The sequence below is a fragment of the Protopterus annectens genome, chromosome 1.part1 (assembly GCF_019279795.1).
Source record: "Protopterus annectens isolate FY-2018-M chromosome 1.part1, PAN1.0, whole genome shotgun sequence".
Lineage (NCBI taxonomy): Eukaryota > Metazoa > Chordata > Ceratodontiformes > Protopteridae > Protopterus > Protopterus annectens.
The window spans coordinates 71,741,358-71,813,446 of NC_056726.1; positions in this window are offsets into that span (position 1 = coordinate 71,741,358).

Here is a 72,089-nt window from a genome sequence, read left to right on the forward strand (position 1 = left end):
TTTGTCTAATATTGCACTTGAGTGAGTTAAATAATGCTGACTATGGATATAATAAATACATATTGCACTTACTTGGAATATATGTAAGTATATATTGCACAAATAAGCAAACATTTACTTATTATGTGTACAGACATCTCGGACTAGTGCCTGAGTTCAGAAGTCTAATCACTGTAGGATAGAAACTGTTAATGAATTTTGTAGCATGTGTTGAATAACTTTCTTGCTTTAACTTTTATTGTAATTTTTATCATTTTTAATATATATAAATTTGTTTATAGATAGGTTGAAAATCTGCTTTCTCAGAAGTCTAGCTCAGGTGAAGGCTGTCCAGGCAGGAACTTTTTAGGTGTCAGGAGGTGTGAAATTCCACTCTGGTTAGGCATGAAAGATTTAAAGGAAATAATCCCCTTAGTGAGCTAGATTTTCTAATATACATTTTCACATTTCACTTTTAAGACTGCACATTTTCATAGAAATATATGTGCTTCCAACAAGTCATGTGATTGTTACGACATAGAAAGGACATGTAGCAATTTGCAGGTGGTGAAAATCACATGCCATCTGTAAAGCTAGGTGAGGAGGACTTCAGTGCTAAAAAAGATTAAATAACTGAAAGGCATATATATATATATATATATATATATATATATATATATATATATATATATATATATAGTACCAATATTCATCCAAACACAGCACACACTTGCAGTACAGAGTTGATTAATTTGTACATCTTTTTTGCGGATACCTTCATGTAAATTGCACCAACAATGATGAAATGTTTGACAATCAAATGGTGTCATGTAAGACTGGAAAGTTTCCAGCAATGTAAAGCAATAAGTATGAAATCATCATGTTGATGATATATATTCAGCCCAAAACAAAATGTTAAGTCTTTTCCAGTGAGGAACTTCAAAAAATATTTTGTTTTCTCAATGGAGTGAAGTCAGATTTAATTTTAACATACTATGGAGGAGAGAGCGCAGAAGACTTTCTAAATACCTTATAAGAGAACAGCTCCATGTGAAAAGGTTGATCAAGGTGTCATTCAGTAGCTACTCTGATACACTAATTGTTGGAAGAAATTACCTTTTATGTACTTTTGCCCAAAGATCAAGCCATGTCACAATGTGGTTTACTAAGTCAGCCATAATATGAAACTCTTATGTGGCATCTTTAGAGCAGAGCACATAGTCATCAGCAAACATGTACATTTTACTACAATTAACAAGCAAATACATCCTTTTAATCTATCAACTGCAATGCCTTTCCAGGGGAACTGTTATCTGCTTGGAGAAAGAAGGTCAGTGACAGTGGGAGACTCCTGCCTGATCCTTTTCTCAAAAGAAAACAGAGACAACCATTCAAGTTACTGGTAACACATTGTACAGAGATCTCATGGCTAAATAAGCTGATGGTGGGAAACTGAAGCAGGAAAGCATGTTCCATAAGTAACTCCATCCTGATGTTTTAAATGCTTTTTTTTAAACTCTGTTAATAAAGGTGCCACTGTGGGACAAGGAGACTGTACACCCTGAATCTGTGTGATTAATGATCTTAAGTAAGCCATCCTAGATCAAACTTTTTATGAAATTTACTTGTGGGTATAGATTAACCAGGAAAGGGGGGAATTGATCCACAGGTCCCACATTTTTGTCATAAACTTTCTCTTTAAAGTTGTTCAATGAAATGGAACTATAATTTGATCCTTTATTCCTCTGCTAGACAGTGGCACAGGGAACTAATGGCTCTGCTGGACAGTGGCACAGGGAACTAATGGCTCTGCTGGACAGTGGCACAGGGAACTAATGGCTCTGCTGGACAGTAGCACAGGGAACTAATGGCTCTGCTGGACAGTGGCACAGGGAACTAATGGCTCTGCTAGACAGTGGCACAGGGAACTAATGGCTCTGCTGGGCAGAGGCACATGGAACTAATGGCTCTGCTGGACAGAGGCACAGGGAACTAATCTAAGGGGGAGATGAAAGCCATCACATTCTAGTTAGGCTTCTACATGCCCTTGGGCAGATAGCCTAGTACTTACCTATGAACCTATGAACCTATAAGGGTTTTCACCAGCCTTAGGGAGTACTATAATCAAACACCATCTAATAGAAGTGGGATAGTACTGCAATCTGAAATGTAGGCAAAAAGCAATAGTAGTATAGAAGTAATCAGGAGGCATATTGTCTTATTTAACTTTATGGTAAGGCCACTTGGACCAGGGGATTTTCTATGACATATAGTGTTAATGCTGGCTACAATTTGTTTCATTTATTTGAGTTTCTAATTTTCTTGATTCTACTGTGTCTTGTTCTTTAAAAGTAGGAAAATGGATATTATCCCAGGCACACATTCCAGTCCTCATGGGTTGTTAACTAGAGGTTACTTCCTCAGACAAAATATTCATTAAAATTTCCTAAAAGTATTTGCAGTACCTAGCAGAGTGATGTCCATATACCCATCCTCTCTGATGGTATGAATACCTCTGGTTTGCTGTCTAGTGTACAAAAAGTAAGCTAAATATTTGTCATATCTGCTATTATGAACCCATGAATGCAAAGCAACTTTTCCAAATACATTTCTTCTTTCATTTCCTCAGCTAACAGAATCTTGGATTGCTTATATTGTAGTACATGTGCTTTCTTCTTAAACCCATAACCACTATACCTGATATTTAATTGTCACTTCTAATTCTGAGCCAGCTGCCTGTCCCTGCATAAAGCTTAGCATTTGCATTTCACATATGGACCAAAATAACAGGTTTAATATCTCACAGAGCATGAAGGCAGACATGAAGTGCACAGGATTCTTGGCTAGGCTAAGGGGAAACTGCCTCTGTTATATGTTGTTCAGTCTTAGAATGTTTACATATTAAGGGGTAATCTCTATAGAGTTTAACAATATTAACCTCTGCTGCCATGAAAAAGAAGAGAGTGACCACTTCATGACCAGAAATGGAGCAAGGAATGGAGTGGACTTCTTGCACATCAATTATCTGTCTGCTTGACAGTAAGCCTTATAAGAGATGGCCCTCGGGGTCCAGCAAAGTAATATACAGTCATTGCACTTCTTGAGCAAGTTTCTTAGCTTAAACAATTCATCACTTTAAATATAATAATCATTGGTGGTACTATCTGATTTGGATAAAGCTTAAAGCGAACTCTATGCCTACTCCATTCCAACTGATTTACCATCTTCTCCCAGGCTCTGCTAAAAATGTGGAGTGAGAAAATTAGCTATGGTCGGATAATCAGTCAGCACCCCTTATGGTTTTGATGGAAAACAGATGCCTATACCACTATCAAGTAAACAGAGCTGAATACATAGCAGATTCATATGAGAAAATATGCTGTGTGACTAACATGTTGGGATACTTTGTGAAAGCTACAAAACACAAATAAAGCAGATGGACTCGATACTTACTTGCGCTGGAATCTTTTATTGCAATTCCAGTGTTATACGCACATACCTTAAACATGAATGCACATAAATACTACCTCTAAAGCATACAATTACACAGAATCCAATCTTCAATTATTTCAGATCAAATGCAAAATCAGAAGGATAGTGCCATACATGCTGGATTGTTGTCTTTTCCCCAAATCAAATGAATTAGTGTACATTGTCAGTGCTTCCCCTTCTATAGCTGCTCCTCTTCACATACTTATGTTCGCCTATTTTAGGCTGATTGAACGTGTATATGTATACATACACACACACACACACACACACACACACACACACACACACACACACACACACACACACACACACACACACACACACACACATATATATATATATATACATCACTGGTCCAGTTATCATCCATCATGGATGCCAGTGATTCAAACTTGTTCTCAGAAAAGTAGCAAGTATGTGCTTGTCTTTTAATGGCAATCTCCATCCTAGAGCTCAAAATATGTTTTTTTCACTGTAGCTTTGTTTTCTGTGCTATTGTAATGCCTCAAAACCATTTGACAATTTTAGTGTGTTTTCTCCACAAAATGGTTGCCAAGTGGCTTGACATAGTAAGATGAGCTTGTTTTTTTGCTTTCATTCCTTTTTTTTTTCAGAATCCAAGTCCACTTTATACAGTTCATGCTAGATATAAGGAAGTGGTGTTGCTTTCTCATGCCATTAATATACAATGGCAAGGGTGTGAGTCTCTGTATTCTTGCACACCTTCTGTAACAAAGCTACTTCTATGTCTCTCTGACTGAGCCTTATTTATGTGATTGCCAAATGCTGTTCACTGCTATTCCTAACAGTTATATGGCTACTGCCAATGAAAGCAGCTAAAAAGCAGGCTTTTGTAAAGGGATTTTTGTAGTTCTGCAGTAAATGACAGACCATCACACACACTCTTCTTGAGGTGTTAGTACTGCTATTGCAGTGAATGATCTTCATGTGCAACTGACAGTTGCTACTGGAAAGGCATGGACATGAAAATAATTGTCTGCTGCTCCCCAGTGTCTTCAGCAGGAATGCATTTTTTTATCCCAAATGTTGCTGAATTAAAAAATGCTTTACTATTTGCAAAACTATTTCTGTTTTACAACTTCTGTGATGTCCATTTCCCATTTTATTTATTTTTATTTACTTAGTAACAAATAAATTAACTGGTCCAGAAAAACTTTTTTAGTCACGATCTGGGTTACAAAGGAAAGATAATAACAAATAATAAATGTATTTGGGAACCATAGGCACTGGAAGCTGTTAAAGACGGGGGGGTGGGGGGTGGAGGGTGACAGGGGCACTTAGTGAACTAAAAAGGGAAATGTTTTTATAACTATTTGCTACCACAACATAAGTTCACTTGGAGGACATTTTAAGCTTAGCCAATTCTCTTTTACTGCTTGAATTAACCTTTTCTGACTGGTCTTAGCTATCCCCATGGCTGATAATTGTATATTAGCCTTAGTGAGAAAAATTGTGATCATACAATAGATAATTTGAGGGGGCTATGCAACTGATGCAGCATTTAGGAACTGCCTCTATCCATTAATGGCATGAGGGGAAATCCTGGAGTACATTTTCTATTACCCATCCTTACATCCAAGTTGCATTTGAATGGGGATGGATGAACTTTGCTTTATTTTTATGGATAGTCTGTTCCAGAACAGTGATAGCCTCTGTGATATATATCCATCTCTCCACAACCTTTAGTTTAGATACCTGGACTGAGTATTTTTGATGTAATTTGACTTGCTGATGTTCAGTAGGTCCATCTGTATTATGTCGGAGGATGCTTTGCATGCCAGACATGTCACCTCTAAGCACTCTGTAGGATACTGAGTATAGTAATAAATCTTTGTGGTGGTCCATGCAAGACCTATTGTTTAGGACTTGTATCCTTTTAGTAAGGTATCTCTGAAGGTATTCCAATTGTTGCATGGGCCTGGACAGATACATGCCAAAGTGGGCATTATACAAAATGATTGACATAATGAGAGCTTTGTAAAGGGGGACAACAACATCTCTAGATCTAGTCACAATCAATTTGTTTATAAGCTGTGCAATATAGAAAGGCTTTCTTATGACTCTGGGTACATGATGGGCAAAAGTTAGGTCACTGTACACACAGAGTCCCAAATGCCAAACAATTGGATCAGTTCTCAGAGGGCATTGTCATGATTTTGACACCAGTTATTATTTGGGACAAACCTTCCTGCATGATGCTTAAGTCATTTGAGGGTTCAATAAAATTTCCTAGCTTGCAGTCATCTCAAACTTAGCTGGCCAAAGCTCTTTGGTATTTCCTTTTACTCTTGAGATGTATATGCCAAACAGAAAAAGTTTCAGCACCAAACCCTGGGCGACTCCATTGGTGACTGGTGTCTTCCCCTGTTTTGATCTCCTGCATCCTGTGAGTCAAGTTGGCAATGCAGCTGGGGATGTAAGTGTTTGCTCCAACATTATTCATATTTTGTACTACACCTGAGTAGGGGATTGTGTCAAAAGGCTTGGCCAGGTCAATGTAATGTGGTGTGAACTGTTTTACCTTCATCCATTGCTTTGGTAACAAGAGTAAAGCTTAAAATTTGCCCATGATTTTGAGCCTGTCACACTTTCTTCTGGGCTGTTTTCAAACACATTTTAGGACCATGCATACATCTATGCATTCCTTGATTCACCTTCCTGATTGTGTTAAATTATATTCCTTGTATAATACAGCACACTTGTTAGACTTAAGTTAGAGCACATTTTAAATTTATTGTTTAAACATTTTTCCAGTAGGCAATGAAACAAAAATGCATTAACCAATAATGACAAAACTGCCATATTCAGAACATTTTTATCATAAAGATCTACTTCCACACACAACTGCATTTTAAATTTATTGTCTGAACATTTTTCCAGTAGGCAATGAAGCAAAATGCATGCACCAAAAATAACAAAACTTCCCTATTCAGAACATTTCCATGATAACAGTCTACTTCCACACACAACTGCATTTTAAATGTATTGTTTGAGATTTTTTCCAGTAGGCAATGAAGCAAAATACATGGACCAGTAATGGCAAAACTGACATATTCAGAACATTTTCATGATAACAGTATAACTCCACACGCAAATGCATTTTAAAATTTATCGTTTGAACATTTTTCCAGTAGACAATGAAGCACAATGCATGCACCAATAATGACAAAACTGTCATATTCAGAACATTTCCATGATAGTCTACTTATTCAAACACAACTGAAAAAACGAACTAAGTCCCAAACAGCAAAGAAAAATATGCAGAAGCACTGAAATCCAATGAACTCTTCTCAACGGGATACAAAAATCTTCTTCTACTTATTCACACAATATATAAATACAGAATCACAGTAGAGTGTAAGCCATAGGCATGTTGCACAGCTTCTTGAACTTATTTTCAATTGGGGGGGGGGGGCAAAAGGCCAAAAACCAGGGACACATTTTAAACACTGCGTGTATAATTTTGGAAAGTTGATTGCATAAAATATTGTTATCACCATGCATTTTACTGCCAAGTCTTGAACCCAGAAACTTGTGCATTACAGTCAGAGCAACATACCACTAAGCTAAACCAGCAGTTTCTTAAAAGACAGGAAGACAAACTTAAATGGCTATGATATCATTTAGTGAATTCAGTTCTTACTTCTCACCATAGCTCTCAACCTCTTAGCCCACAAATGCAGAACAAAGCCAATAATGGGGGAATAATAGGGACACATTTCAAATACTGATTTTATAACCTTAGAAATTTGCTAGAATAAAAGGTTTAGGGACACATTTCAAATACTGATTTTATCACCTTGGAAAATTGCTAGAATAAAAGATTGTGTTTTACCAGTCCTGCAAAACCAGAGGAAAAGAACAACAATGTGAGGCATAAATTCACAAGTGATGGTGGCTAGGGACTTTAGGCTCTGTTTACCTGTACCCAAGGTACAGGGTTTGAGCCTGAGTACCTCTAGCCACCAGATGTATCCTGCACACACACACACACACACACACACACACACACACACACACACACACACACACACACACACACACACACACCTCTGCAACAGTATGTACTCACAACAGACTCCATCTCCGGCAGCATTCAGCTTCTGTCCGCTTGAATAAATCTGTGTTCCTGCTAACCCACTCCATTACAGGCTTCTGAGACTAAATCCATTTCTGCAGGCAGCAGCTTGAATAAATCTGTGTTCCTGCTTGCAAAACAATGAGAAATACATGCGCTGATGTCATCATGGCAGTTGGAGGTGCAGAAAATGAAAGGGCAGAGGTATGACTGAGCTACAAAAGTGTGTGGGGGGGGCTCCCCTCCCCCAATGCTCTATGGTTTTGGTGCCCATGTTGGGAACAGAAAACAAATACTGCCATAATACACATGACAATGACTATGTACCAATACGCAGCCTAAGTATGACATAGAATAAGTAAAACATAAAATAATATTTACAAGAATGCAAACATTTTTAATGCATAAATATACAATGCAGACTTCTCTATAAATACAGAACTGCATGTGAGCATTTTGCACAGCTCAGAAATTTGTAAGATATTCCTACAGTCTAACAGACCAGAGATCAGACAGTGAATGATGTTTGGTTTCAAATAAAAAGGTGGCTGGATTGGGTTCATTATAGAATCTCAAAATACTGAAACCCCAAATTTCAGTATTTTGAAATTCGACAGCCGAAAGCTTTAAATCCCGAAACCACAGAACCGTGAAATTTAAAATCGCGAACCTGCACTACGAATACACCACACACATACACATACTCACAATGTCCCCCCACAATCAAACATACAATCCTACACTGCACCCCCACACCCCCTACTTATATATACTAACTCCGAGATCGCACAATCACACTCAAAAAGGTAATTCACACCAATACCTTTCACAGCCCCTTGCACACACATATCACAGCCACAACACACATTAACATACACTAAAGCCCCTAACCAACACACTTACACATACACACTTACCTGAATTTACACCTATCCATCATACAGCACAACATTAGAAGCTCCGAACTTGGGATTTTGAATTTCGTGCTTCTGCTGTTTCGAGAATTAAAGGAAAACCGCACCCACAGACTAAAAAAACAGATTTATTTCATCATGGTTTGGTGTACATTTTAACACCACTCTGGGACTATTTAGAGCTTTTTAGATATTTTATATGCAATTTCTGACTCTGACCACATGGAGTCTGGCATCTTGAAATAATTCTGACTGTTTAGTCTGCCTCTAAGTATCACAAAATGCATTGTTTGTCTCCAAAAAAAATTGCATCAGATCTGACACGTTTTCCCTAAAGCTCCTGTCAGTGCACTGATTTTACAGGTATGCACTGCTGTGTTATAGTCACCTACTTTTGGTTAAAATATCCTTTTTCAATGACTACTTCAAACACAAGCAGTGCAAATGCTACAGAACAGAATTGAAAAGTGCATTTTATTGCTCTTTCGTCTTAGAAATACTAACTTGATTTATTTTGCGAAGGCTGAAATCTCGTTTTTCAGTGTATCGCCCCTCCCCTTCACACCTACCTTCCCTAGTTGTCAAAAAGCTAAGGGTAATTTGACCCATTATCTGCATGTGATTGACAGCTCACAGCAGGTGGCCAGATTAATGTACTGTTTTCTTGTCAGCCTTTCCTTCCTTACTGTGGGAGATTTTTTTTGTTGCACTCCTCTTGTCAAATTTAGAACCAAGCTCCATAGCACTGGGAATAATCACTGTTTTGCAAAGCATCAAACTCCCACTTATTTTTCCTTCCTGTTTGGTTAAATAGCTAACAAATGATGCACTATAAACACAAAATATTTCACAGACTTGCATGACAGCACCCACATGCTTTTTCTAAGTGGTAATTTAAGAAAATTATGGTATTGCATGCTTCTTGTAATATGATGTAGTGTTATTGATTAATTGCGACAGACATCTGCTTCTAATTTAAAAACATGCAATTAATGTCTACGCATGGTCATTGCAAATTTATGCTCTTAGTTTTTGCAGCTGCTGCTGTGCTTCTACCTGTACTTTGTCACATATTGGTAGCGTTCATCAGAAAAGTGAGATTATAGTTTGACATTTTTGCTAGGTTAAGAGTGGGCTGGACAAGGCGGCTCTGACATCACAATGTGGGAGGTCCACTGGCTCTTCTGTACAGCATGCAAATCAGGTGGGGATTACATCACTTTGGGGGAGGAAACATCCTGGTAGCTAGAGCAAGAGCTCTGGCAGATGTGACATCATTATTTCAGAACCAGCTAGAGATTTTTCAGCAAGGTTTTCAAAGTGAAAGTAAAACAGTATGGAAAGGTAGAAGCCTAACAGGGAAAACAGTTGAGTGGATTAGTTTTTAAAGCTGCATGGGTGATTTTTCGAGGCTGTATCAACAAACTGGTATTAGAAGAGACAGCAGGTTGAGCAATCTGCTTTAATATCCCATTGTTGTCCTTTAAAGCTTTCAGTTATAGAATTTCAAAATACTGAAATTTGGGATTTCAGTATTTCGAGATTCTATAGTGAACCTGGCTGGATTATATTTGCTTCTCTCATGTCATAATGTACCAAAGAGATTAAACCTACAAATTTTAGAATTTAACCACCAGTACATTTGAACCTAAGAATGAGTATACCATTGAATTAGTTCACCCTCGGGATTCAATAAACTCTGTGTAGACTTCGTTGCAAGACTACACAGAGTTTACATGTGTGTGTGTGCGGTGATGTTCCGCAACCAGCAGAGTGCATTACTTATTCATGATGCACACTACATTTAAACATAAATAAGTGAGGTTTTGTGACTGCCAGCCAGGAAACCCAGTTAAGTGAATAAGGATAGCACTCCTGATTAAATCAGAGTACTAAGGATCCTTGATTTTGCATGGAATGTCACAATGATCAACAGGGCTTCACAGATAGCTCTCAATTTCTTAGTGTAAGACAGCTGGACAAAGGTCAACATAATGCAAGGACAATGATGCATAAGTAGGGATATATTTGACATATTTGCCATATAGAGATGTGCTAGAATAACCAGAGAGCAGGGTGCATATTGTGAAGCTATGCAAGCTGATTTGCCTGAATATAAGTGTAATCTCAGCAGAGGTCTCCATCAAGTGGGACACAGTTAAAGGCTCATGGACAACATTAAGGAAACCAACCACAATCATGGACAATATCAGAATAATACCATCAGTAAGCCCATGCCTCTGACATAACATATGTGATTTAGAATGGTCAGAGATGATTCTGCACAAACACACCTGTACAAATATTAGGATACATCCACACTCTATGAGGGAAACCATGCACACTTTCTTGGCACTGTAATATCTGCTGGAAGTGTTAGGAGGGACACTGCTATACCAGTATGCAACATTATGAGCAATACAGGCTAGTTACTGGTGTGCATGGAATATATATGTATATATATATATGTGTGTGTGTGTGTGTGTGTGTGTGTGTGTGTGTGTGTGTGTGTGTGTAGCACAATCCAAACTATCACAAATGTTATCCATGCCATTAATGTTGTAAAAAACCTATGTATGTACTGTGTACATCACCAGAACAGGTAGCACGCATGCATCTGACATAACAACTTAATGGGGGTTCTACACTTTCAGACAGTAATGTTTATGTCACAAAAATACCTAGGTATGGCCAATAAGCTGTGTGACAGCTCACTGCAACAAACATGGTACACTTCAGTTACACTTCAGTGGTAGATGTGTAGGGAGGTACATGAAGAAGGGTGCATTGTACTTAGTTATTGGTATGATGAAGGCTGGGAACTATGGAGGTATTATGGCCTCTAATATGGAAAACCTTCATATACTCAGCACTTTTTGTTACATATGAGGGAATATTCAAAACTGTGACCACAAGCTAGTGGATGTTCTAGTTACCATCTACCTCAGGACACAGATCACATGCCTTTTGGTCTGATTTTAGGCTGTGATGTCCACATTATACTTGGTTTGTGTGTTTGTTTTTCTGACGTAACTAATCCCGCTATGTTGTGTTGTCATGGTTGTGGCAGCAATCTTTGGTGTGTGTTGATACTCTCTGCATTATATTAATATGACAGTTGGAGTCAATGATTGCACACAATCCGTAGTCCTTCAGACAGCTGTTTGGACACAGAATATGTATGTCATCTGTGATGTCCATCACTTAAATCATGGAAATGGCCTAGCAGACAGCCTTGATGTACAGACCTGATCATTGAACCTGAGATATAGGTCACTTCACACATTTCAACATAGTGAAATGTCAGTTTACTATTAAAATCGGGAACATAACTTAATACGAACCTTGGGTGATCGAATGCTTGTTTCCAAGGTCATGTAATGATGATCTGCACATTTCCAAAGGCATGTTAGAGAATGGTACTGCTCATTCACTCTTATGAAGTCAACATTGTTATTGGAGATTGCACTACAGTGGGGATCAGAAAATATACCCTTTTCCTCACTGTAGTGGGATCTCAGAGTTGGAATATATAATATGCAGGGATGTGTGGGATGCAGCCCCCCCACATTGGGCATGTAGGGTGGCTTGCCCCCTCTGCAAAATGTAGAATCACTACAGGAAATTTACAGAAACAGGAAATGAACAGCATACACTCATTATTATGTGAATGCTTTGAACTATTGCTTCAGTTAAGTTGCCATTAATGAAAATAACTGCTGCAAAAAAGAAGTGTTTGACATTTCATGTATCTAGAAATTTTGAATACATTTTTTTTGACTTAATGAATAATTTTTTTTTGACTTTCCATATTTTAATAGTAAACTGAGATTCCACGTATGTCATACACTGGTCTTCTCACTTGGTGATACAGCTATTTATGGCCATATCTGACAGTGTTGATTGAATACCCTAGTATGATCTGTGTCAAGTGCCTTGGCCTGGTCAAGCTCTACAAGATGATAGTGTTGTCATCATGCATGCTCTCGATGACTCTCAATGACTTCTTTTAAGGACATCTATCAGATGTAACAGAAATGATATAGCATTAACAACTCACACAGGTCTGTTGCACACAGCAGGGGTATTACTACTGTCCATTTAGAAAAGGTCTATCATGACATATTGGTCTACCTCACAGTTGAGGAGAGTCAGGAAGTGTCTATACATGCATGCATCAGGTGCTGTCCCCCCAACTCAGATAGATGTACGTTGATGTGCACCCTTCTGTGGGATCATAGCTGGTATGGAGGGTATGTTGAAGTGTGTATTCAACCATATCAGGATGGTGTATATGCTGAGTCACACCATAAGTGATCTGTGATGTTGTCACAGCCCACTGATTCTGTATGATTGGCCTGGATGAAGGTAAGACAGTACATATTGCCTATTATGATCTGGCCTAAAGTTTTGACACAATTTCCTATGTAGGCATCATTGAGAAATTGTCCCAGCTGGGGATTAACCCTTACTTCACTAGATGGGTAACTAACTGGCTCACTGACAGAACACATATTATGAAAGTTGGTGAATCAACCTGTACCCGTAGAGTTGTCCCCATTGGTGTACCCCAGAGATCTGTGCTTGGCCCTTTACTGTTTGAAATCTATTTCTCACCAGTTCAGGCTAAAGTATCTGGCCCTTGGCTTACAAGGTTTGCTGATTCTTGCATATTGGGTGCAATCATTGAGTCCACCAATGTTGATAACATACTACGTGAGCTAACACAGACAAATGATTGGTGGCAAAGCCACACAATCTACAAACAAATGCAGGAATGTGTCTTAACGTTGTCCTTCTGAAAAATGGAAGTCCATGCTAATTACAGCATTGACAACAGTCCTGCCATGCTGAAAACCAGTGATGCAAGGACTGGGAACACATGTAGATAACAATTTGAACTTCGGCCAACAAGTGTCCACACTGGTATTAAAAGCCCATGCTGTGCATATCCTAAGCCATGCCATCATATTCAGATCTGAGGATTATATTACATCACTATATTCAAACTTAATCAGAACACTATATGCTCTCTTTAGCATGTACCTCACAAGACACTTGCAGCAGCTGGAGAAACCATAAGGGCTTCTCACCAAGAAAACACAGAGCTTACAAACAATGTCATAATGTATGTGGATAGACTGAAAGCCATGGCACATTAATTTGTATCATATAGGATGGGGTAATTTCTGCCTGCCCTCCAGGCCAGTCTCTGACCCTGCCTTGATGGGAGTAGTGCATATCCATAAATCAGATATAGCTAATGGCATTAGCAGTATCTGCTGAAAATAATATGGCAATGACAGTGTCCCACATGCTGGTATAAAAGGCTCTTTGTAATTTTAAGCAAGAGCACAAACAAACTACAGACCTTTCTATTTAAGGCAGGCTCAACAGCTCAAGTCTGATAAGAGTGTCTCTGACAACACTTTGTAGCTGATGACATCACCAGTGTCTGTTGAGGAGAATATGGCTATAAGAGTGTGTCGCATGCTGATGTAAACCTCTATCTGTAATGTCAAGCAAAAGCAAATGCACACACACACACACACACACACACACACACACACACACACACACACACACACACACACTTGATTGCACTGAGAATGGAACCCCAAACTCTCTAAGTATACATACTACAGAACTCAGTACTTTATGCAGGTACCACAGCAAAAGTATGACTTTTACAAGACTGCAGGTCTACGTATAGTGTATGACATCAGCAGGGCATATTGGGAGGCTTGCATAGGTTCATTGCTTCATAGGTTCATAAGGGGTTACTTGGCTAATCCTTAGGCCATTTATAAGCCTAGCCATGTCAAAACACAAGTACTCTTATTGAGCATAGTTAGATGGTCATTGTTAGTAGAATGATTTTGTGATCAGCACCGACTGGCCCTGTTGAAGAGGGACACAATTTCCACCCCAGGGGTGAATTTACAACCACCCATTCAGTTATCAAGGTTGCGCTTGTATAGGGTGATTGAGAAGCATTGTTTTACATGCAATGGGAACCTATTACAGAGGAGTGCCAATTGCTGGGAGACATAGCTGTCTCCCCAACATGTTCTGTTTACATCACAGGCTAGGTTGAGATCCCTTAAGCAAGTTATTCTTGTCCCATTTGATCTGCAGATGTCCAGCATTACCACTAGGGTAGCATCTGAGACTGCTCTGTAGGCCAGGCATAAGTCACCTCTCAGCAGCCTGCATGATACTGAGTACAGTGACAGGTCTTTGCAAGTATGTCATGTTTTGGAGTCTTTGGATTCTCCTGGTCACAATCCTCCTTGATTTCTCCAGTGGCTACAGGTGTCTTGTCTGGTGAGGTACAGTCAGAAGGGAGCATTCTATTCAATTAGCGGTCTGAGTACAGTAGAGCTATGACCTCCCTGATCTTGAATATGATGGTGCTATTTATGAGATAAGGGTTGGGGCGAGAGAGAAAAAGAGATAAAATTACTACAATCATATATGACATACAATGCATTAACACAATTGTAGAACTCTTTTATCTGAAATATTTTATTTAAGTATACATATTAACAGATAAACACTGCACTACAGATTGTTGAAAGTAATCCTTGAAATGTGCATATATTGAACATATGCATGTTTCAATTATACAGATTACAGTTTACAGCAGGGTATTTGTGCCACTGGTATAGAGTTTTTAATTTAATGTAAATATTATTAAAAGAATAACAGCATTGTATAGTTGTGATTTATGCTATATGAGCCCACAGCCTCTGCCTACAGTCTAATGTTTGACTCCTAAGATTATTTGCTACAGACTAATGCATGCATAGTTGTTTTTACAGTTGGGTTATGCATGCTCAATTATATACAACTGTATAAAAGACCCACAAAGCTATCTTTAACTTTTAAGGCTACAATAACACTTCTCTTGTGCTGCATACATGCCACTTGCTTTGCTCAATCTCTCCATTCAAGCAACATAAGCCTGTTGATTGAAATCACATTTGGTGGGAGCTGGGGAAAGAACAGAAAGGAGCAGAACAGCATTATGCATACCAGCCTTGCTTATATTTAGCTTTCTAAGTCTTACAAGTACTTTCTTATTTTCATAATTACACAGGTGTGGGAAGTCCACAGTCTTAAATTTGTTCAAACAATGGTTGAGGGTATCCATTTTTCACTTATATAGGTAATTAAAATGATGTCTGCACTGCTCTCCAGTGTGTGAGATGCCATTGGCACTGGATACACCCTGGGCCACACTATTCCACACCTCAGACTTGTACTGGGAGCCGGAATAGAATGGTCCCCCTGCAGAATCCTTTGGCAGTGGAGCTTTATCAGGAGCCCAATACATATTCTGGACTCCTGGAAACCCCACCTCTGTGCCCTAAACTTGGCACCTTCCTTTCTAATGCCAGCCATGTCTATCAGCTGAAAACTGATGCTTTCCCACCAATTCAATTAACTTCATTTACTGGTAGTGCACAAATCTGAGCAATAATGCCAACCATGTTTGCTCAATGTTAAACAGAGAGCAGCAGTGACAAGCAGGGTGGAAATAAATACTTGAAATTGGAAGGTTACTCTGAAATTTGGCCTTAGTTTGAGGAGTGTCTACTAATGTAACCTGGAAATATATATTGGAAATTCATTCCAGTGGACTATCCTGGTAATCAAATGCAATAAATACATAATTAAATAAATAAATAAATAATAACAGAAATAAATTGAAATTTAACTGTTAGGTGAGTTAAGTCTATAGACATGCACTGGGAGCATAAATGTAATGACCTAACACATTTGAGTTTGCCTTTATACACTGTTAAAATGTATTTCTACACTGTTGGATTCAAACCTAGCCATAAAGGACAAAACATTATCTTCCACAGTGTTGATTTTCCATCTTTGCAACAGAAGAAGTGCTGTTCAGACATAGTCAGGAATCATACATAAATACAGGTGACAATTTGAGCTGTTACACATGTGTGTGTGTGACCTGACAAGATTATTGGATATAGATTCAGTTGTGTATGTGTCTTAGGCAAATGTGAAGGCTATGCAAATCCAGATAGCAGAATTGTACTTACAGAACTATAGTACATAGTATACTCTCAGTCATATATCAGAAAATGCAATAATGGCGTCTCATCCCTCATACATATAATTCATATCAGCTCCACTATCTAAAGTGTTATAAGTGAGAGTGAATATAATGGGAAGTGGAACAACAGTAAAAGTGTATGGAATATCCTGAATTAGAGCCTAGGGATGTGTATGGCAGTCCTACACTTACACCTGTTGCCACAAGAATGTTGAAATAACACTTGTCTATTTTTCAGTTCATTGCTATAAACTTCACTGTCACAACAGTAAAAAAGGGTTGCATACCATGTCCTAGAACCCAGGACCATCTGTACTCCAGACCTACTATTACACCTACTGCCAAAGGACAAGTTGCATGACATTTATTAATTTCCTAATCATTCTTAAGGTCTCTGTGTTAACCACCAAGCAATGACACTTAGCGTGTTCGCATAGTGCCCAACAAAATTAATTGAATTTATCCAGTTTCAGTTATTGGCTGTCTGAGTCCTGTCTGCAGGCGTTTGATCATTGCAGCTGTTGAGGAGCCTTGCTAACCACTGTGCAACACTGTTAAGTGCAGTTGCATGATGGAAAACAAACTGCAACAATGTATTGATTGTATTATTTTTGCTCAGAAAGTTTTTATTTTCAAGTAGTGATACATAATTCTATAACATTTTGTAAATGACATTTTGCATAACTATATACAATATATACATCAGCCTGACATTGATAATAGCTGTGGTGTAAACAAGTTATATTAGTTATAACAATCGTTCATCAGAGAATATCAGTTCACTGATGTAAAGTATCAAACAATGACAAAACTTTTTCCATGGATTGTTAACGAATGGTTTTGGAAAAATCCTTAGCTCTTTAATTTTCATTTCCATCAAAACTGAGCTCTTCAGTTAAGTGTAGAAATCTTCCAAAGTTGGTGATATTTTTGAGTTCCATCTTCTGACTATACATTTCCTTGAAATTGCATCTATTGTCCATAACAGATACATATTTGTTTTGTTCAGTTGTGGACCTTCATTCACATTCAAAAGGATCAGTGCTTTAGATAAGATAAAGGAATCATTAAATAAAGCTTGTAAAAATGTACTAATTCCATTCCAATATGGTTTAATTTTAGAACAATCATAAAAAATTATTCCAATCTGCTCTATGTGTCTGTTCACATCTCCAACGTATTCCATTTGTGGAGGATCTGAACTGAGTAATTTTATCTGGGGTTAAAAAAGTTCTGTGTATATATTTCCAATGAAAGATTTTCCAATATTGTGTGTGGAACTGTATATAACTGATAACAAAATGTTAACTTTAGTTTCTTCATTTAGTTTTAATGAATAACCTTTTGAGATGTAATGCCAGTAAGAAGCTTTAGGTGTTGTTTTATAGATTATTAGTTCTTTATATAAGTAGGATATACTATTTCCATTGTTATGGTCATTACATATAATTCCATGTAAGTGATTTATGTGTTTCGGTATAGTTTTACAAGAAGAATTATTAATTATTCTGCATAGATCTTGGGTATACATTAAAATGCTTTGTAGAGTGAGCCAATCCTGTGATTGAATTTTATAAGTTGTTTTTATCTCTTGTATGTCTAAAGCTTTCAACTCTTTAATAATGCATTGTAACCAACAATAAAGTATATTTTGTTCCCATGAAATGATTATTTCTCTATATATTTTATGTGGATAGTCTCTTGTTATGGTAAAAGGTACTAAGAGGTTAATCCAAAGCTTTAAATCCATATTAACATTTATGAGTTTCCTAAATGAGTTGATGTAGTAAGTAATCAAATGTGTTTTAGTAGGTTTTGCTATATTGTACTGTATGCATATATTTAGTAGGTACCAAGGCTTATTAATTTTATCTAATACTGAAAACATGTTTAGAAGGGCAAACTCATTTGTTGATATAACAGTTAGTAGTTCTTTCCAATTAGCAAGGTGATTTGGATTTATCCAGTCTATTATAGTTTTGAATATGGATGCCTTTATATAGGTTTCTATATCTGGAAAGTTTAATCCTCCTAGTGCCCATGGTCTAATATGATATATTAGGGCAATCCTATTTCTCTTAGGGAACCATAAGAATTTAATAAAGATGAATTCATTTCTTTGAAAACACATTTGTCAGGAGTCGATTGAATAGCTGTAGCCACATACAAAATCTTGGGTAGTGAAGCCATTTTTATTAATTGTAGTCTGTCTTCAAAGGTTAATAGTACTTTATACCATCTAGCTATACAAATTTTTATTGTATTAATAATATTGTTGTAATGTATTGATGTTATCTCTTTTAGATCTTTACTTAACACTATTCCTAAATACTTTAGAGTAGATTCTTGTTTCCTTATAATATGGTTTTCCTTAACCTGAACTTCTTTTTTTATTTAAGAATAAAAATTTAGATTTCGATCTATTAAAGTGAAGACTTGAAATCAAATAAAATGTTTCAATCGCTGCATCCATCTCCTCTAAGGACTTTTTAGAACTTTTAGAACTGATTAAGGTTAGTAGTATGTCATTGGCAAAAAACATTATTTTAGAAGTATATAGATTATATACATCTACCCTTTCTATTTTTATATTATTCTGTATTGTTTCAGCAAGTACTTCAATGGCTCGACCAAAGAAAATAGGTGAGAGATGACAGCCTTGTTTGGTGCCTTTTGTTATATGAATAGATTCCGATGTGAAAGTTCTTAATTTCACATAGGCAAAATTGTTTATATATATATATATATATATATATATATATATATATATATATATATATATATATATATATAAAATAAGTGGATGAAACAAGGGGGAAAGTTGAAAAGTGCTAATATTCTAAATAGATAATCCCAATTTAGAGAGTCAAAGGCTTTTTTCTATATCCAAATCTAATATGTGTCTCTCTATTTTATTTACTTACGTAATATATAAGAGTGAGTATCCTTTTGATGTTATTGTGTGTCTGTCTATTATATATAAATCCTATTTGGTCATTATTAATTGTTTTAGATAATGGTATCTTGAGTCTATTAGCTATAATTGACATGAATATCTTGTAATCATTATTCAGTAGTGATATGGGCCTATATGTAGTACATACATTTGATGTTTTAACCTCTTTTAGAATTGGGATACTTAAAGAATATTTCCAAGAGGGTGGTATTATTGCATTTGATTGGACTTCTGTTAAAGTTTTATGGAGAAGGGAGAGTATCTTTGTAGGGAAAAGTTTGTATAATTCCATAGTAATACCATCTAATCCTGGTGCTTTGTTATTCTTGCCTTCTTTAATTCTGTCAATAACTTCCTTATAGGATATAGGCTTTTGTAATTCTGATTTTAATTCTTTTGGTATTTTTTTAATATTGATAGAATTAATATTCAAGTTTAGTTGGTCAACATAAGAACTCTCTTTTTTAAAGTGTTCCATGTAGTGATGCCTGAATGCATCAATAATATCTCCTTCATTACATGATAACTGTTATTACTATTATTAACTTTGATTTGTATTTTCACTCTTGCGGATAAGTTGTGTAGATATTTTGGATAGGTGGCTAAAGAATTTACTTTTAATTTTTCTAAAGCTAAACTTGTTTTATGTGCTAATATTTCATTATATATTTTTTCTTTTACTTCCTTTATTTTCTTTCTAATTTGTGGAGAGTATTGTTTTTTTTTCAGATTTTTATAGATGTAAGCTTGGATTGTATGTTTAATAATCCTGTGTCCCATTCTATTAGTTTATTTTTGTACCAACTAATGGTTTTACCAAATAAAGCTTTTAATGAGGCCCATGTCATTACTTTATTAATTTTTGTTATATAATTAGTGTCTAAAAAAACTTTATTTCTGATAACAACCTTGGTTTATATTCTTTATTTGTTGTTATATATGATGGAATTCTAGAGGAGAGGATTAAAGATTTGAAATCAGTTTGAATTTTTAAAATTAAAGAATCATGGTCTTTAAAGGGGCATGAAATAATCGAGAAATTGTTAATTTTAAAATGCAGGTCTTGAGTAATTACTGTTTTGTCTATTCTAGTTTGGGTGCCAAATCTATGGTCTTGATGTGTAAACAATAAAGGCTAATCATCATTTAGATTAAATTTATCTAGTAAATGAAATGAATCAATCCACTTTTTTAAAAATTTAGAGATGGAAAAAGTCTGAAGGGGTCTCTTGTTAGTAGTTTCAGAAGAATCTAGAATGCAGCTGAAATCTCCTCCCATTATAAAATTGCCCTTATAATTATTAGACATAAAATATAGATGTTTTTTGATTCTTCCTACCCCAATGCCAGGAAGCCAGTATAGATTTATTGAAGTCCACATTCTGTTTTTAAATTTGATTACTTCAAAAGCCATTAGCCCTTCTTTGTCTTCATGTTTATAAATGATTTTTGGCATTATAATATTCCTTTTCCATAACATTGTTACACCTTTAGTCTTTGTCTTATGAGTAGCTTGAGTTAGGATTAAATCCTTAGGATTCCAAGAATAACTATAATTTGTTTTGAAATGCATCTATTGAAGAAAGACTATCTGAGCTTTGTTTAATTTTAGATATTTCAATAAGTTTGATCTTTTGCTTGGGTTGTTTAAGCCATTGGTATTTAAGGATAGTAAGGTTAAATCCATATCAGTTTATTGTCAAAAAGATAAGATTTTATTCATTTTCTTTTCTTCTTTTTCCTTTTTTTTGACTGTGTAATATAATCCTCTGATAATAGCAAATTTTGTCTTTATGTGTAAGTATTTAAAGCAGTTTGTCAAACTTTTCCCTATTATAAATATCCATAGAGTACTATTTTGGTCAGGCTTAAAAAGAAATGTTTTATATGATATCAAGATAAACATGACAAAAAATGATATAAGTGGATTCTACTCTAGACATGGAATGAAAATGATTCCTAATTTAATAGATAAAAATGAGTCTACTAGATTATCACTAATACCTTTAACAGACATAACAAACCTCCATAAACAATACTATCATGCAGAGAATAGGGGTTCAGGCACCTAGGCAGCGAGACATTTCCCTGTGGTACATTTGACTAGGGACACATGGCTGAAGTGACATTCAGTTGCAGAGAAATATGGCTGTTTGTAAATTCCCTGTGGGCAAAGAGAAGCACACACTACCATGCTCACAGCTTTAATAACCAAATGCATGGTGGCAGAAGAAGTAATGAGTGTTGTGCTCACTATAGAGTACATACTTATGTAACTACAACATGTAGAAGTGTGCTACAGCATTGAAGAAATTTTGCAGGCTACTGTAGTCACATGTATGCTCCAGTATGCATTTTAGGTAATGTTCCCTAAACACTGTGAAGGGGGTAGTGGTCCACACACTCCATTTCTAAAGGCACTGCCCATTGTGCACTGCATTTTACTGCCACTGACATGCCCTCTGGCCAGCCTGCTGCTGATGCCTGCTATATTGCCTGCTGTTTCATGTTCCCTTGGGGACCATGGCCATTGTTTCCCCCCTGTGCATTTGGTTATTAAAGCTGTGAGGATGGCAGTGTGTGCTTCTTTTTGCCAATAGGGAATTTGCAAACAGCCATATTTCTCTGTTGCTGAATGTCACTTCAGCCATGTGTCCCCAGTCAAATGTACCATAGGGAAATGTCTCGCTGCCTAGGTGTCTGAACTAATAAATATTGCATATAAAGGTAATATATATATGTTTTTCTTTCTAAGAACTCTGACTCAATTAGATAGTCCTATAATGTTCTACTGTCCATAGATTTAATAATAACATTAGTTGTAGTTATAACTGTTCAACAATTAAAGTTTATATAATATGAACAAGCACTCTTGTTATATTCCTCTAGATATTCTTCCTAATGGATATGACTGAATTGTTTGGGATGCAGCACTAATGGTATTACTCATATGAGCAACTATACTTCATAGCAAATCAATTAATATGTATTTAATTAAAGTTTTACTAATATTTGTAATTACTTTCCATAAACTCCTATTCAAATATCACAAATCATGCTAGTTCAGTCACTGCTGAATACAAATCACAGTTAAAGGCATTGTATACATTAACTTGTTTCTTGAAAGATATAGAAATATTATTTAGTAGGGCTGGAGTACAGATGGTCCTGCGTTCTAGGACATGGTATGCAACCCTTTACTGTTGTGACAGTGCAGTTTATAGCAATGAACTGAAAAGTAGACAAGTGTTATTTCAACATTCTTGGGGCAACAGGTGTAAGTGTAGGACTGCCATACACATGGCCCTAGGCTCTAATTCAGGATATTCCATACACTTTTACTGTTGTTCCACTTCCCATTACATTCACTCTCACTTATAACACTTTAGATAGTGCAGTTGAATTATATGTATGAGGGATGAGACGCCATTATTGGTAAATGTTATAGATTGCGATTCCTGTGCAGAGACAAGACCAGGAGTAATGAGTTAAAATCTATTCAATTCCAATGTTATACATTTCTCTAGTAGCTAAAATGTGTGAAATATTGTGTATAATTTTATGATAGACTCTTTACTCCAGGTTGTGACAAGTTATTTTCTCTAGGCGACACATTCATGCTGATTTCCTACATATTCTTATTTTAATATCAAGTTGAAGTGCATTTGGTCTGAAGTAATGTCTTAATGTTAAACATAACCTGGATAACTTTCTAGAACAAGCAATCTAAACAAATGTCTTAGATTATTATGTAATCTACCAGTTATATCATAGTAACAACACATACACATGTTTTTCTATCGACTTTGCTGATTAAACTTGCCCATAAATAGTTGAATTAAGAGATTAACAAAACAATTATAATTGTAAAGATAATTTGTCCATTATTCAACTACTATGAATGTTTCAAAATAATTTACATCTCTTTTTATATTTAATGTTATGCAAGTTCAAAAGGTTTCCTCTATAAGGAAGGCTGTATTAATAATTATATTGAAGCTGTTGAAAGATTGGATATTACACTGCAGTTGTCATAATATATATATATATATATATATATATATATATATATATATATATATATATATGAAAGTAAGCTTCTCTCTAAATTCATCAAGAATTAAAAAATATTCATTGCACAAAGTAATACAGTAATAGCTATTAAAATTAAGTTAGAGTGCTTTTTGCAAACTCAAGGTATAATACTTGTAGACTTTTTATATTCATGACTCATTTTCTGGGTTATACATCTTATTTCTAGTGTGCAATGCTTAGTGAAAACACAAATGACTGTTTAACTTTGTTTATTACAGCTATGCCTGCCAAAAATCATCTTGGAAGCTTCACAGAGCCATTTGGAAGTGATGTCATCGTTTGTTGTTGCCATGGGAACCTAAATGTGATGAGAAAACAGCTCTGACTTCAAGGGAAGCAGAATAAAATGTTTGTGAGGCTTGGAAATTAAAAAAAAAGGTTCACTTCTGCCTCCCAATTGAGCTCTCTCTCTCTTCCCTCTCTTTTTACCCACCCCATTCAACCATACAAGCAAAGAAAAATGGTAAAAACAAGAAATGACAAAGGGGAAGCAAATCGAGATCCAGACAGCTGCCAAACCAAGAAAAAACACCAACAGTCATCCGAAACCACAGACCGCCAAATCACAAAGCATCAGCAAAGTCACAAGTCACTCAACAATTTAAACATCAACACACACTCCACATCCTCCCAAGTGTGTTAAGAACACAGCAAAGGATTTCCAAGCAGGCAAGTCCCACAACAGCTTTGTGTGATATTGGTTTTCTCTGTTTTTTTTTTTCCCCTTTCCTCCCTGTATTTTCAGCAACCACGTCATAGAACACTCGAACAGCTGCCAAACCTTAAGTATAAACATAGCTAGTGCTCTAAATGTTTACAACAGTCACTAAATCCACCAAGAAATTAAGGATATTCATGACAAAAAGCAATACAAAAACAGCTACCAGAAATGATTTAGAATGCTATTTGAAAAAAAAAAAAAAAAAAAAAAAATGGAGATTAATTCACTAATACATCAAGTTAGTTTAAGTTGCCCTACCTGTACCTTATAAGAACCCTTCATTCTTCAATTACCCAAAAATTAAGCAACAAAGTTTGCAGTTTGATTATTTACCTTTTGTTTTAGACAAAAAAGGAAGAATACACTTTCATTTTGATTAGTTTCTGATGACAGTTTATGTCATAATTAATTCTTTGAGAGGGTAGAATAAAACAGTTTTTTTTTTTTTTTTTGCAGTAGTTGATTTAGGGTCACTCTTTTGTTTTTTCCTTTCTGACATCAGTCCAGGCACTTGTTTCTTTTATTCTCTTAAAAGATGATGATATCCATTCCATATCTTCTGCTATCACATTATTATTTTTGATGAAAGGCGAAGCTTCTTCTAGATCATTAAAGGTTCTCATCTCATTGGCAAACAGGATTTTAATCTTAGCTAGGTAGGCAAGCTGAACTTTGATATTGTTTTGCTTTAGTAATTTTATCATTGGCCATACTCTTTTTCTCTGTTCTATTACTCTGGTAGAGTAATCATTGTCAAACCTTATCACATTCTGATTATACTTTACAGGTGATTTCCTCCAGGCAGATCTTAAAATTAGTTCTTTATCCAAATATGAAATGAATCTTATAACTATTGATCAGGGAGAGGTATTTGCTGATGAAGAAGCAGATTTCCCCAGAGCTCTGTGAACTCTCTTGATACCAAAGAAAAAGCCTTCTTTTAAATCTAAGAAATCAGGAAGCCAAGTTGTTAAGAATGAAATGATATCCTCAGCTTCTGTGTTTTCTGGTAACCTGAAAATTCTGATGTTGTTTCTCATCTCTCTATTTTCTAAGTTATCTATTTTGTTTAGCAGCCATGTATTTTGTTTCAGAAGATATTCTTTTTGTGTTTCTTCTTCTTTGAGTCTCAGTTCAATGTCATTTAGAGAGGTTTCAATATTCAGTATTTTTGATTGGTGCTGTTGTAACAATTCCTTAAAAGTATCAGTCTGTTTCTGGCAGTTTGTTTTGAGATTCTCTAAGTTCTATTTAAAGTCATCCATCTTCAGAGATAGCTCCTGTAAGGTAGTTGTCATTTGGATTTCCTTTCTTAAGGCTGCATCAGGAGTTCCTTGAGTTGCTCATTTTAATTGACTGAAGTATTCTCCAAGTTGTTCTGAAAGGAAAATGTTGATGAAACTCCACCAAAATTAGTATTTATGTATTTATGTAGTTTTACTGTTTATCTATACGTTTTTGTTATTATTTCTCTAAAAAAAAATCCTGTTTAAATTAAGTGGTTTATGGAGCTCTAAAGTTCTGCTGCTTTCAGTGTGCCATTCAGGCTCCACCCTCTGATTGTATTGTTTTTGACCAGTGCCCTTTTACAGATGCCCTGTTTGCAGGTGTTCTGCAGATGTTCTCTCTGCTTCCTGGGTGGCCACTAGTCCAGTATGCACATTGCCATGCTTCATGCAAACAAGATAATCACAGCTAAACCTGACATTCATTTTTCTCCATTTTCCGTTTTTGCACTAAGTTGCACATTAAGCAAACACTGCCCCCATGCAAAAAAAAAAAGAGGGAAAAGTAGTTGAAGTGAGGAAAATCAATCTATGACATACACACTACAAAATGTTGGTACACATGAAATATTTCTACATAGGTCTGAATTTGAACGCTCACTCCAATGAACCTTCAGAACACAGTAAGCGTGCCTTAACCCTCTTTGCCACACAAACACATTTGCAATAAAGAACTGAAATCATTCTGCATACAACCAACTGCAACATCATCTATGGCAATATGAAACCATATAACAGTTATTTGTACATTTATTAATTCTGGATGTAGTGCATTGAGTGATCACACAGCCAGTTGTGAGTGTTGCTTGAAAATATGCAGCTGTTTCTTACCTCCCTGAGTTTGTTGCTCATTCTTCTCTTATCTGAACAATAATCTGAGACATGCACTCTGTAAGCCATTCTATAGCATTGTCCTTAAAATATTTGAGGATAGTAAATGGCAATAATGCAATATGCAGTTGCCAACATATGAAGGGGAGGTTGCATGTTAATGAACAGAACCTATGAATTGTGTGCTGTTTACTTACATTTCAAACCTTGACAAAATTACATCTAACACTTTCATATGTCTCAGCTTCTCAGCACATTATTTTGGACAACACCAGAAATAATGGGGAGACAATTGCCCTAAGATAAGAACAGATTTTAAATATTAGAAAGTTGCTAGAATAACAGTTTTAGCATTATTGTGTATTTCTTGAAGGATATGCAGTCTGAAACTCAAATGTCTGTCATTATTTAGTATTATTTAGTGACTTCAAACCTTAATAATTGCCAGACAATCACAAAATTTTATGAGGAGCAGAACAAAAATATGAGGCAAACATCTGGAGATTCTGCCAAAATCTGTATAGATGAGAGGTATGAACACTATTAAGTCTAACCTGATACACCCACTGGGTGTAGGGCAGTCTGCATTGCTGTGGTGTTGTCCATCTCCCTACCAGTAATCATTCACTGCTGCAATCCTTTAAAAGCAAGCACTGAGGGAGTGCCTGCAATCCTTTAAAAGCAAACACTGAGGGAGTGCCTGCACTATGTTTACATGAGCAACATGGAGCCAAGTATTTGGGATTCAACAATTCTAATAACTTCACACCTCATTTACATCTTCACCATGCTGACAGGGCTGAATCTACACCATGAAAAGGCAACCATGTAGCTAGGAAAACTGAAGAGGAGAACACAGAAAAGATGCTATTACTTTGGGGTATATATGCACAGAAGGTTACTGTACTTGGAAAGGTATGGTTGCATTTTGTCAGCTATATACTGCATATGCTGAAATGTAATTAAGAAAAATCTATTTAATAGTTTTATATATATATATATATATATATATATATATATATATATATATATATATATATATATATATATATATATATATATATATATATATATATATATATATATATATATATATATATATCTATATATATTTATTTATATATATATATATATATATATATATATATATATATATATATATATATATATACACACACACACACACACACACACACACACACACACACACACACACACACACACACACACACACACACACACACACACACACACACACACACACACACACACACACACACACACACATATATACTAAAAAAAAAAAAAAAAAAAAAATCTTTTTTTTCCTACTTTTCTGAGAGTTAAAAAGTTCAGTTACAGGCTTGCTGTTCCTGAACTGTTTGAAAGTTTCTGTGAGGCCATTTTGCTTGGGCTGAAGGAGGGTCTCTGTGTTCATCAGTGGCAGTGACTAACATTGAGCAGCTTCCCTGCCCCCGGAGAGGTGGTTACTGACTTGAAACTGTAGTTTTATTGGCCACTAGGGTCATTTCCATAACTCCTTCATCTTCCTCTCTTAAAACCTAGTTGCCTCGTGGTTTGAGCATCTTTTCAGGCTTGTTGGCTGTTGGTGAAGCACCTCCAAGAGGAAAACGCTGAGAGAAGAAGGGAGCCACTTTTGAGATTTTAAGTATTTTTTCTCTGTTTATTTGCTAAGTTTTTCTGCATAGCTGCCTAGCTTGAGCATTTTCTGGCTTGTTAAACTTGATTTCTGTATTAGTAGCTGTATTTAGAGCACAACCAAAAGCTGTTTGCTGAATTTCCTGTTTGCACTTAATTTTAAATCGTTTTTTCTTAAAACTTGCATATTTTCTGTCCTTGACCTAGCACTCTTGTGTGGGGTCATTTACTGCACTGTTATAACTTGATATTACTTGTGAACCTCTGCTATCTCTGTAAAAAACAAAAAAAAAATCTTGCTTTTTCCCACTTTTCTGAGAGTTAAAAAAGTTCAGTTACAGGCCTGCTGTTGCTGAACTGTTTCAAAGTTTCTGTCAGGCCATTTTGCTTGGGCTGAAGGAGGGTCTCTGTGTTCATCAGTGGCAGTGACTAACATTGTGCAGCTTCCCCGCCTTCCGGAGAGGTGGTTACTGACTTGAAACTGTAGTTTTATTGGCCACTAGGTGTCATTTCCATAACTCCTTCATCTTCCTCTCTTAAAACCTAGTTGCCTCATGGTTTGAGCGTCTTTCAGGCTTGTTGGCTGTTGGTGAAGCACCTCCAAGAGGAAAAACGCTGAGAGAAGAAGGGAGCCACTTTTGAGATTTTAAGTATTTTTTCTCTGTTTATTTGCTAAGTTTTTCTGCATAGCTGCCTAGCTTGAGCATTTTCTGGCTTGTTAAACTTGATTTCTGTATTAGTAGCTGTATTTAGAGCACAACCAAAAGCTGTTTGCTGAATTTCCTGTTTGCACTTAATTTTAAATCGTTTTTTCTTAAAACTTGCATATTTTCTGTCCTTGACCTAGCACTCTTGTGAGGGTCATTTACTGCACTGTTATAACTTGATATTACTTATGAACCTCTGCTATCTCTGTAAAAAAAAAAAAAAAAAAAAATCTTGCTTTTTTCCCTTTTCTGAGAGTTAAAAAGTTCAGTTACAGGCTTGCTGTTCCTGAACTGTTTGAAAGTTTCTGTGAGGCCATTTTTGCTTGGGCTGAAGGAGGGTCTCTGTGTTCATCAGTGGCAGTGACTAACATTGAGCAGCTTCCCTGCCCCCGGAGAGGTGGTTACTGACTTGAAACTGTAGTTTTATTGGCCACTAGGGGTCATTTCCATAACTCCTTCATTTGTCCTCAGAGGAGTGGTTTAAGGCAGTAACTTGTAGTTTATTGGCCATTTTGGGTCATTTCCTGTCTTTTCCAGCCCCCTGCTATAAAGACGCTTATTAGCGATTTAGCCCAATTTAGCTGGAGTTGCTACTGCACACTAGGGCAGCAGGCAGGTTTAAACTATCGGGCTACCTAAAGTCCACTCTTCAAATTTTCCCTTAAAACTACCTTCCTCGAACTATACTACTGATCTAATCAGCTTATCCTATAATTAAAAGATCATCTCTACTTGACTCCAAGTAGACTATTCTCTATCTGTTAAACGTAGCACTTGCTCCTACAGTACTTATTACCTTGATACTCTTGTCATAGATAGTACCCCAAAAGGCAACCCCCATTTCTCGTCACCCACGCCCCGGAATCTTTTTAAAGTTTTTTGTCTATTCCTTCTAGCATGTCGAGGGATCAGTTGCTAGTGTCCTCTCCTGCTCAGCTGGTTAACCTGGGAATATTGAGGCAATGTTACAATTGCCTCATGTACACAGACAGCCCTCTCCTCCTCCCACAAAACACAAATACATGCGAGAGATGAAACTATACGGCCAAACTGGAGGCTGTGCTCTCAACATAGGACTGGCAAGACCAGTCAGGAGGAGAAGGTTACCACACACACTATAGACCCAGTCTCACATAGTACCATTACAACCTCAAATCATACACATAAACACACAAAGACATACTCGGAGGCTCTGATCAAAAATCTACCAAAACAGCAGAGGCCACCAAAGCAGACACCCAAACAACCACCACCTCAGAACACAACACCTGCAACACATAGACCTCACAGTCAGAGTGTCAAACAGTCACAGCCCACAAACACAATGCCAGACACACTAGTCATTGGTGACTCCATAGTCAGACACACTGACGCCCCGCCACCAGACTGAGTAAGGAGAAGGTCACAGTAAGCTGCCTGTCGGGCGCCAGAATCCGCCACATAACACAAGCACTCAGGTCTCTCAACAGCAGGTACAAATATGACTCAGTCATTGTCCACGCTGGTGTAAACGACCTGAGACGCACCTCCTTGGACTACATGAAAAGAGACATTGAGGAGCTCTCTGATTATGTAGCCCAGGCAGGTATGACCCTGACCTTGAGCAGTATCCTACCTTCACCAAGAATGATGCCACAATACAGAGATAAGATGATCAGCTTTAACAATTGGCTTAAACACTGGTGTCATTCAAAGGGGATCCAGTGTCTGTCTGCCTGGGATGACATGCTGGACAAGCCATGCTGCTTCAAGGGACGGCTTGCACCTGTCACCCCTGGGATTCCGGATATTGGCAAAGGCTCTTGCCACCCCCATAGTGCCTTTTTAGGCAAGGCTCAAATTCTAAACCTACCACCCTAGAACACAAAAAGGAAAAAACTAAGGGTAATGCTGCTCAATGCCAGAAGTCTAAATCTCAAAATGCACGACTCGAGGCCCTTCTCAGTATGGAGAACATCGATGTCTGTGCTGTGACAGAAACCTGGTTCAAGGCTCCTGAGAGCACCCCAGCGCTATCAGGTTTTACCTCATATCATGCCGCCCCAAAATCCGGACAATACCAAGAAAGAGGGGGGTATCCATATTCATCAAGGACACCCACACCTCAAGACTGGTGGCAACGTGCATCGGAGACCATCCAGGTGCAATTAACCATAGGTAAGACTGCTCTGCAAATTGTAGCATGTTACAGGCCACCTCACAAACTCAGGAACCTCACATGGCCTTCCTGAAAACACTAGAGGGGATAAATGTATCACCAAACACCATCATACTAGGTGACTTCAATTACCCTAATATAGACTGGGAACACTACTCAAGCCCAAACACCCTAGCCCAAAAGTTCCTGGAATTCATAAACTCAAATGCCATGGAACAACTAGTCACCATCCCCACAAGAGGAGATAACATACTTGATCTCATCATCACGAACATGGGAGCACAATGGTCAACACGGGAGGTGTACCCCTCACTGGTGAGATCAGACCACAAACTAATCTCGCTGGATGTCCTCATCCCACCCCCACCTGAAATAAAAATTATCTCAGTAAAGAACTTCTCAAAGCTGACTTCACACTTCTAAAAACTAGTGTGGTCTCCTTTAAGGCCCCCGAGCTGGCGGAAACAGTACTCAAGCCGCTGAATCACTTACAAATGCCTTCTACCAGCACCTGCAGGACTGCATGGATAAGGCAATCCCAAGCAAAACAAAGACTCTTTGTACCAAAGGCAAGCATCCAGTCTGGTGGACCCCAGCCATAAACAAACTCTACAACAAAAGGAGGAAGCTACTACAAGATAGAGCAAAATCCTTAAAAGGTAAGACACCCTTGATCACTATAAGTAAAAAACTAAGAGCTCTTATAAAATCATCCAAAGCAAATTTCGAGAGAAAAATAGCTAAAGACTCAAAAGACAATCCTAAGGCCTTCTTTAGCTATAAAGAAACCTGGGAGGAAACTCCCAGATATGCTCAGAGCTAGTTCAAAATGATGTGAAGATTACTGATCCTACAGACATTGCCAACATACTGGCTGACAGGTTCAGTGCAAACTTCTCCCCCCCAAAAGGAGAGATATCTATACCAAACGATTGCAGCCCCCAAACATCTCCAGCCCAAGTGAGAACTGCTCTCCAAAGCAAAAACACAGCATCCATGGGACCTGATGGTGTCCCCGGCTGTGTGCTCCATGAACTCAATGAGGAATTAAACCCACAGCTAGGACAGCTGTTTAATCAAAGTCTTACCTCTGGATACGCACTCCAGGAGTGGCGACTGCAACTGTGGTACCACTTCACAAAGGCGGTGCCTCCACCGACCCTGGAAATTACCGCCCATTAGCTTGACAAGCCTTATCTGCAAAGCCATGGAGAGGATCATAATGGACCTCATAAATAAAGACATAGGAATTTGCAGACTTTGGATCCAACCCAGTTTGGCTTTGTCAAGGGCAGATCATGCCTTTTAAACTTGGTTGACTTTTCAAACAGTCACCAAAGCCATTGATGAGGGAAAGGCAGTCCATACAGCCTACCGATCTGGCTAAGGCCTTCGATACAATACCCCACTCGGTATCATTGAAAAACTCATCAGCTTAAATGTCAACCCATACATCACAAGATGGGTTGCAAACTGGCTGAGTGACAGAACCCACAGGGTCAGAGTTGCTGGCGCCATGTCAGACTCAAAGCCTGTCACAAGTGGTGTCCCACAGGGCTCAGTCCTGGGCCACTCTTGTTTGGCATCTACTTTCCGAAGTACAAGCAAACACAGGAGGGTTATGGCTGACAAAGTTTGCAGATGACTGCAAACTGGGCGCCATAGTAGAAAACACATCTGATACAGATATCCTTCAGAAGGGTCTCACAGAAACGGATAACTGGTGCCAGAGCCATGGCCTAAAGTTAAATGCCAAAAATGCATAGTCATACCTTCGGTTACCCCTAGCTACCAAATAGGTGGCAATCCACTGAGCACAGAAGAAGTTATCAGGGACCTGGGGACCCAGGTTGATAGTAGTCTGTCATTCGACACCCATGTAGCTAAAGTAGTTAGGAAGACCTTCTACATTGCCCACCTTATCATGAAGGGATTCTCATCTAGATCAAGGGAGGTCATAGTCTCCCTTTACTCATTACTCATCAGACCAATGATTGAGTACAATGCCCCATTCGGAATGTATCTGACCCGACACTTGCAGCAGCTGGAGAGGCCACAAAAGTTCCTCACCAAAAGGATAAAGGGTCTCAAAATCTGTCCTATGCTGCCCGACTGAAAGAACTCCAGCTCTATTCAGTCGCCACCGCTTGCTCAGAGGTGACCTTTGCCTAACATACAAGGCCATGTCAAACCCAGATTTGATGAATATGCTTCACCACAAAAAATCTAGATCCATCAGAGCCACAAGGGCGGGAGACTTAAACCTTGACACGGCTATTAATAGGACGTGCTGGAGGGATAGATTCATCACCCAAAGACTCCTATGCTGTGGAACAAAATCCCGGTACATGTGAGGCAGAGCACCTCGCTGGCCTTGTTCAAGAGAAATCTTGACCAATGGATGGGAGATCACAGATATACCCCAGGGATTACCTCAGTGTCACTGCTCGACAGAGGCACAGCAAAATAATGGGTATAGTTCCCCATACTAAAGGGACAAAACGATGGGCTAGGCTTGTAAATGCCCTCGGGCAGATAGCCTAGTATGAACCTATGAACCTATATATATATATATATATATATATTTGATTAGCACAGGTTACACTTTTGTCTATATGTATTAGCTAGAAGTGTACTGATAGCATGGACATGTTTGTCAGGCCATTCACAGGTATACATGCTTGGCAATACCTTAAAATGGAATGTTCTGTGTTAAATCTGTAGACATGTTTCAGGGACAGTTCATTTGATAACACTTTTGGCACTTGAAAAATAGTTTGTTAGCAAAATATGTCATTTGCCTGTTCTTTTGGGGTTGGGGAGCAAAGATGCATTTTATGGTACAAACAAGTATATGTTGCTATTATTACTCTCCTTTTTTTGTATCCAGTCTGTTGTTCATATTTCAAATCTCTAGACTGTTTTATGTTTCTCCAGTGGGTAATACTGAAATGCTACCTTTTCTGTTCTATCTGGGAAAAGTTATTTTGTAGTTATGTGATACTTATGTGTATTATCCTTCTGTTGTTTTTTCGGACACATAAGACTATGGCACCCAGATGTTCCAGTCCCTGAAAAACACATTTTAGGGATCCTCAAAATCAGGTCATTGTGGAAGCTTTCTGGTGACATGATGCCTTCCTACTTGAGAGGGGACATGTAGACATGTCAGGCAGAATGTAAATTTAGCAGCGGATAGTTGCAGATGTTAATGCAGCAGGAGGCCACAGCAGGACATATGATCAGGTGCACCACATGGCCACTGAAATTATCTCATCTGCATGGAAGAGAGCAGCTGCAGTGGCCTGTGATTGTATAGGTACCGGGGGTGGCTTGCTAGAGAGCCATCACTAACAGCAAATGAAGAATTCTTGTCCACTGTCTGGGATCCAGACAGCTCTCAGGAAAGTGCAGAACGGCATGTCCTTGAATGTTTCAGGGACAGCAAGAATGTCATAGGAAGAGCTTCCAGGCAGGCTTTTGTATCTCAGTTGTTAAATACTGATGAATAGTAAAACAATTTAAATCAGTACATTAGTTCTGTTTCACAAGATTTTTTTTGGAGGGGATTGAAGATTGCTACAGTTAACAACACTTCTGAGTGATTGCACATGGGCATACGTTGGACTTGTTATCCAAGTTTCTGTTGAATGTATAGTTAATGTTACTGTTAACTGTGATGATGTTGTCCTTACCTTTTGCTTAAATTCTTCTAGGACCATCTGGCATAGACAGCATACCATCATCTGTACATAGTAAGTTAAACATTTTTTATGTTAGTACTGATGAGGAATTCAAAGGCATATTTTAGTGTGTGATGATGTCAGAACTGTTGTGTGTTTTGCTGTACTGTCTAACACTGGCACCAATGTTATTTTGTTAAGATATATTGAACTACAGTATAGTAATTCTTAATTGTCCCTGTGTTTGTTCCTTATTATAACAGGTGATCCGGATAGTGGAAGTGTGGGACTTTTACCAGATGATGTCAGAGTATCAACAGATTCTGATGATGTTGGTGGCCAAACAGAGGCACAGTCGGGGGTGCAGAGGTTGAATCTGACACTGTGGTTGACATACAGCCATCCCCTAAAATTCGATCAGACATAGCCAGTAGGCTTATGCATACCCATTTCAATAAGACATCAGATATTGAACAGGTGGAGGGTGAGGCAATCTATTACGGAAGTGTGGTTACCATGGCTTCAGTACCTGTCGATTCTGGCTATGGCTAAAGTGTGGGTGAGGTGCCATGCAGGGGGGTTGTTACTGGTGCTCAAAGGAGGCCTGCTGTCCATCATCCAACTGATCCAGGTGTCTGTTCCTGTGCTACTCAACATATGCTTAGGGCCATCATGGAGGCACAGGCACATTCCCATAGGTCCTACAGAGAAATGCTTAGGGTTGTAGATATGGCACAGGGTAACATGCATGACTACTTCCATCATGTTGCTGATTCAATAATTTGGATGAATGGCACATTGGAATGAGCAATGTCTGTGATGGAACATCTGCTGGGAGGGGGATGGCATCCTCGTGGGCATAGGTCAGCCACGTCATCTGCTGTTAGCCAACATAGTCATGCTCAATCATGTTCCCATAGTGGCAGTACTTTTTCTGCTCTGTCAGTGGTTGAGCTTTTCACAACCAGATGTGACAGGCCATGGGGTAGTATCCCTGGGCATCTTCATGAGGGGAGCTCATCCAGCAGACATCAGTCACATTCAGGTAACAACAGAGTATCTGTTTGTAGGCATGGATGTGCCAGTGCAATTCCTGGCAAAGCCATTTCTAGTGGTTGGGTACAACAACAATAAACTGCCACCTCTACCATGCTCAGCTCACATATGTCCAACATACCAAGATGTAGAGCTAGCACAGAGCTTGGCTGTGTTCATGCAAACACTCACATATGAGTTTCACCTGCAGGACCCATACAGACACATACACAAGAGTTACATGGTCCAGCCATGAAGCCTAAAACTCATTTTGTCTCACTGGCCATGTGTTGCTTTATCTGAATGTCGGCCTGCTTCTCTTTCTTACTCACACACATTCACCGACCTTTTGTGTCAGCTTGGGCTTCCTGCCCCTCCCCCCACACAATACCCTGTGCAAGTGAGGATAACTGAGCCATATCCCTGTTTTGTATCTTTTGGATTCATGGACATATAAGCTTTTTGCCTGATGCTCAGGGTGGATAGATGACTTAGTGCTTAGTATATCTGCATTTGTGATGTTGAGTTGGTAATTTTACCTTTGACTTCTATTGGTCTTAGAAAGTTAGATAGTTAATAGTATCAACATTTTTCCATTGTTATTGTTAATGATCTTGTGAGGGTAGTGAAGTTTAAAACTGAAATGTGTTTCATTACTTTCTAACTTCGCTCTTTAATGATTTTCTATTGCAAACATATGGTGCTAATCTGAGGGTATACTGTGACCATCACTAATTTTGAGAGGTATGATTGTGTGACTCTTTGATGCCTGAGGCCTACTGCTTAATAATGGACACATATAAGTCAAATAAGTTTCTCCTGTCACATGTTAAAGTCATTACTGGACAAATTACCCACCTTTAACTTGCTTTAATTACCAAGTAACATGCAAGGATATGCCAAGTATTCATATTATTACACAATACACTTCATGTTCAACACTTACCTTCTAAATCCAGCAGTTGCAACAGTTTTAGTTCAGGGCTGACTCTGTCTGATGCAAGCAGTGCACAGCCAATACATGGGTAGATAAAGGTTGTGAGGGTTGTCTGTCATCAATGTTAATATATGTATGTGCATTGGAGGAAGGTATTAGGTTAGGTGATGAGTGAGTGTACTCTGCATTGTCTATTAGCCAATGTGAGGCACATTGAGCATGTGTACATCTGCCTACACCCACAGCAGCTGCTGCTTACCCCTCTTATTCCTCACTTGCGTGTGGCTGTGGTGACCTTGCCATTGGTTGTGGGATGTGTCCCTTCCCCTTGTTGATCCTTGTAAAGCTGTTTTCTCAGGATGGTATTGTGTAGTATGGCACATACTGTGAATATTTCAGTACATGTCCATAGACTGTACTGCAGGGCTCCCCGAGATGTATTTAGGCACTAGAACTGCTACTTCAGCAGCCAAAACACACACTCTGTGATTTTAATGGGTTGAGTGTGTGCCTCATTATGGAATTCTTCAACAAGTGTGTGTGCATTTCTGATGGGTGTTATCAACCATGGTTCCAGTGCATAACCTCCATCCCCCAGTAAATGACTCTGTGGGATATCCCCCCAGTGAACATCTCATATAGCTGTGAGGCATACCAGATATGTGAGTCGTGGTAACTGCCTGGGTTGCCAGCAGACATATTCAAGATGATTCTCTTGGCATTACACATGACTTGGAAGTTAATAGAGTAGAAGCCCTTTCTGTTAATGTAGAGCATTCCCTGTTCCCCGGTGGTGCCTTAATTTCTACATGTGTGCAATCTGTAGTGCCCAGAACTTCAGGATAGTGTGCTACATGGTACAGCTCCTGCATATTTCTGGCCCTATCCTCAGGAGTATGGGGAAAATATATGTGGTCACTAGCATGTTATAACATAGCATTCAGGAATTGATGGAAGATCCTAGATGCTGATACCTGTGTGACCCCCTCCCCCCAGCATGTACCGTGTTGGTCTCTGAAAGGTACCTGTACCTAAAGTTCTAAGTACTAAGCATACCTTGTCTCCACTAGGATGGGTTCCACTTGGTTTGCCCTGTCTCTGAATTGAGGACTATAGAGGTTGAAGAGTTCCTGTAGTATGTTTGAAACCAACCTGTATTACTCTACAATTTCCACATCATGTCTTGGCCTTGATCTATTAGCAGCAGCAGCAGCAGCGAAGACTTCAGCCTGTTGCACACACATATGAATTAAAGCAACAGCAGCCCCTAACATTGTCTGTGTACATTCCTTTCTGTGGCTGTATTCTAATAGGTTTGGGAATTCAGAGGGAAAACCACCACTGAGTCTACACAGTTCCTTTATAGCTTGTTGAATAGCTCCTCCATCTTGGATTGGTTGATTAGTATACAATTCAGCTGCTTATGCTGTAATTTGCATTCCACAATTTTTACCTTGTTTGCGTAGCTGTGCACGACTCTATACACTGTGCATAGCTGCTTATCGAATCTGAAACAATGCACTACCATGTGTGTGTAGTGATATGATATGCACACAGTGTAAATGGGTCATGTAGGCTTTATTGACTCTTGCCGATAATCACTGAAAAGGACAACCTGTGACACAATAACAGTGAACTGCTGCTAACAGTAGAAATGCTTAAAAAACAAAATGAAGAACAGAAAAGTCAGATGCAGAACAGTTTATGTTGACAAACACATGCTAAGTGAAAAACAGAATGACTTACAATCCAAAAACTGTGAGCAGCTGTTAATTCTGAAAAAAATATACAGAAAGAAAAAGATGTAAAAATGGATCTACTCAAAGCAAATTATGAAAAAACAAAAATTGGTTAATAAAAATAATGACTTTCAAAACAATATCAGTGGCCTGCACTCAGTGTTAGAAACTATAACAAATGAAAAAGGAATATATTTATGTGTGCCATGACACAGCAGGTCAGCCCAGAGGTGCAGCCAAGAACACACAGGAGATATTTTAACTGATTTATTAAAACACTTGAAACGATTAAGCGCTTTCATTATCAAATCGATTCTGAAGAAGTTTTTCAATGAAAGTGCTTAATCCTTTCAAGTGTTTTAATAAATTAGTTAAACTATCTCCTGTGTGTTCTTGGCTACATGTCTGAGCTGACGTGTTGTGTCGTGGTACAATTTGGTCAGTTTTGGTCTTGTGGTTACAATATATTTATAAGTATTTGCAGACCACTGTCTGTGAAAAGCAAAACATGCTTGCTGAAAGAGATGGTCTGCAACAAACTAACACTGAACTACTAGTTAGACTGGAAAAACTTAAAAGAGTAAAAGCAGAAATGGAAAGAGTTGCAGACAGTTGTCAGAGAAAAACAGAGTACTTGAAGAAAAGGATGATTTGTTACAGAAAAACAGTGAGCTACTTTTAGCATTAAAATCATTTCTTAAAGAGAATGAAGACATGACAGTCATTTGTGTGTAATTGCTGACGAAAAGCTCAGAGAAAGGGATACAATGGAAAAAAATAGCAATGACCTAATACTAGCACAGGAAACACTGACAAAAGCAAAAGAAGAAGATAAGATCCATCTGCAGACCATTACTCAAGAAAAACAGGGTTTGATTACTGAAAAAGATGTTTTATGGAAGAGTAATGAGGAATTGCTTTTGCAAATAAAAATATGTAAAAAAAGTGCAATGGGCATCTTTCAAGTTCTGTGGTGCACTAACATCCCTGCAGCAATTATTGTAATGCAGAACTATATGCCACACTGGGCAAAAGTATATTGAAATAGTACCCATTATTGTAACATAATGTAAGCTGGTTCACTGAACAAATGGTCACATTTGAAACATCACACATCTGTAAAGCAGTGAAAATAATCACAGAGCTATGTTCAGATGAAATGTGGCAAAGACTCACACAACTTTGCAAATGACATACTTCTGAAATTTGCTTAAAAATGTAGAAAAAAAATCAGCAAATTCCACTGGGTGCAAAATATTCCAAGAGGCAATATATATATGATAATCCTGCTGAAAAACAAGATAATCTATATATGGGACTAAATCCAGTGATGGTGCCATTTTTAACTAACCAAAAATAACTGATTGACTTGCATCTCACGCACCTTAAAATAAAGCTACTATCTAAAAAGGAATAACCTTCCAGATGCATCTAAATGGATAATAAGCTTATGGAAACTAAGGAAGCACTTGCTTTAACCCTTCAATGAAGTCTAATGTTGGGTTGTCATAGTCATCCATGGCCTGCTTCAATAATGCTTCAGCCATCCAAACTTCCAAAGTACTGTTATGAGAAACATCTACAGTTCCAACACAGAACCAGTAAAATGCCCTACTCTTGATGGCAAGACTGTATTGTGTGACAGCTCTCACCAAGCTTGGACTGCTTTGAATAACAGCACAGACAAACAAATTAATTTTGTGAGTATTTTTCTTCAATCATATCATCTTTTCAGCATTTAAACACCTCGATTTATGAAAAAAGCACAAATCATCCAGTATTTCCACTTCCTCACTCCATCAGTGGCTGACAATTTCTGCTGATTAAGAGATTATCTTCAAGTATTTGCCTGAACATTCTGTTCCTGCATGGAAAATATGTACAAAAGAAATAGGAACACAGTACTCGAACATGCAGTTTAATCTGAAACATAGATGCTTTCTGTTGCTTGGGTAAATATCCAACCTGTTCAGTTTCTTACAAAAACAGTAATCATTTGTAATGTTAATGAGAAACAATAAATAAATCATGATCTTTTAAACCTGGTTTCTCTTATTATCTGTTATAGCTTGTTTCTGAGAAGGAAAGATGGGACATGATATACAAGTGATTTGAATATTTGTGACACAAATATAAATCTACCATTATACAAACATGACAATCATCATTGTTATGATTGTATCTAAACTTGCAACTGTTTTTGATGAATGCAGAAAAGCCGTTAAATGTATATACATGGTTTGCAGAACTTACACAAGTTTTGCCTATAGTATTGTAGCATATATGTACAGTAAAACATAAAATACAGGACATAAAACTATAAACAGGAGTGCAGGATGCATGACTGCTCATCAACAAGCTGCAGGTAAGAGCTGAAAGTAAAATTTAAAGGGCAGCAGTGTAACCTTTTTGTGTGTCACAAGGGCAGTTAAATTACACACATGTATGTGTGCCCACATACACACATGCACACACATAGACACACACACACATGCACACACACCCAACTTTCTGATTTAAAAGCCCGCATTTGCACTTGTTTCTTTCCTATAACTAGTCTAGTCCAGATACAGATTCTTAGATTTAGCACTTGAATTTGCTTATTTGTGCTCAGCACTTGTTCAGAACTTGTAAGCACTAAATAAGCTACAAATTACTACAGCACTCAACCTTCCTCATTACCTAGAGGAAAACAGTTTTTGTACTTACTTTCCTCACTTGCTTAGAGAAAAACAGCTCTTGTACTCACTTTCCTCACAAATCTAGAGGAAAATACTTTTTTATTCAGGCATGTCCATGGGTTAGCTCCCACTGTTCTCTCCTGTTTATCTGATGAATTTGGGCATCTTCAGGCAATGTAGCAATTGCCTCATGTACACATACAACCCTCTTCTCCTACCACTCAACACTACAACCTGTGAGAGATGCACTTATCTAGCCAAACTGGAGGTAAAGCTCTCCCCAACCAAGACTGAACTTGACAGTCAAGAGAAGAAGGTAAACACTTCCACCACACCACACTCATCACATAGTCCCACTAAATCTACACCACCGAAATCCACACATAGAAGCACAAAACCATTCATGGAGGCTCTCAATAATAATCTGCTCAAGCAACAGGGACCTCCAAAGCAGAAACGCAAGCAACCTTCATCTCCCCAACACAACCCAAATGACACATAGCCCACAGACTCATTGTGCCACTCAACCACAGCCCATAAGGCAAACAACATACCCAACACACTAGTCATAGGCACCTCTATAGTCAGGCACATTGATGTCCCACTCAGCAGGCTAAACAAGGAGAAGGTTACTGTCAGCTACCTGTTGGGTGCTAGGATCTGCCACATAACCCACACACTCAGGTCACTCCACAACAAGTAAAAATATGACTCTGTCATTGTCCATGTTGATGTGAATGACATGAGACGTACCTCCCTGGACTACATGAAAAGAGATATGGAAGAGCTCTCTGATCTTGTAGCCCAGTCAGGTATGACCCTAGCACTGAGTAGCATTATGCCATCACCCAGAATGATACTGCAGTACAAGGACAAAATGATTGACTTCAATGATTGGCTAAGCTTCTGGTGTCATTCTTAGGGGATCCAGTATCTGTCTGCCTGGGACGACATGGCTGACAAACCACGATACTTTGCCAGAGATGGCCTGGACCTGTTGCTTCTGGGATTCCAGATACTGGCTTAGTCTCTTGCCGCCCCTATAGTGCCTTTTTTAGGCAAGGTTCAAATGACAAATTCACCATCATAACAGAAACAGGTAAGCAAAAACTGAGGGTAATGCTAGAAGTCTAAATCTCAAAATGCCCTCACTCAAGGCACTCCTTAAAATGGAGAACATCGATATCTGTGTTATGGCTGAGACCTGGTTCAAGGCTCCAGAGAGCATCCCTGCACTACCAGACTATAACTCATACCACACTTTTCGCCCATGTAACCTGAACTGGAACACCAAAGGCATAGGGTTGTCCATATTCATTAAGGATATCCACACCTCCAGGCTATTTGCTCAGCATAATGCATCCGAGGTTATCCAAGTGCAACTAACTCTGGGAAAAACTGCAATCCAAATTGTAGCTTGCTACAGATCCCCCACAATGCTCGAGGATTCCCACTCCTCTTTTCTTGATATACTGAAAAATATTAGGGTTCAACCAAACACCCTAATAATGGGTGATTTCAACTACCCCACCATTAACTGGGAAAGCTATTCATGTACCAAGTCCTGCACTCAATGCTTTCTGGAATTCATAAATTCCAATGCCCTGGATCAAGCTATCCACACCACCACCAGGGTCAACAATATCCTAGACCTAGTCGTTACCAACATGAGTGACCGGTGTTCCATACCTGAAGTCAACTCCTCGTTGGTCCTATCCAACCAGAAGCTAATCACCCTAGATATCTACATCTTGCACCCACCCCCCATTGAGGACACCATGGTAAAAAATTTCTCCAAAGCCAACTTCATGCTTCTTAAGACAGAAGTGGTGAAGTTCATGACACCCATGCTGATGGATAATACAGTTATGACTGCTGAATCCTAGACAAATGCACTCTTTAAGCACTTACACAAGTACAATGATCATGGTATCCCAAACAGAACCAAGATGCTATCCTCCAAAAAAAGGAAGCCAATCTGGTGGTCACCTTCCATAAACAAACTGTACAGCTGAAGGGAGAAACTGCTGCAAAAGAGAGTAAAATCCCATGAGTGGAGGAGCTCCCTGGTCAGCCTCAGTTAGAAGCTGAGATCCCTTATAAGATCCTCCAAAGCTAGCTATGAAAACAAAATCGCCACTGATTCTAAAGACAACCACAAAGCATTCTATAGCTATGTCAAGAATCTCAATGGCAACACCCAGATCTTCTCTGAGTTACAGCACAATGGCATGAAAATTACAGAACCAACTGATATTGCCAACATCCTGCAGATAGGTTCAGTTCTAACTTTACCCCCATCTCACCCCCTAAAGGACCCATATCTATACAGGAGGAATGCAGAGTCCCTGTAATCACAACTCTGCAGGGAAATGCTACACTCTCTTAAGCCTAAAATACAGCATCCATGGGACCGGACAACATCCCAGGCTGTAATGAACAGCCACTAGTGAAGAAACCAGTTCAGAAATGACTAAGCCAGTAAATCCAAAACGCAATTTATTGCACTAAAATAGCTATAAAACATGAACAATTCTTCTCTCTAGTGCCTCGGTCAATGTCTTTAATAGAGTATAACCTTACTTTTCAACATCTTCAGTTATATACAAAAACACAACCAATAAAACAAAAGATTGATTGCATGAGCCATTTCCAATTAAGCTCTCTATTTAACCCATTAGGGTGTAAAATATCAAATTTTAAAATAAAAATTGCTTCTTTATGTTGTAATTTACTTCTTAAACATGTGCCCTTTGCACAATAAACTTTTTCCATAATAGTACATTTTAGCTTACTAGCATCACTTTTATGGTACATTTTAAAATGTAGCCCAAAAGAGCTTACAACTTTCACATTTTTAATATTTCTTAAATGTTCTAAATATATAACTCGAAAACTGCATTTAGTTTCTCCTATATAAAATAAATCACAATCACATTTAAGTACATATATAATACTTTCTGTCATACAGCTATAATTTTCACATAAACAATACTTCTGTCCATTTATATTTTCAAAAGTGCATACTGTATAATTACATATACTACAATGACCACAAGCTCTAAAGCCAAGTTCTTGAATAGGTTTTCTCAACCTTTCAATAGGGAATTTAAAATGAGCATGCACTAACATATCCTTAATGCTTCTTCCCCACCTATATGACACCATGGGTCTTTGTGGTATGAGTTCTCCCAACAAAGAATCCTGTGTCAGATAGTTCCAATGGGTCATAATAATTTTCACCAGTTGTTCTGTATGAACCCCATATGTAGTCACAAAAAACATTTTATACACTGGAACATTATTTCTATTTGTATCTGATTTGCCCTTATATACATCAGCGTTTTTATACTCAACTCCTAATAATAATCTATTCTTGGCTTGTTCTACACACTCCATACTATAACCTCTATTCTTAAATTAATCACAAATTGTTACTCTCTCTTCCTCCATTATAGTACTATAACTAGTTAACCTTGAGATACATAGTAATTCATTATAAGGGAGAGCATCAATTAAATGAGGTGGATGGCATCTCGAACCATGTATGAAATTATTAACTCCCTCAAATTTACGATGTACAGAGGTAACTGTTTTCCCTCCTTTTACTATTAAATTAACATCAAAAACAGTTACACTTTCTCCACATTATGCATCATCAAACTTAATACCAAAAGTGTTTTGATCCAAGTCCTTAATAAATTCAGTTGCACTGGATCTTCCACCATCACATAGAAAGATTAAATCATCTATGTATCGGTGATATTCCACTACATGATTTCTAAAACACTCCATTCTGTACAAAAATTGTACCTCATAATAACAAATACTGCTCCCATCGATGTTCCCTTATCTTGTTGGTACAAAGTGTCATTAAATTCAAAAAAGTTATTTTTCAGACAAAAATGTACTTGGTCTGTTAAATAATAAGTTAATGGAGTATCTCCTAAATGGAACTTTAGTGCTTCAATACCTAATTCATGTGAAATATATGTATACACATTTTTAGCATCTATCACTATTAAGTATTTATTTTCATTCCACTGAATTTTATTCACCTTATCTAAAAAATCAAAGATATCTTTAATATATGACAGTAGCTTTTCCACTTTTATCAATAACTGTTCATGCAGCACACTACCAATATTGTGTAGAAAGTAATTACATGCAGAGGCTATGGGGTGACCTGGGGGATTGTTCTCACTTTTATGTAACATAAAACTACTTCTTTTTTTTTTTTTTTTGTAGTCTGTTGTAATTCTTCTGTATTAATATAATATCATATTCCAATATCATTTCATATTCCTTATTTACTATATACTCTGTCTACATTAATTTTATTATAACATTCTACCTGAAATAAAAAAAAAAAAAGAAAAAGAACTTCAAAAAGTCACTCAAAACTTCACTTCTAGTGACTAGTGTGTGGTCTCCTCAGCCCCAGCCCAGGAAAAAAAAATACTCAAGCTGAATGAATCACTTACAAACGCCTTCTACCAGCACCTGCAGGGACTGCATGGATAAGGCATCCCAAGCAAAACAATATTGGTAGTGTCTGGTGGACCCCAGCCATAAACAAGCTCTACAACAAAAGGAGGAAGCTACTACAAGATAGAGCAAAATCCTTGAAAGGTAAGACACCTTTGATGATTATAAGTAAAAACTAAGAGCTCTCATAAAATCATCCAAGGCAAATTTTGAGAGAAAAATAGCCAAAGACTCAAAAGAGAATCATAAGGCCTTCTTTAGCTATGTTAGAAAGCTGGGAGGAAACTCCCAGATATGCTCAGAATTAGTTCAAAATGATGTGAAAATTACTGAACCTACAGACATTGCCAACATACTGGCTGACAGGTTCAGTGCAAACTTCTCCCCTCCCCAAAAGGAGAGATATCTATTCCAGAGGATTGTAGCCCCCAAACATCTCCAACGCCCAGGTGAGAACTGCTCTCACTAAGGCAAAAACACAGCATCCATGGGACCGGATGGTGTCCCCGGCTGTGTGCTTCATGAACTCAATGAGGAATTAAACCCACAGTTAGGACAGCTGTTTAATCTTAGCCTCACCTCAGGATACGCACTCCAGGAGTGGCGCACTGCAACTGTGGTCCCACTTCACAAAGGCGGTGCCTCCACAGACCCTGGAAATTACCGCCCATTAGCTTGACAAGCCTTATCTGCAAAGCCATGGAGAGGATCATAATGGAACTCATAAATAAAGACATAGGATAGGAACTTGCAGACTTTGGATCCAACTCAGTTTGGCTTTGTCAAAGGCAGATCCTGCCTCTTAAACTTGGTTGACTTTTTCGAGACAGTCACCAAGGCCATTGATGAGGGAAAGGCAGTCCATACAGCCTACCTCGACCTGGCAAAGGCCTTCGACACAATACCCCACTCAGGTATCATTGAAAAACTCATCAGCTTAAATGTAAACCCATACATCACAAGATGGGTTGCAAACTGGCTAAGTGACAGAACCCACAGGGTCAGAGTTGCTGGAGCCATGTCAGACTCAAAGCCTGTCACAAGTGGTGTCCCACAGGGCTCAGTCCTGGGTCCACTCTTGTTTGGCATCTACTTTTCTGAAGTACAAGCAAACACAGGAGGGTTATGGCTGACAAAGTTTGCAGATGACTGCAAACTGGGCGCCATAGTAGAAAACACATCTGACACAGATATCCTCCAGAAGGGCCTCACAGAAATGGATAACTGGTGCCAGAGCCATGGCCTGAAGTTAAATGCCAAAAAATGCATAGTCATACCCTTTGGGAAAAACAAGGCTACCCCTAGCTACCATATAGGTGGCAATCCACTGAGCACAGAAAAAGAAAAAGTCATCAGAGATCTGGGGACCCAGGTTGACAGTAGCCTTTCGTTTGACACTCATGTTGCTAAAGTAGTTAGGAAAACCTTCTATATTGCCCACCTGATCATGAAGGGATTCACATCTAGATCAAGGGAGGTCATCGTCCCCCTGTACTCATCACTTATTAGACCTATGATTGAGTACAATGCCCCGTTCGGAATGTATCTGACCAGACACCTGCTGCAGCTTGAAAGGCCCCAAAAGTTCCTCACCAAAAGGATAAAGGGTCTCAAAAATATGTCTATGCTGCCCGACTGAAAGAACTCCAGCTCTATTCAGTCTCATACCGCTTGCTCAGAGGTGACCTGTGCCTGACATATAAGGCCATGTCAAACCCAGATTTGATGAATATGCTTCACCTCAAAAATCTAGATCCATCAGAACCACAAGGGCGGAGACTTAAACCTTGACACGGTTATAAATAGAACGTGCTGGAGGGACAGATTCATCACCCAGAGACTCCCTATGCTGTGGAACAAAATCCTGGTACATGTGAGGCAGAGCACCTCTCTGGTCTTGTTCAAGAGGAATCTTGACCAATGGATGGGAGATTGCAGATATACCCCAGGGATTACTTCAGTGTCACTGCTTGACAGAGGCACAGCAAAATGATAGGCATAGTTCCATACTAAAGGGTGGCGAAAGCCACATAACTATGGGCTAGGCTTATAAATGCCCTTGGGCAGATAGCCTAGTATGAACCTATGAACCTATGAACCTATAAGGAGACAACAAATTCTGTATTAATTCATTATAAGCTAACAATATCATTTCATATTCTTCATTATTTAAATTATCCATACACATTTTATAATACTGCTCTGCAGTCATTATGACTAATTTATTACCTTTATCCAAATGTTTGAAAATTATATCATTCCTATTCTTATACATTTTAATGCCATTTTAAAGTGCTAACTTTACCCCCTCTCACCACCTAAAGGGCCCATATCTATACAGGAAGAATGCAGAGTCCCAGTAATCACAACTATGCAGGGAAAAGCTGCACTCTCTAAAACCAAAAACACAGCATCCATGGGACTGAACAAAATCCCAGGCTGTGTTTTACACGAACTTCAGAACGAACTGGCTCCCCACTCAAGCACCATGTTCAGTCATAGCCTCACATCAGGCTTTTTGCCCACAGAATGGTGCACAGCAACAGTTATCCCATTCCACAAAGGGGGAACCATCACTGATCCTGGGAACTATTGCCCTATTAGCCTGATGAGCCTGGTCTGCAAGGCCATGGAACGTATCATCATGGAACTCATAAACAAAGACATCGGTAACCTCCAAACTCTGGACCTCACCCAGTTCAGGTTTGTGAAATGCAGATCATGCCTCTTGAACCTGATCGACTTCTTTGAGGCAGTCACCAAAGCCTTAGACAAGGGTAAGGTGGTTCACAGAGCCTATCTTGACATAACCAAGGCTTTCAACACCATCCCCCATTCTGGAATTATAGATAAACTCGCTAAACTAGGTATAAATCCCTATGTCACAAGATGGGTTGCCAATTGACTCACTGACAGAACCCACACTGTAAAAGCTGCAGACTCCAAATCTGACTTCAAACCAGTGACAAGTGAAGTACCACAGGGTTCATTCTTGGGACCTCTCCTGTTTGGTATCTACTTCTCTGAAGTACAGGCTAACACAGAAGGCCTCTGGCTAATGAAGTTCACAGATGACTGCAAACTAAGAGCCATAGTTGAGTCCCCAAATGATGTGGACATCCTACAGAAGGGCCTCACTGAGACAGATGCCTGGTGTCAGAGCCATGGCCTTAAGCTCAATGCCAAAAAGTGCATTGTCATCCCCTTTGGTAAAAACTCTGTACCCATGAACTACCACATAGGCAGCAGTCTACTTAACACAGAATGTGTGATAAGAGACCTTGGGACCCAGGTGGACAGTAGACTCTCCTTTGATAATCACATTGCCACAGTAGTCAGGGAGTCCTTCTACATGGCACACCTCATCACAAAAGGGTTCTCATCCAGGAAAAAAGAGGTCATTGTTCCCCTTTACTCGACACTCATTAGACCATTACAGAGTACAATGCCCCTTTTGGAATGTACCTCACAAGACATCTGCAGCAGCTGGAAAGGCCACAGAAGTACCTCACAAAGAGGATTACTGGCCTCAAACAGATGCCCTACACTGACCGTCTCCAAAAACTCCAACTTTACTCCATAGCATATCGCGTACTCTGAGGTAAACTCTGCCTAAAATATAAAGCTATGTCAAACCCAGAGCTGTTGGACATGCTACACCAAAGAAATCCCACTCTGAGCTACACACTCTAGGGACCTAAACCTTGTCACCACAATAAACAAGACATGCTGGAGGGATAAATTCCTGTCCCAGAGACTTCCCAAACTCTGGGACAAGTTACCCATTTATGTCAAGCAAAGTTCCTCATTAGCACTCTTCAAGAAAAATCTTGATGAGTGGATGTGAAATAGGAAATACACCCCAGGGATCACTTCTGTGGCTCTGCTCAACAGTGGCACAGGAAAATAACTTTTTTGGGTGGCATTAGCCAGGGAACCTTGTTGGCTAGGCTTACTTAGGCCCTTGGACCAATAGCCTAGCACCTACCTATGAATCTATGAACATGCAAGCTTCTCCTATGAATGGATAAAAGCCAATGTACAGTATTGAGGACTGGAATCCTGGAACTGCATTCTCCAAAACATCTTGCTGGAAAACATTTTTTAAGTGTTTTTTTTTTTTTTGGGGGGGAGCCCCCATGCATTCTTGAATGTATATATATACCCTGACTCTGAGGACGCACTTAGTAAAAGAAGGGGAAAATTACTCTGAAAAGGAAATCACATCTTGCAAAACTTGCCAACAGTGATTTCCTATGGATGAAGTCTTATTATCAGCGAGTTGAAGCTTGTACAGTCTAAACACAAGAAGTCAAGCTTCATCTACAATAGGATAACCAATACACACACAAGCAGTGATATTCATAGTCATTACTTGAAAGGATTAAGGCAATCTTAGTGATTTGTGCATATGGCCAAATATGAAGTGATTCATAGAGACCATTTACGCCCTGCACAACGGCCACAAATAAACTTATGTAAAGGATGTAATAATAAGAAAATAATGAGAAGTTATTTAAAAGTACATAAGTTTTCTTACCCTGTTTGAGATTCACAGTTATAATTTGATGATTTTCCATGCCATCCACAGATATGTTATAAAAAGCAAAATCAAGCTTTTTCTAACTACATTTCAATTGCTGAAGATTATTTATCTTGAAGATAGCTTTTCTATTCCCTAGTGTCAGCTGTGGGTCTTGGCTGAAGCAAAACCACTTCTATCCAGTGTTGCTCACCAGCCAAGTAGGCAGACATATATGCAGGGAATATGTTATCATAATTTCGATAATCCGGAAATGCTTGATAGATTCAGAGAGGACAGGGATATTGTAACAGTCTGAATGAGCATGTATTGTCCCCAACAGGTCTTGGAGGATGTGTAGCCTTCCCATCCCTGTGGATACTAAGGTATGCATAGAACTCACTATGCCTGCCTTGGCATCTTTCAAGAGACAGACTGGAGACATGTTGAATATTTCTCAGGCTTCTGTTACTGTCATTTTCTAAACATACTCCTGGCATGTATGGATCAATACATCTCTTCCCCAGTGTCACATCAGGACCAGGGCCAGACTATACAAGCCTTCTGTGGGGTGGCACATTTCTCTGAGGTGCTTAGTGTGATAGTTTGCACCCATGTTGCAATTACACTCCATCTGGTTCATGTAGGAGTAGTACCACAACTGGAGTGAGTACCATGCCATCAAGTGCCAGGTAGTGTGTGATGTATCGGGGGGGATTTACCAACATGTCTGCCCAGCATTCTGACAGTCCACATGATTCTGATATCTGGCACACTATTTTACTCTACCACCTCTTCTCCTATAGATGGATGCCAAATGGTTATCTTGTTGGCATAAAATATTATTCTCTTCTCATTTAGGCATAGAAGCACATACTGCTTAATACTAAACCACTTTCCTTTGTTTGTTTCCTTCTGTTTTCTCTCTTTTTTTTTTTCATTTGTTATGTGATACAGGGTATACACTGGCTCCAGGTAATTTGGTTGTGTTGACTAATTTGGCCAAAATAGGCATGGGTATTTGACGGTGATAAGAGGGTTGTGGACCCAGCCTAGTCTGACCTATGTCAGGGACTGAAGCTGACAGTAAGAGAGGTGTATGTGTCCCTAGTGGCCACTGCATGCCCACCAAAAAACTCATCAGTCTTTGGTCAATAAGCTACTGGCAAGCCAGTATCTAGTCGCCCAGTTTCTGTTACCTGGGATAGTCTGTTAACCAAAATCTGGACAAAAAAAAACAATCAACATGCCAAACATGAACTAAGAATTGTTACACTTAGTGTAGGTTAACTGACAAAACACAGCTTGGAAGTAGATAACATGATGAGGAGGAGGAGGCTGGGCATCATAAGTATCCAGGCGACAAGATGGAAGGGCAGTGCAGCAAAGCCAGTTGGCTTGGCATACAGAGTCTACTATGCAGGAGGAAGACAATCTAGAAATGGTGTGGGGATTGCGGGGAAGGAAAATCTTCAGAAAACAGTGAAGGATGTCATCATAAATAGTGACAGACTCATGGCAATCAGACTCCAATGTAAGGATAGGGACTATTCATAATCTTAGCCTGTGCCTCACAGCAGGATTATGATAGTGAGAAAAGGAATGCATTCAGACAGCAGTTTCAGGACCTACCAGATAAACAGAAAAATATGAACTGCTGGTGATAATGGGTGACCAGAATGCATATATTGAGACAGACAGAACGGGATATGTGGACTTCTTTGGTCCACATGGGTGAGACAATATAAATGAAGAATAAGAAGCCAGTCTAGACTCCTGTCTGGCAGATAACATGACGGTGGTCACCACATGGTCCGGCAAAAGAAAGACAGATAGATCACATACAAGAGTGGTCAACATGAAACTCTGGTAGACTTCTTCCTAGTAAAGAAAGGGCACTTGGATACAATCAATGATTGTGAAATCAACCCCAGTGGAGCAGTTGGCCCAGAGCATTAACAACTGTTTGCCACAATCAGCTGCAAGATCAGAGAAAACTCTAACGTCTACAGAGACTAGGCTGAAGATCTGGAAGTTGATTGGAGAGAAAGTACAAGAATTCAAATAATTACTAAAGGCTCCAGTACCTCTGGAAGAAAAGGAAATTGAAGAATTGCAGCTCCTTAAAACAGCATGTGTGAGGACTACAGAACAGATATGTGGTCAAGCCAGGTATGAAAATAAGACATATAAGGAAAGCTCTTGGTGGAATGCAGAAGTCCAGGAAGTCATCAATAAGAAGAAGGAGTGCAGGAAAAAGTAGAACATAGAACGGATGGACCAGGCTAGAAAGGATTACTGATTAGCTAACAAAGAGACTAAAAGAAGAGTTACGATAGCAAATAACAAGGCATCAGAGACACAGTACCAGGTTCTGGAAAGTGTATCTGTAGATGGTACAAAAAACTCTATTAGGTAGCAAGACAAAGACAAAAATATAAAGAAGATAGTCAGACTCCCTTCATAAGGGATGCCAGCAGCAGCTTGCTCACCAGCCTAGAAGAAATCAAAAGCAGATGGAAGGAGTACTTTCAGCAGCTTCAAGAAACCCTCCCAAAAGCTGTATTGCCCTTGACACAGCCTAGAAAAAAATAGGAGGAAGAGCCCATCATAGAAGAATTAAGACAGGCACTAAGGAAAATGAAGGTAGGGAAAGCAGCAGACTCTGATGAGGTCACTGCAGATATGATCAAGATGTTGGCTGAGATAGTGGAGAAATGGTTCCTAGGGGTAATCATAGCAGTATCGACAGAGCAGTGCATCCAAGATGACTGGAGAATGATCTCAATGGAGACATCCCCAACTCTGGACAATACAGATGTACCAAACTCCTGTTACACTACATGAAAGATATGGAGAGGGTGACTGACAAACTAATATGCAATGTAGTAGAAAGTAAGATGGGAGATGAGAAGTTTGGATTCAGATTAGTATGCAGCACAACTGTCCCGATGTTTCTGGAAAGAATGGGCATTCCTAGACTTGGAAAAAGCGTATGACATAATTTCAAGAAAGGTAATTTGGGCAGTCCTGCAGTGGTTCCAAGTCCTAGAATACTGGTAGAATTAATGTTGGTTATGTACAAGGAACCACTGACTCAAGCACAAACTGTTTGGTCTCACAGAGTGGTTCCAAGTGGGAGTGGGTGTACATCAAGATTCAACTCTGAACCCTCTGCTGTTCATACTGGTCACGGACTACATCAGATGGACAACATCAGCAAACAGGATGGAGGGGACAGATCAACAAATATTCTGTATGTAGACAATTTGGTAATACAGGCAGACTGTGAACAAGAATTTCAGGGAAGGATAGGTGAATGTAATGCAAAGCTGAAGGCACATGGGATGAAAATTAGTACAGATAAGACAGTTGTAATAGCAGCAAATGGGTTAATCAGTAGAAGTTGAGAAATTATATGGAAGGGAAAATAGTGTAACAAGTTAACAGCTTCAAGTATATGGGAGTGGTAGTTGAGGAGAAGAGAAATCTGAATGAGGAGGACAAAGGTAGAATAAGAGGGGCTGCAGCCAACTAGCACAGAGAGTCAGGGGTAGTATATGATGGAATAATGCCAAAGATGCTGAAATGTAAGGTGCACAAAATAGTAGTGCAACCAGTACTACTGTCTGATTCATAAACCTGGGAAGTAAAGACAGAGCAGTTGAGGAAACTAGAGGTGATGGAGGTGAAGTGCCTGAGATGGGCAATAAAATGCATACCATGGGACAGATGATGAAATGAGAACATTAGACCAGAGGCCAATGTGGCTCCAACTGCAGAGACAGAGTGAACAGTGCACATTTACAGAAAAGCAGAGGACAACCTGGTGAGGAAGATTTGGGACAGGCAAGAAAAATGCAAGAGGAATGAAGGAATCCAGAAAAGAGATGGATGGATGGATTGTGTGAGAAAAGGCCTGCAACAGACGTGGGTGGCTGTCAAAGCAAGGAGGAGAGTGGCACTGAACCAAGAGAGATGGAGAGAGTTGACACAATACCCCAGTCCATGTAGAAAAGCAGAAAAGGAGGGTTGATGATAATGATGATGACAGAATATTCACTAGAGCCATGGCTCATGACACCAGTGAGAAATCCAAGTAGAGCTGCAGAATATACTTTTAATGCAACCCTGTCACAAACACATACTGTCATCAACAGGGTATGTGTCATGCTGAAAGTCCATTGCAGATGCCTGGATGAATCTGGGGGTGGCCTACAGTATAACCCAGCTACAGCATGCAGGATATTTGCTGCATGTGGCATTCTGCACAACAGGATCATGTGCCTGTCAGCTGTCTCTTGGTAAGGGATTAATAGACATGAGCTTTCTAAGTTAGACAAATTAATAAAGATATATAGGCAGATAGTAGGCAGTCAGTCCACAGACAATTACATGCCTAGCCAATAACCAGATAATGATGAAGAGGGAGAGATAAACCCTGTGCCTTTGTGTCTGTGAGGTAAATGTTTTAACCATTACACCAACTTCCATCCTCAAGAGCAGATATTCCAAACACTTACACAAATGTACCAAGGCCTCCCATGCTATAACAAAACAATACAAAGACCATTCACAATCATCTATATAAATTTCACATAAGCATTTTTGTGGAGAAAGCAAGATATTGCATCTTTCCTTAAGTATAACTCCATACATGCATTTGTCTTTTTTCCTAAACCCATACATAGGCAAACTGGTTCTTCAACATTTACAAATAACTGACCCCTAACAAGACTTCACATTTGAATATTAAAGATAGCTTTCCTAGAAATGACAGCTGCTTCTCTGAAATCAACTTCAATTAGATTTTCTGTCTACATCCTTGGTGGAACTTAATTATATGCAAGCAATTACATTCTCTCCTGAGAAACCTTAGCAAGTTTAATTTCAAATGTATTTTTTGAATTCCAGATACCAACTCTATTCATCCTCTTCCCTTCATCTGCTTTTACATTTCAATGGGAAAGGGCCACACTTTCCCAAAAGTCCTTGGCACATTCGTGTAAGTGCTAGGAATATCTGCTTTTGAGGATGGCAGTTGGTGTAATGGTGCAGGAAACCTACACTGCAAATCAACAGAATTCAAATACAGTTTACCAAAATGCCAACATATTTAAATAAGAAATATTAATATATATATATATATATATATATATATATATATGTGTGTGTGTGTGTGTGTGTGTGTGCATATATATATATATATATATATATATATATATATATATATATATATATATATATATATATACACACATATATATATATATATAGAGAGAGAGTCATCTTTCTGTGGCCCAGCTCCCTTCCAGTACACCAGTCACAGTAAAATATTAAATATCGCTTTTAGTCACATACAGTGCAAACCACTGCAACCTCCCCGACATACTCACACACACACACACACACACACACACACACACACACACACACACACACACACACACACACACACACACACACACACAAATGTATAAACATATGCCATCATTTACAGCTACTTTATTGACTGTGTACACCTTATATATTTGACTGTGATCAAATAAATAAACAGTGGTCACAGTAATGCATTTCTGCTTATTGCTGTAAGACACATTAAGTACAATTATTGCAGCCTATCCACACACACAAACACAAGCACAAATACAAATACACCCCCCCACACACACACACACACACACACACACACACACACACACACACACACACACACACACACACACACACACACACACACACACTCTCATACACACAGATAATACCTCACACATAAATGCACCAGAATATTCAACCATGTACACACACACACACACACACACACACACACACACACACACACACACACACACACACACACACAATATGAACTCATGTCAAATTTTCTACATTAAAATACAACAGGAACTGTCTAGCAATACCAAATGAACAGGATCACAGTCACACAGAACACCACATTAGTTGGTAAAAAATAAAGACAATCTTTGCTCTTTCTGTCTTTGTCCACAAGTACTGATTTGTTTTTATAAAACTTATACCATTCAAATTTGTCCACAAGTGCATTTTTTTCATTTGTCTCTTGATGTAGCCTGAGCAAATTGAAAATGGTTGCTTGCTGCTTCATCCAACAGCCTGACCAGTCTACTCTAAAGAGACATGTCTATCTGATCGAAATAGCAGGATGACCTAATGAAGTATTCACCTTATTATTTATTGGGACATATGTTTAAAGGTTGAGGTATTTTGAAAGGAGCATAGCTGAGCAAATGGACCCTTGTTTAAATAAATCAAACCTCTTGAGTATCAAAACAGGAAAGTTGGTTATTTTTAAAGTAAAAACAACACAAATAAAAATGAAAAATAAAAACTAAACATTTTATTTCACTTGGAGTGGCTATACCACTGTAGTCTAGTGCCTCAGACTGCCCCTACATGCTATTATTATGTCAAACATTTAATAATCTTGCACAAAGCATGGTGCAGTCCATCCTGACATGTGCCCTCAGAATAGCAGGAAAAACATACCAACAGATATTCAGCCATAACCATGCACCAGTACACAAACAGTGCTATTTCTACATATCACACAATATGAAAAAGCACAGATATATATATTTTTAAAACATGCTGTAGCATTTGAACATACAGTGCCAGTGGTTAATAAGGTAAACTGTCACATAAACCAGTGCTGGTGTAGTGATACATCTATGCATCAACAAAAATACATGTACACTCATTGCACTAAGAATTGGGACTGTTAGGACACATATAGACCTGATGACTATATGACTATCTATTCTGTTCAATGCAGATATGAACTAGTGCACTGCACAGCTAATGATATTATCATTTCAAAACACTATTCTGCCAAGATATACATACTTATATAAAATAAGATTGAAAACTTAAGACAATGGTGATGGGGGCTATTAGAACTGTAGCATGGAGTGTGGCCACCATGATTGGGTATTGGGCAACAGTCTTAGAAGCTTGCCACCACTGGATCATGGATATGAGCAATAGCTTGCAAAAGCAAGTGGATGATATTGAGGTAGCTATGAATGCCACCACTGAGTTTTTCTTCTTCTGCTTTACATTGTAGAATTTCTGCCTTTTCTTTCCTGGTTGTATGTGTGTGTGTGTGTGTGTGTGTGTGTGTGTGTGTGTGTGTGTGTGTGTGTGTGTGTGTGTGTGTGTGTGTGTGTGTGTGTGTGTGTGTTTGTGTGTGTGTGTGTGTGTGTGTGTGTGTGTGTGTATACATTTGTGTGCTCTTGGCCTTCTCTTTTTCTTGCTATGGTTGAGAAGCAGGATAAGCCCACAGGCTGCAAAAATATGTACTAAGTGTGGTCACAAAATGTCATGTAGTGACTCGCACTCTCAATGTGTTTACTGCCTGGGCCCCCACCACCTGCAGGAAGACTATGCTATTTGTCATTCCTTTAACCACTAGGCCCTAGTTGAAAGGAAGAATAAACTTATTCTAAGGAGTTTATTATCATCTTCTTTTAGTGAGGCCATATTTGGTAGTGCCCCAAAATCTGTGGCTAATTCTAGGTCAGCTCATTCAAGCCCTGCTCCTTCTGCCTCTAAAAGTTCTGATAGAGGGAAGAAGAGACCTTCCTCAACTCCATCAGATCCCTCAAAGCTGAGATCTAAGTCATCCAAAACCTCAGACTCCATAATTCAATTGGAGCCTTCAGCACCAAGTACTTCCTCCTCGGATCTAACTCCTTTAGCTCCGAGCCTCTCTGATCTTGATAGGTCAAAGCTGTTGTAGTTGAATCCAATCTCCAGCTCATTTATGCCTATCACCTTCCTGCCAAGGACCCAGTACACCCATTCTGTAGAACCTGTGCCTTCAAGGGTACATCTCCATTTTTAAGCAGACCAGGATCTCTGTCGGTGTCTTCTTCCCATTCTACCAGTAGCCTTACAAAAGAGGAAGTGGAACAGATGAACCAGAAAATTTTATGGGCAAAGGGCATTACTAAGTCATCCTCAGCTTTGACCCCAAATGGTCCAAGTTCTGTCCAAGCCATCCACTCCCCCTTTGGTTAATCCTCTGACTTCAGGACAAGCCTCAGAATTCTTGGATCCAATATGCCCTGTGACTTCTGGTTCGGATCTAAAGATTTCCCTTTCTGCAGATAGAACTTTTGCTCAGAGCTCTTTGGTCTTCTCAGAGCTGGAGAGATCTCACAGCCATAGTGAGCCTGCTGGACCACTGGTGTATTTGACTCTCAGACCTTCAGGGTAGTATCTGCACCTCAGGGCTTCCCTGCAGGTGAGCTTGATGCTGACTTCAACCCCAGGCGAACTGTCTTTGGAGCTGGAGAGGACTCCTTCCTGCAAGCATGGCTTGTCATAGACGGACTTCCTAGCCACTCAGCAGCAGTCAGCTTTTGGGGCTCTGGACAGGGCTATACCTGTCTCTGTAACTATTGAGTCACCTTGGTCCTCAGATCTTCAGCCCCATCTACACCTCCTGCACACCTTTTATAACCAGGATGTTCCACAGGGACAGTGGGATGCTAAGCCCCAGGATACCCATCGTGGTATCCCTCTCTCTCTTCTGATACCTCTCCAGAGTATCCCACTAAGAAGGTCCCTGGAAGAGGACCTGCAAAAGGAAGCATTTGTACTCCACTGAGGGGTTAGTTACAGAAGACACTGACCTCAATGAGGGAGAAGGATCCCCTCAGTCATCTCCTTTGGATGTTTCCTTTGGGAACATCTTGGAGATCTTACAACAGAGAAACATATAAGTTTTATAGAGAACTGGGAAACAATTTAAAAGGAATTGGAAGACCGCCAAAAAAGAAGAAATAGAAGCATTTTGGAGATGTATCTATGAAGATCCTGTAGAACAAAACAAAGAAGCTAAATGGATAAAACAAAAAAAAGAAAAAATAAGAAGTTTAAAGGTACAGGGTATGAAATTTTTATTTATTTATTTATTCCCAGTTTGATAACCGGGGAGGTCCACTGGGTCAAAGAGCCCGTTTTCAGTGGAGGCCCGGGGAGAAAGGTCCCAAAATACAAAGATACAAAAAAATAAAATACAATTATAGATTAGATATTACAATAAGAAGCATGCTTCATGCTCACCAAATAATCTATAAAAATCACTGCATAGCAAGATTATATATTCCCTGTTCCAAAGGAGGGATGGCCCTCCTTGAAATTGATCACATGTACAGATCTGCAATCATGGGATTCCAAACACATCTGCTGACCTCATGAGACTCAAATGTAGTGACAGTTTTGAAACATGAGCAGAATAAATCTAAGATTACTTCCCTGCTTAACCTACAGAAGCATATCAGCATCAATCAGGAAAATAAATCAAACCAGAAGTAGATAAAAATCAGGCAGCAACTGAATGTTCAAAAAACAAACAAAAAAAAAAGAATATAAGGTGAACCATCAGATGAAAAGGCAAGAAATATGGAAAATGCATAAATATAGTCACAAGTATAGAAAACTTCCGGAAGAACCTCATGTTGATCAGGAATGAATGCAGGAATGGTTAAGGAAAGGTGAATTAAGACTAAGAGATGAAAGGTTAATATTGGTGGCTCAAGACAGTGGGCTACATACATGCTGGTTTACAAAGTCCATTAAACATGTGGGAGAAAGACAAATGTAGGTTTTGTAAAACAGAATTAGAAACAGTCGCACACCTTGTTGCTGGTTGTGACATACTAATGGCAGAACGACTATATACTGAAAAGCACAACAATGTGGTGAGACTGCTGCACTGGGGATTGTGCAAACATTATGGTTTTAAAGTGGCTGAAAAGCACTGGAAACATGAGCCACAAAGCATTATAGAAAATGATGAAGCATACATCACACGGGATCATCCAATACCAACAATTCAAAAGATAGATGCTAGAAAACTGGATATAGTGGTCCAGGAAAAGAAGACAAAAGTAGCATTGATCATTGAAATTGCCAGAACCAGTGACTACAGTGTCCTGCGCACAGAGAGACATAAAGTTATAAAATATCAAGATCTGCAATCAGAAATTAGAGCAATGTGGAAGAAAGATGCCCGAATGGTTCCAAAAGTAGAAGGAGCAAAGGGTCTTATAAACAAAGAGTCTAAAATCTTATTTAGATATGCTACCAATACATGTAACTCCATATGAACTGCAGAAGTCATTACTGGGAACATTGTGGATGCTGCGAAGTATGACATCAAAGATTGAAACAATACTAATTTCATGAACTTTAATCACACTTTGACTTAGGAATGGGGTCCATTCCCATCATGGTATTAGAAACCCAAGGGATTTGGAGAAATTAAAAAACAGAAAAATGATTATTCCAGGGATAACAATTTAAAGGGAGATATTCTAGGATGACGTTCTGTCACCGCTGCTATTCTGCCTTGCCCTTAACCCATTAAGCTATCTACTTAACAGCTTAGGCCATGGCTGTAATTTGGCTCCTAGAAAACAACAAAGTGTAAAGACTTCTCATCTTCTGTTTGTCGATGATTTGAAACTGTAGAACTCATCAGATGGGGAACTGAAAGCACAAGAACAAGTTGTCAACACTTTTTCAGATAATATAAGAATGTTGCTTGGTCTTGATAAATGTGCAAACGTAACCTTTAAAGCAGGAAAACTACAGCACCAAGAAAACAACGGTTTGGGACAAGAATGTGATATAAAATAACTTGACCAAGAGGGAGTGTATAAATGTTTGTTAACTGATGAAGGATCAACAATAACACATCAACAAATGTGAATAAAACTTAGTAAGGAATACTTTAGAAGACTTAAATTAATCCTGAAAACAGTGTTGACATCAAGGAACAAAATCCAAACTATAAACCAATTTACTCTTCCTGTCCTAACTTACAGTTTTGGAGTGAATGAATGGCCCCAAAATGTGTTGGATAGATTAGAAAGAAAAACAGAACGATGCTTCATACTCATCAATTTATAAAAATCAGTGCATACCAAGATTATATATTCCCTGTTCCGAAGGAGGGATGGACATCCTTGAAACTGATTATATGTACAGATCTGCAATCATGGGATTCCAAACACATCTGCTGACCTCACAAGTCCCAAATGTAGTGAAAGTTTTAAAACATGAGTTTAATAAATCTAAGATGACTTCCCTCCTTAGGCTATCAGAAGCATATTGGCATCAAGCAGGAATGGATATCAAACCACAAATGGATACAAAACAGGCAGAAACTGAATGTGCTAAAAAACAAAAGAAAAAATATGAGGTGAAGGCCCAGATGAGAAGACAAGAAATGTGGAAAATGCATAAATATAGGGGTCTATATTAAAATCACGAAGAGGTGTTACATCGAATGCTTCTTCACCGACACATAAAGACCGAATGCACTAAATCGCAAATGGTCAAAACAGCGATTTCTTTCTCTGGGAAAGAAATTGCTAGTACCAAACATACACACACACTATTTAAAACATAACTACGTGGGGGGGCTTCGACCCCCACACCCACCAACATGGGGGGCTATGCCCCCCACACCCCCCCAACTAAATATACCAACTTTGAGATCACATTACATTGTAAAGAGCAATGCTACAGCTTAGGCCAAGTGATTTTTTTCCCTGTGAAAAAATTGTTGGCCTAAGCCTTCACTATTTTCAGACTTTGGTCTTTATGTGTGGCTGAAGAGGCCTTTGATGTAACTCCTCTTCGTGATTTTAATATAAACCCAAATAAAGGTGCAAGTATAGAAAACTTCTGGAAGAACCTCATGTTGATCAGGATCAAACACAGGAGTGATTAAGGAGAGGCAAATTCAAACCAAGAGAAAAAAGGTTAATATTGTTGTTACAAGATAGTGGGCTATGCACACATTGGTTTACAAAGTCCATTGAATATGTGGGAGAAACAGACAAATTTAGGCTTTGTAAAACAGAATTGAAAACAGTTGCATACCTCGTTACTGGTTGTGACATACCAAAAGGCAGAAGGTCTGTATACTGAAAGGCATAATAATGTGGTGAGACTGTTGCACTGGGGATTGTATAAACATTATGGTACTGAAGTGGCTGAAAAACAATGGAGACATGAGCCACAAAGCATCCTAGAAAATTATGAAGTCTACATCACATGGGATAATCCATTGTAACAGTTCAAAAGATAAAAGCTAGAAAACTGGATATAGTGGTCCAAGATAAGAAGACAAAAGTAGCATCGGTCATTGAAATAACCACACCCAGTGACTACAATACCCTGTGTACTGAGAGACACAAAGTTATAAAATATCAGGATTTGCAAGCAGAAATGAGAGCAATGTGGAAGAAAGAAATCCAGATAGTTCCAATAGTAGTAGGAGCAAAGGGTCTTATAAAAAAGAGTCTACAATCATTTTTAGATATGATACCAAAACATGTAACTCCATATGAATTGCAGAAGGAGTCATTACTGGGCACATTGCAGGTGCTGGGAAGAGCACTTTTGGCTGACATCAAAGAGTGAAAAAAATACTAATTTTATGAACTTTAATCGTACTATGACTTAGGAATGGGGTCCATTCCCATCAAGGTATTAGAAACCCTAAAGATTTGGAGAAATTAGAAAAGCTAGAGACCTAAATGTAGTGAAAGTTTTGAAACATGAGGAGAATAAATCTAAGATGAATTCTTTGCTTAATCTAGCAGAAGCATATCGGTATCAAGCAGGAATGGAAATCAAACCAGAAATAGATAAAAATCAGGCAGCAACTGAATGTGACAAAAAACAAAAGAAAGAATATAAGGTGAAGGACCAGATAAGAAGGCAAGACATATGGAAAATGCATAAATATAGTTGCAAGTATAGAAATTTTCTGGAAGAACCTCATGTTGATCAAGATCGAATGCAGTAATGGTTAAGGAGAGGCGAATTCAAACCAAGAGATGAAAGGTTAACACTGGCAGCCCAAGACAGTTGGTTTACAAAGTCCATTGAACATGTGGGAGAAACAGACAAATATAGGTTTTGTAAAACAGAATTGGAAACATTTGCACACCTTGTTGCTGCTTGTAACAGACTAATGGCAGAAGGTCTGCATACTGAAAGGCATAATAATGTGGCAAGACTGTTGCACTGGGGATTATGCAAACATTATGGTATTGAAGTGGCTGAAAAGCACTGGAAACATGAGCCACAAAGCATCATAGAAAATTATGAAGTCTACATCACATAGGATTACCCATTAACAACAGTTCAAAAGATACATGCTAGAAAACTGGATATAGTAGTCCATAAAAAGAAGACAAAAGTAGCATTGATTATTGAAATCACCACACCCAGTGACTACGGTGTTTTGCATACAGAGAGACACAAAGTCATTAAATATCAGGATTTGCAGGCAGAAATGAGAGCAATGTGGAAGAAAGATACCAAACAATTCCAATGGTAGTTGGAGCAGTGGTTCTTACAAAAAAAATTAACAATCATATTTAAATGTGTAACCAATACATGTAACCCCATATGAATTGCAGAAGGAGTCATTACTGGGCACGTTGCAGGCTCTGCAAACAGCACTTCTGGCAGACATCAAAGATTGAAACAATACTAATTTCATGAACTTTAATTGTAGTTTGACTTAGGAATGGGGTCCATTCCCATCATGGTATTCGAAACCCAAAAGGCTTGGAGAAACTAAAACAGGGAGGTGGCTCTCAGTCCAGTAATCCTTCACCTGAAGAGTCGGTGAACCTATTCAGGGTCCAAATGGAGGGATGATAGGTCATCAAAGAGAGTAGTATTGATGAAATTGAATTCATCCTGAAGTCTTGGTGAGTACCTCCATAAGGTGGATCCTGTTTTTCACAAAACCTCACCAAGATGACACTGGTATATAGACTGTACTTTATATAGCATATATCATGGACAGAAGTAGGTCAAAAATTCAAAAAAATCGCTGGGTGCACAAGACCCAGGATAAAAAAGTGCCCAATCCTAGTAGATGCACTGGTGCCAGGACTGGAAATAATGACAGTATAGAATCCTCAAAATACAGAAACATTCCTACAATTGAGCCAGGACAGTCCCAGGGAGAGGGTAGCCCCCCCCCCCCTTGTAGAAGGAAGTAGCAGTCCACAAAAATCACAAAAACTGATAGGCCAAAGAAGAGCCATAAAGATGATTGAGTGCACTATGGAGGATAAAAAATGAGTTATGTATTGTTATTATTATGTAAAAAGCCCAAAATCGCCAGACACAAAATATACAAAAAGGTTAAGAGAGAAATCAGAGGAAAGAAAAATACTTCCACAAGAAAAACTGTCAGAAGCCTCAAATAAAAATATGTGTTCAATAATTCAACAGATTTATGAGTGACATTATATAGACCCTGAAATATTGAGCTGTTTGGAAAAAGAAGCATCTTAGGAAGTTCAAAAATATAAACAGCAAAACCTAGAGATTTTTGAAAAGTCTAAAAAAGAAATATGGACATGGGAAAGAAAGAAAGATATTATAAGGTACAATATTTATCCAAAGATATTTAAAGAGAAATACAGGGAAAGACATCCAGATATGGAAATTTTCACAATAAAAAAATAATATTACAAATGGGAATGTAGAAAAAATTAGTAAAGTAGAAGTTAAAAAAAATAGAAGTTGAAGTTATGGAATGCCTGTGAAGTAAAGGATTTGGTATAGAAGATCTAACACAGGTTACATCACAACATAATGGAACAAGTGGCCAAAGTAAGGAGAAACAGGAAGATCAGGAGACATCTGAAGAAATATGGACATGGGAAAGAAAAAGAGATTTAATATGCTGTAATATTTATGCAAAGGAGAAAGCACAACTAACCAATACAAAAAGAGCAGCACCAAAGATATTTGAAAAGAAATACAGGCAAAGGAATCCGGACATGGAAAACTTTACAATATAAAATATAAGAAGACAAAGAGGAAAAGTAGAAAAGGAGATTAGTAATGAAGTTAAAGAAATAGAAAGTGAGGTTATGGAGTACCAGCGAAGTGAAGAATTCAGTGTAGATAACACCACAGCAGGATAGAGCAATGGACATCCAAATTAAGGAGAAATCAGTGGACCGGGAAGCAACAGGCCAGTTGCCATATGAAGATATTTTGGAGCCTTTCACAGAAAATCAGTATAAATGCTCACTTGAAGCTGGACAGCAAGGGAAGGAACAGGAAACCATGGCAACTCTGATGCAGTCAATATTGAGGAGTGAAAGGCCAGTGAGTTCTCATATGACAAAGCAATGGATGACACAGGATGAAATTGAAGAGAATGTGCCACAGGAAGATGTTATAGAACTTTCTATAGAATGCCCACAGGAAATGGAGAAAAAAAGGTGCCCTCAGTTTAGAAGAAAATGAGCTAAGAGAAGAGTTGCTTGATTTAATAGCAATAGACATATTAAGATCAATGAACGAAATAGACTGCAGTAGGTCAGTAAACCCAAAAAGTTAGAAGTTTGATAAAACAAATGAACACAGTAATTAGGGCTGTCCATAGAGATCCATACGATATACCAGAAGTAAACAGGATATATTATTGTGCAGCTAAATTAATAACAGATAAAATTCCACCACAAGAGCACAGGGTAGTAAGGGAAAGGAAGGGGAGAAATCGAATACTATCATGGAAGTATCAGATAGAGAAACCTCTATAGCAATTAAGACAAGAAGTGCCACTGTTACAAGAATATAGAAGAGGGAACAGATCAACAAAAATACTCAGAAAGATAGATGTAATAAAAGCAATGTGCAGTATTATAACGGATCAGGATTTGTCATTCAATATTGCAAATAATAAACTAAAAATATCAGCACAGGCAGAAAAACTTAGAACGTGCACAGATAAATATAAAGGAAAAGTACAAAATAAGCAGTTTATCGATGACCCCAAAAAAGTTTTATAGATAATTGGGAAATAATGTAAAAGGAATTGAAAGACAACCAAAAGAAAAAAAAAAAAAAGAAGAAATAGATACATTTATGAAGATCCATCTTACAGCAGCTACCCATTCTCTTCAGCTCATGGTGTATCTCATTTGACCACTGTCCCTGTGAATGGGTTCTCTCTCAATCCCCCACTTGCTGAATCCTTGGCAAGTGACTGCATCTGCAGTGAAAAAACCAGCCACAAGGACTCAAGGGCTTTAAAAAGAAAATAAGTTACTTGATTACTGTCCCTGTGAACGGATTCTCTCTCAGTCCCTCACTTGCTGAATCCTTGGCCATTGACCGCATCTGCAGTGAAGAAACCAGCCACAAGGACTCAAGGGCTTTAAAAAGAAAATAAGTTACTGTAGGTGTCTAGCTTCATTTCCCTGTTAGCCTGCTATTGTAGAAAGAACCAGGTCTAATGCAGAAATAACTGGCTCTACCCACGGCTAGGGACATCAGCTGCTCCCCACCCCCATCAGCTGAAAATACATTCCCCAGTTCAACTTTTTCATTTTAGTTATCAGTACACCAAGATAAAGCTCTAGGCACAAAAAAAAGATAACCAAGTAGATACACTGGAATTGCCCACTTGTAAAATAGAGGCAAAAAGGTACTTAAACAGCCACTTTTTGTCTGCTTCAAACTAGGTATCTACCCAGGAAGGACACAACTGAAATCAGATCTATAGATTGTTTTTCCCTATTAGTTTCTAATAACTCCTAACAATTTGGCTATTTAGACACTTACCCTGCAATCTTTAGCCTGGGGGGGGAGTCTAGCCCGCTCCATTCACTACACTCACTTCACTCCCCTCCCTGGCCCCTATTCTCACCTGCCCCCAGTACCTCTATATTTATTCTTAGCCTTAACACCACCCTTAATTACCACAGATTAGGCTACACCACTAGTCACCCCCATCCTCCTACATCCAACACAGTCATGCTACTACCTAATATAATAACAATCCTAACCTGCGTAGTTCTAGCTCACATTACATCCTATCAAAGCTCCACAGTCACATGCCACAACAACTTCCACTGTACTCTCTCAACACCCTCCTCAAACATTTACATTATAACTACACAACCCCTGCCACCAAAAACATCATCCCAATGCACACACTCCATTACCAAACTCCTAACACACTCAAAAATAAAATATCCCTATGATACCATATGCAATTTACTATGTATATAAAACATATCCTAAACACCCTCTATAAACTAGCCCTCGCTGGAGACATCCATCCAAATCCTGGTCCTCCCAAATCCAACTCAACCACAAACTCTAGTCCAAGCAACCCCCCACAACTCAACTCCTAGCCAACAAAAAAAAAAAACAACAGACCTACTTATAATGTCCCTAAACATCAGAAGCATATGCAATAAAATCCAAGAACTACATGCCAGCATAAGCATATATTCCCCAGATATTCTCTTCTGAACTGAAACCTGGCTCAAACCTCACATCAGAAGTGAGGACATACTTCCACCTAATACAACATCCTTCGTATAGACAGATTGTCCAAAAAAGGAGGTGGTGTAGCATTGATACCACCTCAATATTCAACTCCTGAACACATCTGCCCCTCACCACAACAATAAAGAAATCCTTTATGCCAATATCAAACTAAACCCAAACAAAACAATCAATATCATAGGATGCTATTTCCCACCAGGGCAAAATATTACACCCCTAGAAAATCTCATGAGCTGGGCTACTCTATCTCTACTCCAGGAAACCATCATTCTCAGCGACTTTAACATCAACTGGCTATCCTGTAATAACAATCTCCCAACCATTCACCTTAATCTCCATGGGTTCACTCAACTCATCCAATCCCCTACCTGAATCAACAAAACCCCTAACAATCATACCTTATTTGACTGGATCCTAGTCAACAAAGCCCCTCACTCTTACCTAGCAGGCTGCTTAACTGACAGTCTTAGTGATCATTCCCCCACTTTCCTAATTCGGCACCACACAAACAGTCTCAAGCCCATTATCCACAGGCAGATATGGACCAAGTCCAACTTCAACCCCGACTCCTTCATCTCCTCCCTACATAAAATGACCTGGTCACCACTAAAATACCTCAACCTAGATGAGGTGATCCACTTCTTCAACAGTACCTTCCTCTCCATCCTAAACACCCATGCTCCTGTAAGAAATGCCAAGAATCAAATCCAGGTGTGCTCCATGGTTACAAAAGGCCACCAGAACCCCAATGAAATCCAGAGATAAGGCCTGGGAGCACTGACGACTAACAAAAAATAACTCAGATAGGCAATCATTCATTGAACTGCACAATAAAGCCAAAAAGCAAATAAAATTAGACAAATCCCTCTACTATAAATCCATCCTAAACTCTACCAACCACAACCCTAAGGAATTCTGGTCCACTATAAACAATATCCTCCACCCAGGGAAGGTTGATATCCCCCAGCCGTCCGTTCCCCCCTCCTTCAGCAGTATTGCTGAATCCTTCAACAAACACTTCACTGAAACTGTAACATCTCTAAAACAAACAAAACCTCCCTACAACAGCCCCCCAACTCCTAACCCTAAACAACCCACTCCTCTTTTCTTATTCACCTCAGTACCTACCTCCAACATAAAAAGACTATTGTCAAAACTTAAACCCACCAATCTCGCAGCTGACAAGCTCCCCTCTGAATACTTGAAAATTACAGCTGATACACTAGCCTACCCAATTTCAATTCTAATCAACCATTCCATAACAGAAATCTATGTTCCCTTGATAAGGAAAATATCCCACATCATTCCCCTCCACAAAGGCACCCCCTCCACCGACCTCTCCAATTACTGCCCCATTGCTATCCTCTGCCCTCTCTCCAAGATACTTGAAAAATGTATCAAAACCAAGGTCTCCAACTGCCTCCTAGCTAATAATCTCCTCTCCAAAACCCAACATGGTTTCAGGCCATATCACAGCACTATCTCTGCTCTACTCTCCTTCACCAACACTATACTTCATCACAAAAACAATGACCTCTTCTCTACTGCCATATTTCTAGATCTCTCAAAGGCCTTTCACATGGTATCTCATGAGCTACTACTCTCTACTCTCCCCAACCTCTCCTTCTCATAAGCAGCCTGCAACTGGTTGCACAGCTATCTACACGGATACCAGCAATCAGCAATCTGGGACGATAACCTATCACCTCACCTCCCATTTACTCTCGGAGTTCACCAAGTGTCTATCCTTGGCCCTCTGCTATTCTCACTTTTCACTAACAACCTACATACTGCCACACACAAGCAGCTCTTATACAGTACGCAGATGACTCTACTCTCATCTGCCCTGCCCCCACTCTACCAGAACTACAACAAATCTCACAGGAATCATTCTCTACTGTAGAAAGCTGGCTATCCAATGCTCAGCTTCTACTCAACCCAAGTAAGACAAAACTTCTCCTGTTCCAACCTTCCAAAGCCACCCAAAACACCCCCCACTTCAACATTCTTGCCAAAGACAATACCATCATCTCTCCATCAGAACACACAAAATTACTCGGTGTGGAATTAGACAACAAACTTAGATTTGACACCCACATATCTCTCACAATAAAAAAAGTTCACAAGAAACTTGGTGCATTATATTGAAGCCACCAATTTCTAAACAAGGTGGCTAGAATCTCCCTAGCCAATTCCCAGCTAATCTCCACCCTACTCTATGCATCCCCCATACTTACCAACTTTAGACAGACAGACCTACACAAGCTGGATGCCTGTTACAACAAAATTGCTAAATTTGCTACTGGAACCTCCTACCACAGCCATCATTGTATCTCCCTTAAAGAACTAAACTGGCTAGAACTCCCACAACTCCTTCACTTTAATCAACTCATCCTTGCTCACAAACTTATTCACCACCCCCATGACATCTCTTCCCTTCAAACCCTTCTCCAACCCTATCACTCCACTAGGCCACCAAGATCAAGCAACAAAAATCAACAAACTGTTATCAAACCCAAAAATTCAGCAGGAGAAGCCATATTTTCATGCACAGTATCTAAAGTTTGGAACAATCTTCCACCCTCTATAACTACTCTACCTTCCAGCAACCTTTTCAAGACTGCACTCAAATTCCACTTAAATTTGCACTGGCTTTATCCTTGTTCTAATCCAGACTAATACCCCCACCCTTACCCCACCACCTAGACTCTTAACCCCAACTATACTACCGCCACTACTAAACATAGTCAAAATTAGATAGTTGTCTTTACATACTTTAAAATCTTGTCTGACAACTTTGTTAATAATATTATTAAAGACAAGAAACTATCTTAACTTGTAACAATTACTGTATATACTGTTGATAATCAATATCTTGTTACTGTATTAAAGCCAACAACCTGTAATGTTGTTTACTATTGCTGCAACTTTGTATCTATATTTATCATGTACATGATGTGGAGCGTTTCTCCCTGGGCATCCACTGAAAAAGGACCTGCGTCCAGTCAAAATATCCAGGTAAACAAATGTAAAATAAATAAAATAAAAATAAATAAGATCCTGTGGATTATAACAAAGATGCTAAACGGATAGAAGAAGTAAAAGAAAGAATAAAGAGTTCAAAGGTACAGAATGTTAAATTGCATGAAGTAACTGCCAGAGAGATTGAAACAAAGTTAGGAAATGCCTCTAACTGGAAAACCCTAGGCCCAGATGCAGTACCTAACTTCTGGTTAAAAGTATTAACATCTTTGCATGAAGATTTAGCCATGATTATGAACTAATTATTTGTGCACTCCAAACAGACACCAACCTGGCTAACAACAAGAAAAGCAATGCTACTACTTAAGAGTTAATCTTTAAGCTACCCTAAAAATTATAGACCAATAGCTTGCCTTCCAATGACATATAAACTATATACTGGAAATGATGCCAACAGAGGTTTTAGTCATTTATACTAAAACTCAATTTATGGCAACAAAACAAAAAGGCAATAAAGGAAAGTCATATGGAACAAAGGATCATTTCTTGCTAAATAAAGTCATAGTGGTGGACCGTAAAAAGGGGAAGAATCTAAACATGGCATGGATTGTTTACAAAAAAGCATTTGACAGTATCCCACATTCATGGATAAAGAAGTGATTAAAATGTATAAGATACAGCCTACACTGATAAATTACATTACAGCAGCCATGAAACAGTGGCAAACAACTTTGCATTTAAGACATGCTAAAGGACAAATTATTATTTCAGGGATAAAAATCCAAAGGGGAATATTCCTGGGTGACTATCTGTCACTGTTGCTCTTTTGCCTTGCCCTCAACCCATTAAGTTGTCTGCTTAAAAGATTAGGTTATGGCTATAATATGGATCCCAGAAAGCAACAAAGTGTTAAGACTTCTCATCTTCTCTTTGTTGACCGTTTAGAACTGTATAGCTCATCAGATAAGAAACTGAAAGCATAACTGCAAGTAGTCAAAACTTTTTCAGATGATATAACAATGTCATTTGGCCTTGATAAATGTGCAAAAGTAACCTTTTAAGCAGGAAAGTTGCAGCACCAGGAAAACATCAGTTTGGGGCAAGAACGTGATGTAAATGAACTTGTGCAAGAGAGAGTGTATAAATATTTGGGAATTGATGAAGGAGCAACACTAAAACATGAGCAAATGCAAATAAAACTTAGTAAGAAATATTTTAGAAGACTTACATTAATCATGAAAACATTGTTGACATCTAGGAGCAAAATTCAAACTATAAACCAATTTTATCTTCCTGTCCTAACTTACAGTTTTGGAATGATTGACCAAACCCAAAAGTTGTTGGAGAGATTAGACAGGAAAACAAGAAGGGTGCTTCATGCTCATCAAATGATTTACATAAATCAGTACATACCAAGATTACATATTCCCCGTTCTGAAGTAGGTATGGGCCTCCTTGAAATTTAACACATGTATAGATCTGCAATCGTGGGACTGCATACGTATCTACTGACCTCACAAGACCCAAACATAGTGAAAGTTTTGAAACATGAGGAGAATAACTCTAAGATGACTTCCTTTCTTAGTCTAACAGAAGCATAACAACATCAAGCGGGAATGGAAATCAAACCAGAAGTAGATAA